The following is a 72,089-nucleotide window of genomic DNA, read 5'->3' as shown; positions in this document are numbered from 1 at the left end:
TTTACCACATGTGAAAAAAGAAACCCAAGAGGATGGAAAAGAGGTGAAAGACCTCAGGTGTTTTCACTGCAATAAGGTGGGACACACAAAATCACGGAGCTGGTGGTTTAAGCACTGACAAAAAATACGTGGTAAAAGAGGCTAAATCAGTGAGATTAGTTGAGGTAGTGAAGAAAATTCCAAGAGACGTTGGGGAGTTGCAGAAGAGTGCACAGCCTAGTCACAAGCTGGATATTAAGAAAGCACCCAATCTTTTCAAAGACTTCATCTGTGTGGGTAAGCTTTACACAGGTAGAACAGAGGTAGTGGATAAAGAAGTTAAAATATTGAGAGATACGGGAGCTGGTCAGTCTCTAATAGTCAGAGATGAAAATATTTGAACTTCTGAAATGTTGCCCAAGAGAGTGATATTCTGTGGAATAAATGGAGAGAGATTCAGTGTTCCCTGTGTAAGATAAGGCAAGACAGTCCAGTGAAGTCTGGGGAAGTGATAGTAGAAATGATGGAAAATTTGGCTATTCCAGCAATGCAGTTTGTTCTTGGAAACGATATAGCTGGATCACAGTTAGGAGTGATTCTTGTTGTAGTGGAAAATCCAAAAGAAAACAAGGGAACTGAGGAGTTTGAAGAAAAATTCCCTGGAATTTCTCCAGACTGTGTGGTGACAAGATCCCACAGCCACAAGTTAAAACAAGAAGGGAAAACAAAAGAGAAAGATGAAGGAGTTGAGATCCAGTTAGCTGACACTCTGATGAGACAGTGAAGTAAAACCTGAGCAGGTAGAGGATCAGGCAGATGTGTCCAGTTCTGAAAGATTAATGGAGTTACAACAAAAAGGTGAGATGATAAAGGATTGGTATCACAAATCCTACTCGGAAAAGGAATCAGAATGTATTCCGGAATGCTATTACCTTAAGGATAAAATCTTAAGGTGGGAACGGAGACCTTAGCAGGTTAGTGCAGGGGAGAAATGAGCAGAAGTTCACCAGATTGTTTTGCTGACAGAATACAGACAGGAAGTATTGTAGGTAGCACACAAATTACCTGTTGGAGGCCACCTAGGAGCAAGGAAGACTCAGGCTAAGATACAGAAGCATTTCTATTGGGCTGGATTACATAAAGATGAGGTTGAATTTTGCCGTACCTGTCATAAATGTCAGATAGCAGGAAAGCCCCAGGCAGTAATGAAACCAGCGCCTTTGATGCCAATTCCTGCATTTGAAGAACCTTTCACATGGGTTATAATCGATTGTGTGGGTTCCCTCCCTAAACTCAAAAGTGGGAACCAGTATTTGCTAACTGTAATGGATGTGTCTACCAGGTTTCCAGAAGCAATTCCATTATGGAATGTCAAGGCAAAGAAAGTTATGGAGGAGTTGCTTGCTTTCTTTACTCATTATGGATGTCCCAGGGAGATCCAGTCAGAACAAGGATCCAATTTTACAGCCAAATTATTTAAGGAGGTCATGAATTGTTTAAGCATCAACACTTTAAATCAAGTGTGTACCCTCCTGAATGCCAGGGAGTATTGGAGAGGTGGCATCAGACCCTAAAGACTATGTTGAGGGTTTATTGCCAGGCTTACTCAAATGATTTGGATAAAGGTATCCCATTTATATTATTTGCTATTTGTAATGCTCCAAATGAATCAACTCTGTTTACTGCACTTGAATTGATACTCGGGAACAAAGTAAGAGGGCCTTTAAAGTTAATTAAGGAAAAGTTGATATGTCCAAAGTCAGAGATCTCACAGTTGGACTATGTATCTGAAGTAAGAGAAAGATTAAATGGAGTAAATGAATTAGCTAGACAACATTTGAAGGTGGCACAGCACCTGATGAAGCAAGGAGCAGAAAAGAAATCTAAAATTTGTATAGTTGCCTGTGGGGATAAAGTATTGGTGCTGTTACCAGAGGTAGAAGATCCCTTCAAAGCAATTTTTAATGGTCCGTATTAGATTTAGAAGAAGTTATGTCAAGCGAGTTATCTGGTAAAGATGCCAGACAGAAAAAAAATTATCGGGCGTGTCAGGTGAAAATACTGAAACCTTACTATGACAGGGAAAGGGAACGAAAGCAACAGGTATTTGTTACTGCCACTCATAATGACAAATCAAATCCAGATGATTTGGATTTTGATGTGCCTCAGAATGAGGAAGTTCTTAAAGAATGGGATAGAGTAGTGAGCTATCTGTCCCAGGAACAGAGAAATGAATTGAAAGACTGATTGCAGTGCTATAAGAACCTATGTAGAAATAGAATGGGGAGGACTAATACCACAGTACATGAGATTGACGTAGGGAATGCTGTTCTGATAAATCAACACTCCTACAGGCTTAATCATCTCAAAGCAGAACAGGTTCAGAAGGAAGTAGAAGCGATGCTCCAAGAAGATATCATAGAGCTCAAAGCGAGTGGAGTTTGCCAATCATGTTGGTTTCCAAATCTGATGGTACACAATGATTCTGCATAGATTATCACAAGGTCAATGTCGTGACCAAATCTGACTCATACCCAATTCCAAGGCTGGTGAACTGTATAGAAAAAGTAGGACAAGCCACTTACATCACAAAGTTGGACTTACTTTGCGGTTACTGGCAAGTACCTTTGTCGGAGAGAGCGAAAGAAGTTTTTGCTTTTGTAACCCCAAGTGGGTTTTATCAATTTAAAGTCATACCCTTTGGAATGAAATAATGCATCAGCCACTTTTCAAAGACTTATGAACAGAGTTGTGGCAGGATTGACTAATTGTATTGACTACATAAAGGACTTAGTGACTTTTAGCCATTCATAGAAAGATCATAAGGAGCATTTGGCAGTGTTCTTTGAAAGATTACGGAAGGCAAAGTTGGTCATAAACTTGGCAAAAACAAAATTTGCGAAGGTGGAAGTGATATTCTTAGGGCACAACGTCAGATACGGATGGATGGCACTGAGGAATGTGAAGAATAAGGCCATCAAGGAAGGAAGTGCTACAATTTTTAAGATTGAGCAGATTCTATAAGAAATTTGTGCCAAACTTGAGTAGCATCGTGGCATCATTATGGATTTGTTAAAAAAAACATGAAATTTCAGTGGATAGAACAATGCTAGGAGAGAATTTGAGAATTTAAAAGCACTATTAACTGCCACACCAGTTTTAGCCATACCAAATTTTTTGAAACCCTTTAAAGTCACCATCAACGGAAATGATATAGGTGTTGGAGCTGTGCTATTCCAGGAGGATAATTGCAGAATTGAAAGATCAACTGGTTATTTTTCAAAAATACTCAGTATCTACCAGAAAAAGTATTCAACCATTGAAAGAGTTACTGAGTTTGGTAATGGCCTTAACAATATTTTAATGTTTACATTGCAAACAATTCATCAGAGATGGTTGCACATACAATCCTTTGACATTTCTTGAAAGATTTAAGGCCAAGAACCCCAGATTAATTTATTGGAGTCTTATGTTACAAGCATTTACTTTGCAGATTGTACATGTTGTGGGTCGTGATGCAGATGCTTTATTGCAGGCTTAAAAGCAAAATGTTATTAAAAGGTAGAAGTGATAGTGTTCAATTGTTGTATGTATGTAGAATTAGTATGAAACGTGTAACTAGATTAATGAGCTATGGATGAAGTAATATAATGGAGTTGAGGTTTAAAAGAAAGAAAAGAAGCTATCTTATTATAATGATGGTTCATTTTTTTCTTAAGGGAGGGTGTTGTGAAGTTGGGTAGAATATTTGTGGATTTTCAAGACTAGAATCATAGAATCCCTACAGTGTGGAAACAGGCCCTTTGGCCCAACAAGTCCACACCATACTTCAGACATCCCACCCCCCCCTAATCTACTCTTCCCTGAACACTATGGGCAATTTAGCATGGCCAATCCACCTAACCTGCCCATCTTTGGACAGTGGGAGGAAGCCGGAGCACCCAGAGAAAACCCACACAGACACAGTGAGAACATGCAAACTCCACACACACAGTTGCCCAAGGATGGAATTGAACCCACATCCCTGGCGCTGTGAGGCAGCAGTGCTAACCACTGAGCCACCATGCTGCCTTGAAGGGATTGGGAGGCAGGAAGTTAGAATTGGGTGTTTGTAAAATGCTAGGGGAGGAAAGCGTTGTGTGGTCCCTTTAAAAGATGATGTTGTTTTTCAATGCTTATGGATTTAAGCAAAATGTATGTGAGCAGTTTGAAAGTTAAAAGTACATAGAGAGCATCCAAATTTAAACATTTGTATCAATAGGCTAATCAGTTAGCAAGGTAAGCAGCAGTTTTAAACAAAAACAAAGTTGCTGGAAAAGCAACTGACCCTTCCTCAGAACTGGACCCAAAAAAATTAACTCTTTTTTCCTTCATAGATGCTGCCAGACCTGCTGAACTTTTCCAGCAACTTTGTTTTTGTTCCTGATTTACAGCGTTCACAGTTCTTTTGGGTTTTTTTTTAAGCAGCAGATTTGTTTTGTTACCAAAATAACAAGTTTTGAATTTACCCAATCAATTTGAACCAGGCATTTAGATATCAAAAAAATACAATTAAATTTAAATCTGAGGATTTTGACAACATAGGGCCAATCCTGATCTAATAAATTAATATGTCATCAAGGGTACAAAAGAAGAGTGCAGAAGAGACAGGAGAACTAATTGCCATCTGCCAAAGTTAACAGCTCTCAAATGTCAAGAGAGAATTGTTGGCTTTCACAGACTCTTCTAAGTCTTCAAGGAAATACCATATAAATATCACAGGTACCAACAGCACAACTAGTTAATATTCGTGATAGAAGAATTGATAGAGGAGGCATTCCTGGCAGAACATTCAAGAGAGAAGGCACAGAGCATTCCACAAGACGCGTAATCTGACTGTAATTTCAGAGACTAAATTCTATTTTATTTTATATAAGTGGGACTTCTATTTATTGGAGCAGCATAAGATTAGAATCTTGTTTATTCGGGAATAGATCATAGTTAGAAGAGGTTTATGCAGTTTGTTAATAGTTTAGTTAATTTATTCACTGCTAGAGTTAGATAAATACATTGTTACTTGTTGATTGTAAAGTGAATGTCAGAGATTTATTGTATTTTACCACTAGAAGTAGCTGAAAGTCAGGTTACAACACTTTTCACATTCCTTTTACAGATTATAGGGCGAGGTGCTTCTCTTTGGGTGTTTCGGTTTTCGTTCTCTAAGTAGAGTCAATCCCTGTTTTAAAACATCACCAGCAACTCCCACAGCTACCTGGACTACACCTCCTCTCACCCACCTTCCTGCAAGAGTACTATCCCCTATTCCCAATTCCTTCGCCTCCGTCACATCTGCTCCCAAGATGAAGCGTTCCACTCCCAGACATCCGAGATGTCCTCGTTTTTCAAGGAGTACAATTTCCCCCCATCAGGGGTTGAAAACACCCTTAACCTCATCTCTTGCATTTCCCACACCTCAGCCCTCACAACCTCTCCCCACAATAATAACAAAGACAGTATCCCCCTTGTCCTCACGTATCACCCCATTAACCTCCGGATTCAACGCATCATTCTCCGCCACTTCCGCCACCTGCAATCTGACCCCACTACCAAGGATATATTTCCTCCCCACCCTTATCTGCCTTTCAGAGGGACCACTCTTTCCATGTCTCCCTCATCCGCTCCACACTCCCCACTAACCCCATCACCCCCGGCACTTTTCCCTGCAACCGCAGGAAGTGCTACACCTGCCCCTACACCTCCCCTCTCACTCCCATCCCAGGCCCCAAGAAAATCTTCCACATTAAACAGATGTTCACCTGCACATCCGCTAATGTGGTATACTGTATTCGCTGTTCCCGATGTGGCGTCCTCTACATCGGGGAAACCAAACGGAGGCTTGGGGACCGCTTCGTGGAGCACCTACGCTCGGTTTGTGACAAATGACAACACCTCTCAGTCACAAACCATTTCAAATCCCCCTCTCACTCCTTGGATGACAAGTCCCTTCTGGGCTTCCTCCAGTGTCACAAGGATGCCACCTGAAAACTGGAGGAACAGCACCTCATGTTCTGCCTGGGAACCCTACAACCAAATGGTCTCAATGTGGACTTTACAAGCTTCAAAATCTCCCCACCCCTGACCTCATCCCAAGACCAACCCGTCCTCTCCTCCCCGCCTCCTTGACCTGTCCGTCTTTTCTCCCACCTATCCGCTCCACTATCTACTTCTATCACCGCCTCCCCCTCTCTCTATTTATTTCAGAGGCCCCTTCCCCTTCCCCATTTCTGAAGAAAGGTCCAGATGCGAAACGTCAGCTTTCTTACTCCTCTGATGCTGCTTGGACTGCTGTGTTCGTCCAGCTCCACAGTGTGTTAACTCTTCTCGTGTATTTCTAAGTGCTTAGCTATTATATTCTCTATATTAGCCTCTAACATTTTCCTAATAACAGATAACTGTCATATTGTCACCATTTTTTAATTTCCTTCTCTTTTTAAATAAATATATTACATTGACAGTTTTCAACACTGTAGCCTTTTCCAGAATCTCAGGATTCTTGGAAGATTACTACCAGTGCAGCTGTGATCTCTGTAGCTACTCCTTTTAATATTCTTCCCAGATTATGTTGTATTCTTTCCTATATCCTTTGCAATCTTCAATTCAGAAGCTCTCTGTGTTATTTCCTCTCTTCATTCCAACAGTGTCTTCATTAGCCTCCATTCCACTTTGGAAATTCCTCCTCTACTTCTGGGGCCAGCTTTAAACATCTCCTGTCTGAAATCATCCTGTCATCTTTTTTCTTATTCTACAATGTGAAAAGAGGCTTAGATTTTTATTTTTGTTTTGTAAGTTGACAGAGTTTGAGATGATTCAGAGAAATTTAAGTTATATCAATTCAAACACTATTTTTATTAATGGTGCAAACAATTAAATTGTCTTCCAGATTCAGGATGCAATTAATCCACTCTGGATAATAATCACTTCTCCCCTTGATTCAGACAAGAGTGTTGGCAATGATGCTGCTTTCACTCTTCCATTGTTCTTTTGCCATCTTGTTTTGTCTTACACCTTCATCTTGTTTGTTTTTGAATTACTCCTGTACCCATAGAATCTTCCTTTTGAATGCCTTCCACTGACTTTTCTTCCAGCAGTCCACTTTTGCAAAACTATCTTTCAGCTTTGGAATGTTTGCCTTCCTTCAATTTAGAACTTTTACTTCTGTTCTATCTTTGTCTCTTTCCAAAATGCTGCCAAATCTAACTCTATGATGATCACTATGTCCAAAATGGTCATCCTCTGCTACTTCATCCACCTGTGCAGCTTCATTACTTATGACTAAATTTAGAATCACACCCTTTCTTGTCAGGCTTGTTTTGTGCTAGCTACAAATGTTTTCTTGAATGCAGTTCACAGGTTTTGTGCCCTTTGTGCCTTTCACATGTTTTGTATCCTGATTGATTTGGGTCATGGAAGTCCCCAACTATTATTGCCTATTGTTTGTTGATTTAGAAATTTATTTGCTCCTCTAACTCCCTCCTATTATTTCGGGGTTTATAAGATATATTCGCAATGTGTATGTCACTTTTCCTTTTGTTTCTGAGTTCAACTCATAAGACTTAATTTGGTAAAAACTGAAAGAACAGCGGATGCTGTAAATCAGGAACAAAGACAGAAGTTGCTGAAAAAGCTCAGCAAGTCTGGTAGCATCTGTGAAGAGAAAATCACAGTTAACGTTTCGGGTCCAGTGAGCATTTCTCAGCAACTTTTGTCTTTGGGCTTAATTTGATGCTTCATTTACTGTCTCATTCCTCCTCAAAGCTGTGATTGATTCTTTAAACAATATTGCGACACCTCACTATTTTTAACCCTTTGACTATTTGCCTAAGAACTGAGTTGAAACTACAAACATCCCACGACCAATTTGTAATCCTTGGACTGGTTGCATGTGCCAAACAGGACTGACCATGGATGAATTCTCAGACAGCTAGGACATGAATACCCAGGCTCTGGGCAAACTAAGTGCCTGACTGACTATAACCAAACTCTAAGACCGTAACTGGACAAGCTCCTTGATTGGCTGTGATGGTATCCCCTGACTAATCATAATCACTCTTGACTCTGACTAAGGACTAGTCCCTTTTGATTCTTGATGTGATTTTATTGAAGCACATGCAGTGTCTTTACCACATAAGCTGCTGGCACATGCTGCATGTATGACATGGCTGTAGCCCTGTGCCATACAGCAACACCCTTGACTGCTCAGTGCTCCAAACTGGGACATGCTGACCAGCACTCCCTATGCACTAAAAAGCAATGCAAGCACAGAGGTTGATCGTCCATAAGGTAGAACTAACCTACCTGCTGTAAATTAACGCACTCTACAGAGGTTTGCAGCCTGTAATTTAGCATTGAAGAGCGATGTACTAAAATGCAATGTGACTGTATCATGAATAAATGCTAAGGAATGAAGATAAGAGTTTGTATGTATGAGATGTATTTGACCTAGCAGGAACATGCAAGTCATTGGTATCTCTGAGCTTGAAAATGAAGTCCTGAAGGCTTGAAGTAGGATGCGAGTTCAATTGAAAGGAGCGATGATGATGTAATGAAGTTGGGGGTTTGTTGGTGCCCACTTGCATGGAAGATGATGGTGTTCTTTGGGCATGCCAGGAAATGATAGTGAGGGCACAGTTGCCTGGAAAAGCAACAGCAAATTGTTGCTGCCAAGTAACTGCTGTGACCTTTGTGTGAGGAATTGGCACCATAAGTTTCTTGGGGAAGAAGAGGAGAATTGGGAGCTGCATGGAAAACAAGCAAGTTTAACTGATAATAAGATGCAAATACATGGGAATAAGGTTGTTATTGCTCATTACTGAGACTCTGAACCTACCTTTCAATCCTGAAGGGAAACTCATAAATTTTTTTCTCGACATCAAGAACCTGATTTTTTTATCTTTGTCTTATCTTCCCAACTTTCTTACCATTGCCTGATGCTACTTTGGGGAGCAAAAACTTCTGCCATGCCCTTCATTACTGAGGCACTGACATCAACTGTTCATTTTATGTTGGCATTATTATTGATCTGTTGTAATGTAAGGAACTATAAAAGCTTAAAGAAATATTTGGTCCACGAAGTCCATTCTCTCAACAAAAAATGCATAACTTGCCCTACTGTGGATTTTATTGAACATGGTTACTCCAAAGAAATCTAAATGACCACATGTAACATCGCAATGTTGTAAAACTTCATAAAATCTCATCCTGTGTCCTGAAAGTTACTAATAAAACCTTGAAAATGTATTGACATTTAAAATTGACATTACTTAAACAGTACATTTACATAAAAGTAATTATTTATTTCCATTACACAGGCAATAGAGGGGTTAATGCAGCATCTGATCACATGTATATATGACCAATGGTCTCCCTTTAATGGAGAGAGATGCCCTTGGTCCCTTGTGAACATGACTAATTACTTATTTACTTACTTACTCTTGTAATTTCAGTCAGATCTAATCAATACTATATCAATGTTTTTTTCAATCAAATGCTCAAAGATTTGTTTCACAGCTTCACTATTCTCAAGTCAGAACTCCCCTCACAAATTGATTCTGTATTTGTTAATATTAAAAAAAAACTTAAATACAGTTCATACAGAAACTGAATTGGACTAGCTGCTTAATTATTGCAGTTAAAAGAGACTGGGAGTCCTACAGTGGGTAACTCACCTACTGACGTCTAGAGCCTGTCTACCATCTAGAAGGCCAAAATCATAATATTGGTGGAATTCTTCCCACTGGCCTACATGGGAGCAGCTCCAAAGTCTATCAAGAAACTCAAGAGGCCAGCCAGGACAAAGCAGGCCACTTGATTGGCATACCTTCCATCACTGTAGATATTCAATCCTTTCATTACTGACACAGTGGCAGCTGTACGTAACATCTAAATGATAAACTACAGAAACTCACCGAGCTGCCTTCCAAACGTTCAGGCGGCATGGTGACTCAGTGGTTAGCACTGCTGCCTCACAGTGCCAGGGACCAAGGTTCGATTCCACCCTCGGGTGACTGCCTGTTTGGAGTTTGCACATTCTCCCCGTGTCTGCGTGGGTTTTCTCCGGGTACTCGGGTTTCCTCCCACACTCCAAAGATGTGCAGGCTCGGTGGATTGGTCATGCTAAATTGCCCATAGTGTTCAGGGATGTATAGATTAGGTGGATTATAGGGGGATGGGTCTGGGGTAGGATGCTCCAAGGGTCGGTGTGGACTTGTTGGGCTGAAGGGCCTGTTTCCACACTGTAGGGATTCTATGATTTATGAAACCTGTGATCAGAACCTTGAGGAAAGGAAATCCACAACATGCAGCTTCCACTCCAAGCCAGTCTATACTGACTGGGAACAATATAGCCATTTCTTCACTGTCACTGAATTAAAATCCTGGAACTCCCTTCCTAACAGCACTGTTAGATTCAGAATATGAAGAAGGGTCTAGGCCCGAAACGTCAGCCTTCCTGCTCCTCTGATGCTGCTTGGCCTGCTGTGTTCATCCAGCTCTACACCTTGTTATCTCAGATTCTCCAGCATCTGCAGTTCCTACTATCTCTGAAACATATTCTATGTTTTTTCCCTTGTAAGAATGCCCAAGAACAGAGGTTAAAAAGCCAGTTTCAACACTACTGGAGTGAACTAGGTGGATTGGCGAAAAGCCATCAGGTATAAATGCTTACCTTGTCAATGACATTCCAAGATTGAATCCAAGATCGATTTTGTTTCCTAATTTTCACACAGAGGGTGGTTCATATCTGGAATGAACTGCCAGAGGAAGTGGTTCTTGAAGGTACAGTTAAAATATTTAAAAGACATTTGGACAGATACCCCATGAATAGGAAAGGAGTAGAGTGATATGGGCCAAACTCTGTCAAGTGGGACTGGATTAGCTTGGGAAATTTGATCGGCTTGGACGAGTTGGACCGAAGGGTCTGTTTTTCATGTTGTATGACTGAATGATTCTATGACCTTATAATTACTGTGGCCCTCTTGCATTGCCACAAAACAAAATAGGAAAATATAAAGTAACAGACTGCACCAGATTTTCCTCTCCATTTCTCTGAAAACCCAAATGGGATAGCAACAGAAATCTGAAAATTGCGTCCAATGAGATCCTTCTCCCTGTATCTAAGTTGTCATCTGACTGTCAGGTGATCACTCTGCTGTACAATTGCATTGATTCGAGACCAGACAGGTAGTGTATCTATAAGACACTTACATGAAGACATTTGATTATCTGGTTTAAAGGTCCTGGCTTTCAGTCATTCCCTGCTCAGTGCATTGGAGTCTGCATGGTGCATTCAGTTATTCATTTATGTGTATATAATATAGATGTTGTAGTCAGTAAGCATAGAACCCAGAATATGTGTAAGTCTTAGGTATCACCACAGATCACATAAAGTTGTTAATAAACTTTAGACATCTGTCTCAATAAGCACCCGGACTTTGTGGTATGGATGTCAAGAACTAACACATAGGGAAGTACTCACACAATACCCATACTGACAGAGGTTTTGATCAAAAAAATTAAGTCACAGCCCTTCCCCATCTGTTGAATATAAATGATACCAGGGAGAAAAAAAATCCTGATTTCTGGTAGAGCTTCTTGCTGGCCACTCTTGTTAGCTCTATGCCCAGAAATACTGGGAGAACCTTGGATAGAAGCAGAAAGAAGTCTGCGAAGTGAGATCTAAAGACGAACCTTTCTAGGCCTCAGCCTTCACCAAGGTCCAGAGCAATTCAATAAAATTCTTCCTTGAATCTCTTTGACCCCTTTGAACTTTCTTCGATCTTATCTTCATTAAGATGGAAGAAATCACCCATCACATATTATCGCCCTTCCCACCTCCCCTCCTTCAGCCTCCTTGAGACGTCCCCAAAATCTTACCCATGAACCTTGCCGCATATTCACCATTCCCCCTGACTTCGAACTCTCTGAGGCTGAACGGTCTGTCCTCAGTAAAGGGCTCACATTCGTACCCCTCCGTCCCCACCTTGAGTTCCATGCCCGCCACAACGTGGAAATCTTCTTCCACTGCCTCTGCCCCCATGCCTTCTTCTTTGATAAAGACTCCCAACCACCCTCTGGGGACCCTTTCTCCTGCCTTCAACCTTCCTCCTTCACTTGGGAACCCCCTGCCGGCCTCTTACCTCTTCATTGCTAACTACCAAAGCGACATCGAGTGCCTCGATTTTTCCAACCCCCTCACCCACTCCAACCTCTCCCCTTCTGAACGTGTAGTGCTCCACTGTCTCCACACCAATCCCTGTTTAACTAGCGAACCCACTGACAAAGGCAAGGCAGTCGTAGTCTGGAGGATGGACCTCCATATTGCAGAAGCCGAATGCCAAATTTCCAACACCACGTCCTACCTTCCCGCTGACCATGACCCCACCATGGCCCATCAACCCACCTTCTCCCAACTGTCCATGACCTCATCACTTCTGGTAATCTCCCCTCCACTGTCTCCAGTCTTATAGTCCCCTAGCCCCACACTGCCTGGTTCTACCTGCTCTCCATGATCCACAAGCCCAACCCATCGTCTCCACATGCTCCTGCCCCACTGAGCCCATCTCTTTCTACCTCAACTTCATTGTCACCTCCTTGGTCCAGGCACTCCCCACCTACATCCAGGACACAAACCATGTACCCCCACCTTCTAGTAACTTCTAGTTCCCTGGCTCCCAGCACTTCATCTTTACTATGGATGTTCAATCCTTATACATGTCTATACCCCACAAGGACATCCTACAAGGCCGCAGTATTTTCCTCTCCAACAGACCCATCCATTCCCCTCCCAACAATACCCTTCTCCACCTTGCTGAACTAGTCCTCACTCTCAATGATTTTACCTTCAATTCTTCCCACTTTCTCCAGATCCAGGGGGTTGCCATGGACACTCACACAGGCCCAGCTACACCTGCCTGTTTGTAGGTTATGTCGAACAGCCCCTCTTCAGTATGTATGCTGGTACTGTTTTCCAACTCTTCCACGGTTACATCAATGACTGCATCGGTGCTGCATCTTACAACCAGGCTGAACTGGAGCAGCTCATCGACTTCGCTAATAACATCGACCCCACCCTCAAATTCACTTGGTCTATCTCAGACACCTCCCTCCCCTTTATTGACTTGTCCATTTCCATTTCTGGTGACAGTTTATGGACCAACATTTACTATAAACCCACAGACCCCCATAGCTACCAGGACTACACCTCCTCCCAACCTGTATCCTGCAAAAACTCCATCCTGTTTTCCCAGTTCCTCCATCTCTGTCACATCTACTCTGAAGAGGATATATTCCACTCCATCCATCCTGGATGTCCGCCTTTTTCAAACAACGCTCTTTTCCCCCCTCTGTCATCCAGACAGCCCTCCACTGCGCCTCCACCATTCCCCACTCCACAGCTCTTAACCACCCCCCCTCCAAAGATAATAAAGATAGAATCTCCCTTGTCCTCACTTTCCACTCCACCAGCCTCTGCAACCAACGTATCATCCTCAAACACTTCCACCTCCAATTAGATTCCACTACCCGGAACATTTTCTACTCCCCACCCCTCTCTGCCTTCCGCAAGGAACATTCTCTTCGCCAATCCTTATTTCTCTCCAAACTCCCCACCAACCACTCCAACCCGCCTAGTGCCTTCCCCTGTAACCGTAAAAGATGCAACACCTGCCCACACCTCCCTCACCTCCGTTTAAGGCCCTAAACTGTCCTTCCAAGTGAGACAGAGCTTCACCTGCATCTCCTCCAACCTAGTCTATTGCTTCTGGTGCTCCTGATATGTTCTTCTCTACATCGATGAGACCAAACGTAGACTAGGTGACTGTTTCACGAAGCATCTTCACTTGGCCCGTAACGGCCAACCTAACTTCCTGGTCCCTGCCCATTTCAACTCCCCGTCCCACTCCGCCTCCGACATGTTCGTCCTTAGCCTCCTCCAGTGTTGCATTGACTTGGAATGCAAATTTGAAGAACAACACCTTATCTTCCACCTGGGCACCCTACAGCCTGGAAGACTTAACATTGAGTTCTCCAAATTCAAAGAACCTTCCCACCCATCCCCCGGCTCCCCTTACAGCCCCATCTCTTCCCTTCCGTTCCCTCCCTTCCAGCCACAACTGGATTCATCCCTCCCATTGACCAATCAGATCGTACCTACTATTAGTGTTCACCTATTACCACCAATCCGCCTCCACTCCTCGCCCCCTCTCTTTATCTTCATGTTCTCCCACCCTCCTATCCAGTCCTGAAGAAACGTAATACCCGAAACGTTGACTGCTCCTTTCCTCCAGATGCTGCCTGGCTTGCTATGTTCTTCCAGCCTCCTGTTTGTCTACCTGGATACCAGCATCTGCAAGTTTTTTTTCTCTTATCTTCATTAATTCAGCTTCATTGCGATGAGCATTTTTGATGATTTTTCACAGATTCTGGAACTAATAACATGAGATGGAATAACTTCATAAAAACCAAAAGAACTGCGGAAGGGTCACCGGACCTGAAACGTTAACTCTGTTTTTTCCTTCACAGATGCTGCCAGACCTGCCGAGCTTTTAAAGCAACTTTGTTTTTGCTGTGGAATAACTTTATGATGCCCAGATCCTGACAAAGAAGTTCATACCAGGGAATTGGGCAGCTTCACTCCTCAATTACTCCATCCATTAAAACCAAGTAAACCCTGAGGCACACATGCCCAAATGTGTAAATCACAAAGAAGAGACAAAATTAAACACCAGAACTGCCAAATCATAAAAGGACCCCTTCACAAGTTGGTATTGTCTGTACATCCACATACAGAATTTACTATTTATTTTTGCATTGGAAAACCGAGGAAACAGGACTTTCTGTCTGGAAATAATTTTAAAATGGAGAAAATGTGTGACTTATCTACACCTGCTGAGAATTTGATTAGAGAATATAATTAGATCAATCAGAACGTAAATACTTACTGTGTCAGGGTAAGTATAGGGGCCTCTCAATTATCCAGCAATTTCTATTTTGACAAGGAATTCCGTTCTAGTTAAAGCACCTGGTTAATGATGAAAATGATTAGATAAATAGCACTGCATGCATTGTTGAAAGGCCAGTAATGTCTGTAAATACAGTTCTGGAAAGGCTCTCCTCCTAAATAGGAGTCTTTAAGCTCGTTAAATAACATGATAATGCCTTCACATTTCCTGTCTATTTTTACAATGCATCTGGGGGAAAAAAAATCAAAGTAACTAAAAGAGTGTCTGATGTGGTTTTGGAAGATTGGCTTCATTATTTGTTGTATGTAAAGTTCTCCTTTGTCATTCCTGCAGACCAAAAATACATGCAGATAACAATGTGTAGAGCTGGATGAACACAGCAGGCCAAGCAGCATCAGAAGAGCAGGAAAGCTGACGTTTCGGGTCTGGACCCTTCAGAAAATCCGTTCTCTAGGGTGAAATGCTTACACATTATTTGACACCACATTACTGCCCCATGCCCCACCCTACCACCCAATGTTTAATTGATTGCTTGCTTCTCAGTCCACAATCTCACACGTTCAAAGTATCCTTTTCCTATTTGATATGTCCTAGTTGGGCCTAGCACTGGCAGAAGGGAAAGGAAATTTGAATTCATTTGCAGGTCACTGATAAAGGGCTTTCAGGCTACTAATGGAGACTGTAATTTTTGAGAGGAGAGAGAGGCCTGTCACTGGACCTACTGCTATAACCAATCATAGTCAACCTGCATGTTGACATTTAAACAAAGCTTGGCATTTAACTATTAGTCACCATCCAACCAGTACATTTACCATCACATTCCCCATTATGTAAGTGTTAACATTCATTGAAATACTTTTCCTTTTGAAGAAAATTCCACAATTCATTGAAAAATATACCGAAATGTGTTGGTAAACTGTCCTGTCTTGTTTTGTATTGTACTTTAAGTGTACAAACATTTCTGATGTTGAAAGAAATATTCCTCTGTTCTCCTACATCGAACATGAAAATGGTCTAAACATTTGCCCCCCTTCTTCAATTGACCGCCAACTACTTTGAAATGAAAATGTTGCGCCAGTGTTTTTTTTCAATTTCTGATTCTTGGCAGCTGAACGCTAATGTTGTGACAGATTTGGCTATTATGAATGTTTGTCTTAGTTGCAAAAACCATGAATGGCTTGAGTTCAGCCATTGTTCTGTTGACACAGATGCCTAGGGCAAAGGTTGACAGTCTTAATAGATGGTGATAACATATCTAACATGATATGGTGAGTGTTTTTTTTTCACTTAACTTATGGGCACTTAAAAGATTGCACCGCTTTCTATTTGCTAGATCATTTAGAAAGATATTTAAGAGTCAACCAAATTGGTGTGAGTCTGAAGTCACATTCGTCAGATCAAGCAAGGATGGCAGATTTCATTCTCTGAAGGACATGAGTGAACCACTTGCCTTTTAACAACAATCAATGGTAATCATCATTGCCAGTTATCTAGCTTTATATTCCAAATGTATTAATTAAATTTAAATTCCATCATCTGCCATGGTGGCATTTGAAACCATGTCCCCATAGTGGTAGCCTGGGCCTCCAGATTACTGGGCAAGTGGCATCACCATTACATCACCATCTCCTGTTGTTTTACACATGCATTTGAAATAATTCCCATCGCCATTGCATAGCTCTCGAGAAAACCCATGATAGGTACTCCTGACCCTTTCACCCTCATGAAAGGGTCGAGAGGCGTGTGGGAGAGAGAGGGGAAGGGCATGTGTGATGTGGCTCATTGAATAAATAAAAGCTATGGGCAAAGTCAGATCTGAGTTAGATGGACACTTGCAAGTCTACAAATGAACCCAACTCACATTTTGTAAGCCCAAAAACAATACCTGTAGTGTAAGATCACACACCATCTACAATATTCTAGAGATGAAAATCCAGAACTAAGTATTGTCACCCCTAATTGTCAATCTCTGATAGGTGTTTGATGGTAAACTATTTCTTGAGACAGTGAGACCTTGTATAATTCTTGTCCATTCCTATTATTTGATGTGACTTTACAGTTCTGCCAAAAATTGGCAAATAATAACCTGGCCTCAGGCAGTTTCTAAAGAGATTGATAACTGTTGATCTCAGTGCTGTAAAATGGACATACTAGAAGAGGTTCAATTTCCACCCATACTCAACTCTGTCTGCTCCAATAATTCCTATGAAAATAACTGGAAATGCTGATTCATAAATGAGAGCAATTAAGAACAATAAAAACAAAACATAAAATTACTTAAGACCTGAAAGATACTTTATATATTTCTCATCAGAAACCATTCCCTTTAATGATACAGGATAAAGTACCACTCCATAGGACCCTATCTTGAGGATATTTTTGCATACTTACAAAGGTAACGTTAAAACAAGGAATTGAAAAGCTGGAATAAATGATTTATTAACAGTCCAGATGCTACAAATGGTAATGCAAGCAGAATAGCTGGTTGACTGGTTGATAGCAGTACAGCTATCATTCAGCATTGCAACAGTGAGCAAGAAGCTCCATGGATGAGCCTGTACATCAATCCCTAAGTCTCCTGAATGACCCGTGTCACCATTTAACTCATACTTGCCTTGACCTGAAATGATTGCATTCTTCTTCTGCACCCTCAGATCAATGTCTCTGCCAAATGAATTGCATGTGGAGCACACACAGACATATGAATCTGGAGGAGGAATAAGAGGGATTATAAAACTGGCTCAAATGATCACTCATCCTTTCAAAATTTCAGTTCAGTCATTTCCCCGTTATTATTTTGTTGCAATTTTAACGTGGAGGCAGAATAGCTTTGTTGTTGTCCTGCTAAGCTCCAAAACTGTCCGACATTGATAACAATTAGGCAAAATCATCAGTTTCATACAGTTGAGATAAATTTGATGTAATCTCAGGAGATTAATAAACTACATGCTTGGGGGAGGCAGGGAACAAAAGGGAAACCCTTGATTCTTCAGTAAAATTCCACACATTGGGACAAAACCATGGTTGAGACATAGACAAATAAATGTTTTCCTATTCATTTAGCTGTGAAAAGTACTTTGCTAATAAGCATTTTGGTACTCATACTGCATTAGCAATAACATTCAATGTGGACATCAGGAGATAAAATAATATCAGATAAAAATTATGCATTATACAACTTATTTCAATTTTTTTATTTTAACTCATACGAAACTTAAAGAAGCTTATTTTTGTATATATAGAAAACATATATTCTTTTAAATGTTGTTGGAATGGTTGTTCAGGATGCTAACATTAAAACCTCACAAACATTTTTGAACTTATTCAGAGGAGCATGGAACTATCACTAATTTCCAAATTTAAGAAGAAACTAATAATGAGAAATGGCTCAACTGAAAATTTTAAGTATCAGTGATAATATTTGAGTACATTTTATGGCCCTTGTTTTAAAATGTACTGGAGTGCTGCACCAGCAGGTTCAGAAATATTTCGAACCATTGTATGAAGGATCAAATGCAAAAAAGACTGTGGCCTCAATCCTATCCCAAACCCAAGCTGGTATGAAAATAGCACTGCTAGATGTGGGTGAGGATCACAGCAGTGGGGAGTGGCCCAATTTACAAGGATTAAAATTCAGGCTCAGGGATGATATGGTTTTAGATGGGATAGAGTGCATGATGATATGGAACATGCTGAATGGATTCCAGAAAAGAGGCCTTTTTCCAGTTTTTCATTGTTCCTTTAATGAGAATATCCTGGTCCTTCTATCTTGTACATGTAAATGACCACTTATCCAATTTAATACATACACATTAATAACAATTTGTGTACAAGCTGCCCAATGCCAGATAGTCAGCCACATCCTGTCAACTATATATGTACAATGATTGATATAAGCAAGCATTTCCACCAGACATATCACCTAATGCAGACACAACTGCAAGCTCCAACCCAGAGCTTCAACAACAAGATAGAGTAACATTGTCATTTTTCAGGATCTAGTCCTGGCTTCACAGGTGCATGGCTCTGAGAGACAGCATGCTCAATTTAAATCATAACTTACCCACTCAAATTAATGGTTGGAGAATCAGGATGACTGCCATGTGAGTAATCCTACCATCCCAACCATTTGCTGACATATACTTCAAGCAGACAATGTTCCACATGCAGAGTACAACATTGTGGGTGTGCAGTGTAGCACATTAGGAGCACATGCAAAGAATGACCTGTTCTCATAACTAGATTGAATATAAAGTGCACAAAGGACAATTATATCACACCATTTTCTGTAACAGAAGAAAGATCTAGGCATTTCATCGCACTTTACAATGCAATAGCAGCTAATACATACTTCAAATATACAGCATCTGGGATTGATAAAATGACAGATCGAGTGCATATGTGATACTATAGATCTTTTGCTTGTTCCCCCACTGCAGGACCACTTATTCATTACTGGATGCAGACCTGTAGTAGCTGGTAAAAGGCACTTGGACAAGTGATGCTACTTTACCATACCTGCAAATGTATTCATCTCCCTAGCTTTTTGCGGGATTTGTCCTTCAACTTGCGATAATTATGTATGGAAAAGATGTTTCTCACTCTATACCGTCTCTCCGTCATAACCATTCAGGCCTGCCCACAACTGTCACAGCAAATGCCTAAATAACATGTTCTTTGACATCTGAGAAGGAAATCATGATGACAACTCACAAGCTCCCCCAGGTTGTTGGGATAGTAGCAATTGAATGAATCAAACTATCAAATTGGAGCACCTTCAAAACAGAATGGGTTTAAGTCAATGTTGTTGAAGCACAAGTGCATGAAGACTACATTTAATGAATAAAAAACAATAGCAAGTTCAATTTATTTCCACTTAAGATCAAAAATAGGAAAATAGCATTTACATTGGACACAGGTATAGGTCCTTCAAATGCTGCCCATCTAAACATACCAGGATAGAATAGTAGCTCAACCCAGTTGAATAGTAACACATTAATGGTGCAGAATTGAGATCCCCCAGAGGGTATGAATTTGGTCTTTATTCAAACTTGCAAATAAAAAATTGGAGATACATGCTCCCAATATTTGATCCAATTTGGAAAGGATCAACTTTGAAAATGTTCCACAGTTTCATAAAGTATCCAGAGTTTACAGAGGAGAATATATCAGTAAAAGAATTTCAGGTGTGGAATAGCCACAAGTCAGATTCCTTCATGCAAAAATACTTCAGACTGAAATCCGTCGAGTTTCAACAGGTAAATAGTGTACAAAAATGTGCCTCGGTCTCTGCAGGCTGAGGCTGGCTATGGACAGTTCATACCTCTCAAAGTAACCACTGTTGAAAAGTGAACATCTGGACATTAAGTGGGGCCGTGTCCTCCACCATCAAAAATCTGATAATAATCACGGCAGGCTGCCACAGTAAGACCAAAGATTCCGAAAGAAATAATGTAAAGGCTGTAGGTGACTTGCAAATTGTATTTTACCATAAGAGATGCTTCTTCCGGAAAAGAAAGTTGGAGAGTAAAACTGGAAAGGGAAATAATTTGAAATAAAATAGGCTTAACTCTTCCTAATCTTTGCACAGACATTAGGCCTCCTTTATGCAATTTGGTGATGCCGACAGGGAATTCCAGTCAACAAAATTGGAAAATTAGTACCATCATTTGATTGTCTCTCAGAGCCATGCACCTGTGAAGCCATTGTCCCTAACATCTTCATTAAGATATTCGGGAAGAGATGGGTAGAGTTACTTAAATTACCACAGGATCTAGTTGGGATGGATGGTAGGAAATTTAAGAGAATTAAATTAATTTTTTTAGAATTAAAAAATAGATTTCAGTTCAACATTAATTGCGAAGAAAAATTAGGGCTGAGTTTTATATTTTTTGGCTAAGTTTGAGCTATGTTGAGTTGCTCAGAGGGTAATGCACCACCAAAAGCTACTGAGTTCTTTTGCTGTATCTTACCAAACTCGCCTCATTGATCTCCTGGCACAACCCAATCATGTGTCTTATGTCCAATTTCTGTCTTATCTTACCCTAAGCAGTTCCCCAAACTTGTCACTCAACGGATATTCACCAAATTTCCTTGTGAACGGACCATCTTTGGAAGGTCTCTGTGTACCTGGAAATGCATTGGCAATCTGGTGTTGCCCATCACTCTCAGTGTAATGGCAGACGGGAGGCGATGGCCTAGTGATATTATCGCGGGACTGTTAAACCAGAGACCCGATAATGTCTGGGAACCTGGGTTCGAATCCCACCACAGCAGATGGTGGAATTTGAATTCAATAAATATCTGGAACTAAGAGTCTAATGATGACCATAAATCCATTGTCGATTGTTGGAAAAACCCATCTGGTTCACTAATGTCCTTTAGGGAAGGAAACTGCCATCCTTACCTGGTCTGGCCTACATGTGACTCCAGACCCACAACAATGTGGTTGATTCGTAGCTGCCCTCTGGGCAATTAGGGATGGGCAATGAATGCTATCTAGCCAGTGATGCCCTCATTCCATGAATGAATAAAGAAAAAAAAAACAATAGTCACAAAGCCACACCATCCATAGCACATAGGAAGACACTTCCTCACATATACAACACCTTTCACTTTCTGTCATCCTGGACGCTGTTTAACCACAGGACACACACACACACCTATATCAGACTCCTGCTCGTTGACTACAGCTCTGCCCTCAACCCCATTACCACCTCCACACTGATCTCAAAAATGCATGACTTTGGTCTCGGCTCCACCTTCTGCAATTGGATCCTTAACTTTCTGATGCATAGGCTGCAATCAGTGAGGATATGTAACTGCACCTCCCCCACAATAACACTGATCATTGGAGCCCCTAAGGATGTGTCCTCAGCCCCCTACTGTACTCCCTGTAACCTACGACTGTGTTGCCAAATTCTGAACTAACGCCATCTAATAGTTCACTGATGACACATCTGTAGTGGGAGGAAATGTAACAACAATGAGTCATAATACAGAAGGGAGATAGATGGTTTGGTGACATGTTGCAATGAAAACAATCTGAAAGGAGGAGAACACGCCCCCATTTACATCAACAGAACTGAGGTTGAGAGAGTGAAGAGGATCAAGTTCCTTGGAGTGACGATAACCGACGACCTGTTCTGACTTCCCACATAAATGGGACAGTCAAGAACGCACAACAACGCCTCTTCTTCCACAGGCAGCTCAGGAAATTTGGCATGCCCATAAGGTCTCTCACCAACTTCTACAGATGTGCCATTGAGAGCTTACTGTCTGGGTGCATAACAGCCTGGTATGGCAACTGCTTTGCCCAAAACCATAAGAAACTACAGAAGATGGTGTGCACAGCCTAGACCATCACGGACGCCAACCGAAGTCCACGGACTCTACTTACACGGCTCGCTGCCACAGAAAGGCGGCCAACATCATCAAAGATGTTGCACCCTGATGATGACCTCCCCTTTGCACCCTGATGATGACCTCCTACAACCTCTTCCATCAGGCAGAAGATACAGAGGCCTGCACACACGCATCAGCAGGTTCAGGAACAGCTTCTTTCCGGCTATTATCAGACTGTTGAATGGACTCTAGCCTCAAATAATGTAACCTGCAATGTAACCTGTATGCTTCTAAATCTTTTTGACCTGTACATCCTTCGCTTCCTGTGTTGCTTGTAAACAAAGCTTTTCACTGTATTTTGGTACATGTGACAATAAAATCAATCAATCCATCACTTTACCTGTCCATAACTATATCCTGTCTGAACAACCTCTAAGTCAATTTAACCCTGTCCCTGATGCCCACTGTAGACCCTCAGTTTGTCCAATAGGAGAACATCACACACAAGCAAGCAATCAGAGAAATGCAAAGACAAATGTGAGCTTTTACTTGCAGAAAAAAAAGAACTCAAACAAAGATAACAAGGGCTGAACTTCAGCCCACAATGCCAATCATAGTTAGGCACCATGCTCAAAGATTTCTTTACACTATTTTGCACTCTTATCTAATGGAACAAAATGTCAATGAGGTTCTGTCTGGCTTGTCGAACCTATCATAGCTATGGACAAGGAGACCTTCTTCCTCCACAACATCCTCATCCTCTTCCTCAGAAGACTGTCCCCACTCCCCCAGTCCCTCAGCATCCAGCATATTGCCTTATGGGGGAGGTGGTAATGTGCAATGGTGTCATGATCAATGTTTGCAGTGGGTAACTCTTGGCCCCCAATAACCAGCCTTATAAGGCTCTCAAACACACCACTTACATGAAAATGTATCAATGATGCTGAGGTGGAGATGGTCGAGAGCTTTCAAATTCCGAGAGTAAAGATCACCAATTATCTGGCCTGGTCGGAAAAATGTTGCTCCTAAAGTTAAGAAAGCACATCCAATGCCTCTGTTTGCTCAGGAGGCCGAGAAAAATGGGCATGTCCACGCTCTTACCAATTTTTATATTAAATTTAATTCTTTCAATTTTTTCTTTAAAGTATCCTATCTGGGATGTAGCACGTCGTGGAATGGCAACTTCCCCACCTAAGGCCGCAAGAAAGCCCAATCCATCACGCAAACCAGCCTTTCATCTATTCACTCTGTTTATACTTCCTGCTGCTTCAGGAAAGCGACCAAATTAACCAAACCCTCCCACCTTGGCTATACTCTCTTCCAATCTCTCCTATTGGGCAGAAGACACAAAATTTTGAAAACATGTACCCATAGATTCAAGAATGGCTTCTTCCCCACTCTTATCAGACTTTTGAATGGATCTCTCGCACACTAAAGTTGATCTTTCTCTGTACCTTCTCTGTAACTGTAACACTATATCTTGCATTCAGTTCTATGATCTTGATTTCTGAAGAAGGGTCTAGGCCCGAAACATCAGCCTTCCTGCTCCTCTGATGCTGCTTGGCCTGCTGTGTTCATCCAGCTCTACACTTTGTTATCTCAGATTCTCCAGCATCTGCAGTTCCTACTATCTCTGATACTTACGTATGGTATGACTTACCTGGATAGCACACAAAACAGCACTTTTCACTGTAACTCAGTACATGTGACAATAATAAAATCAAAATCAAAATCATAAAGCTCCAGAATTTGCGAGTTGTCCTAACTACGAGGCTAGTGGATACATGCCTCCAAGAACTGGGAACAGATTACCTAAACATTATTGAATGGAACGCCTTCTGGATGATCAACTCGATAGCAATACAATACCCTTTCAATGCCATGAGTGTAAAATTGACTGCACCTTGCATCAGTTTAGTTACGGGAATCCAACTGTGGGTGGCTGCCTCACTTGGGGCAACAAAATGAACCTGTCACTCCCTGAAATGAGCTAGTTGCAAAAAAGTTCAGAAATGCAGTGGCCTTCACAGCCACCAGCTGAGGATGGCCTCTTACCCTGCAACCTTCAGGTCCTGCTCTGGCCTACAGTATGTTTTTGTCACCAAGTCCTAGGGTATATGGATTCTGTGTCAACACTATTCCTCACTCATCCCAAGGAAAGAGAGACAGTATGGAAAGCTCTGGGCCTCAAGAGCACCCCAAGCATCCTGAAGGGCCCTGCAGCTGCAACTTCTCCGAGGATGCTCCTTGTGCACCCCATCAGCCTGCTCCTGCTCCTGGACTTAATATCAGCCTTGGTCCTCCTGCATCCATCTTCACCTTCGAACATTGGCAGCCACAGTAGCCAACATCTCAGAAGTAGCAGGGTCCAGGATCCTCAATGGAAACAACCTACACAGGGGACAGAAGGAGTGACTGAGATTCTTAGCTTTCAGCATAGTCATTAGTGACATGGCCTGCAGATATGTGCTGGGGACCCTTCACCACACAATGAGACATGCTGGATGCAGACACATCCATATCATACATTGACATTCAAGTTCAGCATGAGCAGCAGCTTGATGAAGCTGCCATGCCACTTGATAGACCACCAGAAAACCCACATTGAGAAAAGAATGCTTGCAGTGCAACACCAATTTGCAAGTACCATTGGCATGTAGCAAGTTGACTTTGATTAGTACCCAATACCTAAGCACCTTCACGCTGCATGCATTGCAAATAGGCAATGAAATTACTGCAAATCCAATGCCAGTCCACTTTACAAGCTGCTGCTTCATGATTTTGTCCATGTAATGTTGTGGCATCCAGTAAACGTAGCTCCCAAACTATCACCTTTCGAACTGATACTTTCTCTATCTAACCTGGGCATTCTCCCAGCTATTTTCTAATAACATTTCACATCTAGAGAATGGAAAGTGGAGCACGCCATCAGTACCGGGGTCTGGCACGTTCCAGGTACCAACCCCACACTCACCAATGCTCCACCACCTCCACCCACCACCCCTCCACCAACCCCATACCTTCTCCAAGCCTTCATGTTGCATTTTACAATGCTCCACCCATTCCTCCCATTGTGGAGACACAAGACATTAAACTTCACCCACACCTGCCCTCCCTGCCCCCCTGAACCCAAGTATTAAATACTGATGATGCCCAACCCCTGTGGAGGCCATGGTAGTTGTTACAGACAATAATATCTCCCCTCCTGCAGCATACCATGCCCTCTGTTGTTGTTCTGCATTCCCTCTCATTCACTTTGGGTTTGCCCAGATGCTGTCCTTAACCCCACTTTACAAGTGTCTCTGTAATCACCTCCTAACATTGAATTCCTCAAAACCTCTTTTCATTGATTCCCCTGCTGTCCCTAAAGGCTGCCCTTTGAACCCTCCATGAAAGATTGGTGGACTGCCTCCAAGCTTTGTAGTCACCTCAGGCTCTGACTGACATTGATGCACAACCCCTAAACATGACTGACCTGACCACTGACAGTCTTTGTAGCTTCCTGACTGATAATACATTATTGATCTGACTGCTTATGCTGGCCCTACAGAACTGCTGTTGAATAAACCCCAGAATGCACTGGGACAGATCCCCAGAAGATGAGCATCCCATGCAGATGACTGAGTATACCAAAGCCCCTGGAATATGTGTGGACTGTGGCTACGATTGATGGTGCTGAGACCCTTGATTGACAACACACCCACTTTACTTTCCTGTACAGTTTCCTTCTGACATTTAGCCTATCATCACGTTTGTATTAAAGGGACACCGCAAAACAACAGTAGTGAAAGCCTCTGGTTCTGCCTGAAAATCTGAGGCTGTAATAGCATGGCATGGCACTCACAGCACAGCATGGGTAGTGTGAGCTTGCATGTTTGGCACTAAGTGAGCGAGTGCTAAGAAAGCAAATAAACAACCCTGAGAGCAGCCTGGTCCATTCCATCAGCTGAGCACTTGTCCCTGCACGCAAAGTGTCTCTGCCACAGCCTTCACAATGCTAGTTTCCAATGTACCCTGCAATGCGTACCTGTGCTTCCTAAATGGCTGGCAGATGAGGGTTGTCAATGATCATGATAAAAAGCGCACACAGCAGTTGCCCATGGATCATACCCTGAGTTGTTATTGCTCAGTGTCCAACAAGGAGACTGTTTGGAGCAAACGGCAAGCTGAAACCTCCAGATTTTGGTTTGCTTGTTGAATTTTCTCAATGTCAAGCTTAATTGGCAAGTTTGGTAAGATAGGTTGCTCAACATTAATGAGAATGAAGCTGTTAACAAGGTGTTTAACCATCACTAATGATTGTGATTTGGCAACTTGCATCTGCCTTGGGAAAATCCCACCGTGTCACTCACGAAAACAAAAATACATGGCGCCAAATGCTCCCAGCACTGAGATGGGCCGTGCTACACTTATCAGCTCATTCTTCCGCACATCTTGCCAAACCGCACAATGCTCACACCCCTGTCAGATACCCCCTTAGATTTTTACAGATAAATTCAGACTCTCTTGCTCACCAACTACCAGCATCCTTTGTTGACTGTATATTTAAATTAAAGAACCAAACACATCAGAAAAGTTTACCAGCATATTTTTCTGTATTTGTGAATGTGTTATGACACTTTCTCGAATGAAATAAATACTGTAAAGCATGTTAACACTTACACAGACCTGGTGGGCCGAGTGGCAAAGAGATGGCACCTGAAGAGTGGTGACACCTACGTTGGTGAGTCTGGCACAGATGGCAGTGAGGAGGGGTGGCAGTGCAGGTGTTGTCGGGAAGCCAGCTCAGGGCTCAGGACTCACAGCGGAGGTGGCAAAATGTAGAAAGACTCTCTTTCAGTTATATCTTTTTATTCTTAAACTATTCAAAATAGCACCAGACTGTGGCAACAGTTGAAGATTTTCACTGTATTTTACTGTATTGTTCACTGTAAAATACAACCATTCAAATCAAATCAAGTAATAACTTATTTTTGCCGAACAGGCCCAACAATGAAACTTTGCATTAAAATCACATCTACATTACAATACATCAGATCTTGCAGTGTAGCAATAGCATCCTTATCTCGGAGTCAAAAGTTGTGAGAATCCCACACAATGGATTATTGACCATGAAAGGAATGTTTGTAACATGGGCAAACAGGTCCACAATTAAACAATAAATACTTTCAACATGCCTGATAGCATGTGTTAAATGCAGGAAATTCTCCTGGTAAACTATCCTATAGAAGGAAATGGCAAACCACTGCAGTAATTTGTCAATAATTGAGGACATTACAACACTCAGAAATAAAGACAAACTATATTTGCAATATAGCTCTAATCATAGAATCCCTACAGTGTGGAAACAGGCCCTTTGGCCCAACAAGTCCACACCAACTCTCGGAGCATCCCACCCAGACCTATCCCCCTGTAACCCACCTAATCTACACATTCCTGAACACTACAGGCAATTTAGCATGGCCAATCCACCTAGCCTGCACATCTTTGGACTGTGGGAGGAAACCGGAGCACCCGGAGGAAACCCACTCAGACACGGGGAGACTGTGCAAACTCCACACAGATAGTCACCCGAGGATGAAATCAAACCCAATTCCCTGGCGCTGTGAGGAAGCAGTGCCAACCACTGAGCCACCGTACCACTAATGGTGACATGTTTAAGGTGACTAAGCATTCTACACTTACTTTTCAGAATGTTTTCAGCTCCCCAGAATCATCCCCAATCTTTATGAAGTCTCGAAAGTGGTGCATTTTTGGGAGTTGTATGGAGGGGGCACATAATATTTGTGGGATGGAACACAATTTTCTTATAATCTTCAAAACAGGGTCGCTGGCGTAGGAAGAGATACCTGTGTGGTAGTAGATGGAAAGTATTCAGCCTGGAGCTCAGTGACCAGTGGTGTTCCGCAGGGATCTGTTCTGGGACCCCTGCTCTTTGTGACCTTTATAAATGTCATGGATGAGGATGTGGAAGGGTGGGTTAGTAAGTTTGCCGATGACATGAAGGTTGGGTGAATTTGTGGACAGTGTGGAGGGTTGTTGTAAGTTGCAACGGGACATTGACAGGATGCAGAGCTGGGCAAAGAAGTGGCAGATGGAATTCAACCCAGAAAAGTGTGAAGTGATTCATTTTGGAAGGTTGAATTTAATGCAGAATACAGGGTTAATGGCAGGATTCTTGGCAACGTGGAGGAAGAGAGGGATCTTGGGGTCCACGTCCATAGATCACTCAAAGTTGCTACACAAGTTGATAGGGTTGTTAAGAAGGCATATAGTGCGTTGGCTTTCATTGGCAGGGGAATTGAGTTTAAGCGCCATGAGGTTATGCTGCAGCTCTATAAAACCCTGGTTAGACCACACTTGGAATATTATGTTCAGTTCTGGTCGCCTCATTATAGGAAGGATGTAGAAGCTTTAGAGAGTGTGCGGAGGAGATTTACCAGGATGCTGCCTGGACTGGAGGGCAGGTCTTATGAGGAAAGGTTGAGGGAGCTAGAGCTTTTCTCATTGGAGCGACGAAGGATGATAGAGGTGTATAAGAGGCATAGGTAGAGTGGATAGCCAGGGACTTTTTCTCAGAGCAGAAATGACTATTACAAGGCGGCATTATTTTAAGGTGATTAGATGAAGGTATAGGGGAGATGTCAGAGGTAGGTTCCTTATACACAGAGTGGTGGATGCGTGGAATGCGCTGCTGGCGGTGATAGTGGAGTCAGATATATTAGGGACATTTAAGCGACTCTTGGAAAGGCACATGGATGATAGTAAAATGTAGGGTGTGCAGGGTAGTTTGATCTTAGAGTAGGATAAAGGTTGGCAAAACATCATGGGCGAAGGGTCTGTACTGTGCTGTGCTATTCTATGTTCTTGTAGTTTGCACCCAAGTGTTTCCCGACCTGTGAAAAGACCACACAAAAATAATGTGGGGTTAATAGGCTCAGGAAAACTCCTTCCAAAGGAATCTATGTTATTCATTTTGTGAGCTATTACCTGCTATTCAAAAATCCACATCACAATCTTAAACAAAAAAGAACAAACTGGTTCAGATGCAAAATCAGGAAATGCTTTTGCAAAACAGGCAGAGGAAATATGGAATTCTCAATTCCAAATGTCTTTGGATTCTGAGTCAATTGAATATTTCAAGATTAAGATTGATCGGTTTAGGTGAGGATATCAAGGGATAAGTATCAAAGGTTGTTAAGAGGATTGAGGCACAAATTAGCCATGAATGATGGAACAGGTCTAAGGGGTTGAATGGTTGCAGGGTTAGAAGACTACACAAGACTTTCCACACAATTTGGATGAGTTAGTAGTCAGATAAACATTCATGATTTGATTGGGTCTGAGGGCAATTATAATCCCTTCAGCTTAAATATTGAAAACCAGCTATCATTGCACACACGGTGGCCCTTAATTTTCACAACCATTGGCCTAGTCTCTTGCTGGAGGGAGATTAAGAGTAATCCCAGAGAGATTCATAAGTAGTCTTTTTCATCCATTTCTCCACACATCTCACTGGTCTGTCACATCAAAGAGACTGGACAGCCCCACTTAAATTTGAGATTGACAAAATTAACAATATACCTTAAAACATTAGGATTGAATTACAGACAATAACTGTTCATGTAGGAGCAAAGTAGTTGCATGGTTGACAAGAGCCGCCTGCCACCTCAATTATCTGCCATTAGAAAGGGATGGCTTAACCTGACTGGGATAAAGAAAACTAGCCTGAACAAGTTCAAAAAGGGGAAGCAAGTTTAACTGTTCAGCGCTCGTCATCTAGTTGAAAAAAAGCACTTACACATCAAGAGATGTAGCCCAGAACTGGCCATAGCACTTGCGAGGAAACAGAACAAAAATAATTCCATTGGAAGCAGTAAATTATATGTAAGCCATTTTTTCTGTTTGATGGCATAGATTCCTTTCCTTTCTCCAATGTCAATACTCTGTTTAGGAAATTCATTACTTAAAGCTAAAAGTTGACCCATTGTCATTTCCTCCCTGACTACCTAAGAAGTGCAATGCAGCAGATGCGGAGACTCATTCCCCAATTTGCCCTCCATTACCCCCAGCTCCTTCAAGGAAATATGCTCATTACCAATTACATTTCCCAGCTTCTCCCATATCAGCTCATATACTGTTAAGATCCTCACTCATGTGTTTTCCACATCTAGGCTCAACTATTCCAATATATTCTCCCACATTCTATGCTCCATAAACTTAGGGATATTCAAAACACTGCCACCTGCGTCTTAGCTTGTAGCAAGTTCCCTATCACCCTATTCTTACTGACCTACATGTGCTCCCAGCTGAGCAAGAGCCTGATTTTAAAATTCTCCCTTTTCCAACTGTTTCAACACCCTCATCCCTCCTAATTGCTGTAATCTGCTCCAGCCCCACAAGGCCCCCCCTGCCCCATACATCTGTACTCTTCTAAATCTGGCCTCTTGTGCAATTTCAACTTTAATTGTTTCACAGTAGGTGACCATGCCTTTAGCTGCCAATGCCCCAACTGCTGTAATTCCCCCCCTATATCTTTCTGCCTCTCTACTGTGCTTTCCTCCTTTATAAAATTCACTAAAATCAACCTATTTGATCAAGCTTTGGGTCATCGACTGAATATCTCCTGTGTCTCCTTGCCTCTAAAAGTAAGGAAATATTGTTACACCTGTATAAGGTAGTGGTGATGCTGGACCTGGCTCACTGTGTAAGTTGTGTTCCCCATATTTAAGAAAGGATGGCATTGGAGGCAGTTCAAAAGAGATTCACTGGGCTGGTTCCTGGGATGAAGCAGTTGACTTGTCAAAAACAGCTAAAGAGGTTAGGCCTTTATTCATTAGCGTTTAGAAGAATCAGGTTCGATTTTAATGAATGATACAAGTTTATGAAGGGGCTCGGCAGGGCAAATGTTGAAAACATGTTTCCACTAGTAGGGGAGTCTCGATCTAGAGATCAGAGTTACTCACTTAATACTGAGATTCAATAGGGTTTTTCTTCTGGAGCGTAACGAATGTATGGAATCCCCTACCCCATAGAGTAATGGAGGCTAGATCATTGAAAGTACTTAAAGAGGAATAGATCTGGTTTTAAAATATCGTGAAATTGAGGGTGATGAGTAGTTGAAACCTGGGGAAGATCAGACAGGAACTTGTTGAATGGTGGGACAGGCTTGAGGGGCCGAATGCATATTCCTGCTCATAGTTCTTATGTTCTTTGAGGCTCTGTTAATTATAATGTCTTTGAAATATATTGAGATATTTATTTAAAAGGACTACTTAGATACAATTTGTTATATTGGCATATTTATCAACTGGCTGACTGTAAAATTTATACATCTGGTGCAGCACTGTGGCACCAAATTACTCAAACAAGTTGAGTCAGAAACCATTCTGAGGAAAATGTCACTAATGAACAGAGTCGGGAAAAGCATCAGTGAGGATATAAGAACAAAAAGACACAGAAAAGCCTCAGCGAAATTTATTGATATTGTGTCATACCATTCATACTTGCATCTCCAGCAAAGTTCAAAGCATAGATGTGAAATACTTGTCCAACATGTTGAAGCTCTATGCCTTCTGGGCAAATTACTGTCTGCTCTAATTGAAAGGCTCGTACAATGATTGTGGCTCCCAGCAGCAGGCACCCAAAACAAGCTGACTCCTTCCAATACAGACATGCATTATCAACTGAAAGAAAGGCATTTTTACTGTGGACTTGAAATGCTTGAAAGCACAAAGTTGATCAGTATGAACAAGAAATTGAAGCTTAAAGAAAAACCAGGTGTTACCAACGCTATTGTTAATTCTAATGGTGTTCTATGATATTCTACAAGAAGTTTACAACTGTAGATTGCATATAGAGAAAGGATTGGTTTGTTGTAATGTTCCCATAGTTGAACAGCTTCATGAGTAACTTTAACCCTCTGTGAATGGCAAGCTAAGAGCAGACAGACCAGTTAGAATTGAGTGGCTACATTTGTTACCCTGTTTGCACACTGCATCTGTTCCATCAATTCAAACTGCCAGGAAACCAACAAAGCCATGGAGTATATGATATAAATTAAAATGTGAGCCTGGAGCAATAGTAATGCCATTCTAAGACACTCAACAACATTGAGTCTCTGATATCCAAGTCTCTCCTTCCCCCATCCCCAACAACTTCCCTCCTCGGTCATAAGATTGTGGTGTTTGTGACACTGTTGTCTTTGATTCAGAAGGTTCTGAATTCAAGTCCTGCTCCAGGTCTCAAGTACAAGATTGATAATTCCGTGCTGTGCTGATGATTGAATGAGTTTTTAAAGCTCACCTCTTGGATGGTGACAAAAAGACTCCCATGATATTTTCAGGAACAGGACAGTTCACATTTTTGCAGAACCTCTTTGAAGTTTTCTTTTATTTCCCTTCCTTTTGAAATAGGCTGTGGTGTGAATCCTCTGAACATTCTGTTTGTGAAGTGCAATTTGTAAATGGTATTCAATAAACTTAGGATGAGATCAGAAAACTGATTTATTCTTGTATTTGAACTCAGAGAATGATTGCTGCAACAAATAAAAGCATTGAAGGAGGGTACAGACAAGGAAAGGAAGAAGTTTGCAATTAAGAATAATATCTTTGTTGGAATTTAGAAAATCGATGTCCAATAAAGGCTATGTTCCTTTAGGAGCTGAGATCTAGGTGTTTGCAGTTGGTGGAAGTACAGAATTGCACTTAAATTTGATGAAGACCTAGCAAGATGATATTTATGTGCAGACTTTGCCCACTTCTCAGCCAAATATAAGTATTCTTCCAGAACTATGTTTTGAAGAAGATTTAGGCTAGAGACAGGAGCATGGAGTCTAGTGGTAACTAATTAATTTCTTATCAAACTGTGAGGTTAATGATAGACTAGATTTTTTACCAGATTTAGGGAACTATTCAGAAATACATAATTAAAGTTTTTCCAAAAAAGAGAGGAGTTTCAATCATGTGACAGGCCCATTAAGAAGCAACAATTGGTTTCTATAACTCTGGTCTAGGATCCAGTATTCCCCTTAGGCAATAAATAGGATTATTAGCATCTCCAAAAGGAAAACAAGATTAAGTTTTTGATGCCCTGATCAAAACCTATTGTTGTATGAAATAGATCATAGGGCATTAGCTCCTTTTCAGGCATAAAGAGTTTTGATAGATTTCTTTGTTTTACCAGGCCCTGCCGGGGGGAAATTTCCTCGACTGTGTTTTTAAGTGTCTGTTGGCTACAATGTCCACACAATGCAAAGATGTGTAATTCCAGGAGGTTGCTGTCTATGCCATGTCATTGTAATTGCCAGTTGGAAATCTCCAGATATTCTGGTCAACTTGAATTGTGTGATCAGCAATCCCCGTGTACAGTAGTCTTTCTGTATTGTGGACCTGTCAATCATGAAAAAAACAAATTATATGGCAATTATAGCATTGTTGTCTATGGAAGCTTGTTGTGTTTAAATTGGCTGCCATGTATTCTATGTTACACGGGGACTACATCTCAACCAGTAATGTATTGGCATTATTGAGATTTTAGAAGACATAAAGAGTGTAATATAACTAAAAGTCTTTTGGTTCTATTTATCACCATTGCTATCTACCGGACTTAACTTGTGTGACTAGCTTTCTCCACATGCAAGTCCTAGGGTTCAGACAATCTTTGAGTCTTTCCACCAGCCAGCTGCTGCTTTGTGCCAATAACAGCCAAACAGCTGGCCTGGACCAGCCAAATGAAAGCAGGCTGCTTTCTGTCAGATCTTTGACTCCAGCTCCAATGGTCTGTTGATGATCACTCGCATTGGTTTCCCACCAACAAGTTAAAATCGTCCCTTGATTGTGAGGACTCACACAGTAAAATGGGTCTCATGGGACTCTATCCCTTGGAAAGAGTCAATGTTACTGAAGAGGAATGGAGAATATTAACAGAAAATACTGACAATATTTAATAAACCCAAACCACAAACTAACAGTTGTATGCAACTACAGTCTAAGTTGTCTCTCCTGACCTGTTTATTGGCTCTGCGAACCTGCCTCAGTCTCCCAACTCTGTACCAGTTATAGCGATTGATTAAAAGAATTAAGAAAAGTTGACTGAAGCCATCTCAACCCTCATTTAATTCATCAATGCATTGATGGTGATAACTTTAGCTGCAGTTTCTATTTATATAACAAGGCAAGGATTAAGGTCAGTTGCAGAAATATTGCTTGATGTTCCAAGTTTTTTTTCTTCTTTTGTAGTTATAGTAATCCAGGATACTTGACTGGTCTAGAAAGCATGAGAACAGCTATATTAATGTCTCCAAGTTCTGATTACAATCAAAACCAAATTCATTACATATCGTATATCTTGCCATCTGAGTAGAACACAGCTTGTGAACTGCTTAAGTAATGTAAATACTGTAGTGACATCTAGTGGTGGTCACTTGGGACTGTACCACATTGATCTTCCCTGCAACCTGCTCCGAAAGTTAAAAGTCTGTTGGCTAAATAATTACAATGAGAATTCTCAGTTTCAAACTCCACCTACTACAATCGATACCAATGGAGCAAACAGAAGGATTTGAAGAAGGGTCACTGGACACGAAACATTAATTCTGCTTTCTCTCCACTGATGCTGCTAGACCTGCCAAGATTTTCCCAGCAATTTCTGTCTTTGATTTTGAGTTCCAGCATCCGCAGTTCTTTCAGATTTGTTTCCTATACCAAAGGATGATTGGTATTGAGAACAGACCTACGTAGCCCCAGATTGCAACCAATCAAAGCCAGTAGCTTTACTCACAAACACTGCAGAGCACCAAAACTGGGGATGGATTTTCCTGCTCACCTCACTCACTCTAACGTTATCTCTCTCTGGTCTAGCAGCCTTCTGTTCTCTCTAGTCTAACCCAAACATCATCATCAAACCTGCTGACAAGGGCAGTTACTTAAACCAACTTCTATCTATTTGAGGCTGAATGCCAATTCTCTGACACCATCTCCCCTGAGCCATGACCCCTGGAGATTTTCCCTCCATAGCCTTCAACTTCATGGTCCTCCAACCTGAGCTTCATTCGATTCAGACTCAAGGTTGAAGATCTGTCTGGTGAATTCCTACCATACCTAATCTCCAACTTCTTTGTCAGATTTTAAACTTAAAATTTCTGCCAATCTGGAAACCCTATTTTCCCAGCCAAAACAAGCTTGAACAATATCATGCAAGCTTAAGTCAACACTAAACTCAACAGGTACAATGACATAACGATTGAACATACAGTTCAGAAACTTTGTATTGATGGAAAAAGCATTTAGCATGGATACTTATACTGGTAAGCAACTAAGACTTAGAGAGCAGAAAGATCCCACATCCAAGTCTCAACCTGTACTGAGTCAGTAGATCACCAAGGTACTGAACGGAGTTCTCTTATCTGTCCTGTTATCCTAATTTTGAATAGGAAAGTTGGCCTGCATTCCCACTTCTGATTGCTGTAACAACCCATGCTGGAAGCATGCAATTGTAGACTCAGTATAAGGACAGAAACATATCAGACCTGACACACCAGTCTGCCTGCAGTCCCTGTTTAGGATTGTAAATGAAGAAGGACATTGTGTACTAAAGAACAACAAATGTCTGTAATTCATCCCCAAGAAGGAGTGAATACATTCAGGAAAATATATTGGAGAAGATTTTTTGAAATAACCAGATTAAACCGGAAGATATCTGCCCTGTGAAGAGTACTTATAGAGGCATAAAATCATACAGCACAGGACAGACCCATCGATCCTACTCATTCATGCTGACCAAGTTTCCCAAACTAAACTAGTCCCATTTGCCTGCATTTGGCCCATATCCCTCCAAATGTTTCCTATTCATGAACTTATCCAAATGATTTTTAAATGTTGCAACTGTACTTGCATCTATCAATTCCTCTGGCAGTTCATTCCACCTTTGCTGTTCACCTTATCTATGCCCTCATGATTTTATAAACCTCTATAAGGTCATTCTTCCTCCTATTCTCCAGTGAAAAGTGTGGCAGCCTATTCAGCCTCTCTTTATAACTCAAGCCCTCCACTCCTGGTAACATCCTTGTAAATCTTTCCTGCACCCTCTCCAATTTGATAATATCCTTCCTATAACAGGGTGACCTGACTGTACACAGTTCTCCAAAAGTGGCCTCACCAGCATCCTGTACAATCACAACATGATGTCCCAACTCCTAAATTCAATGGTCTGCGTAATGAAGGCAAACGTGCTAAACACCTTCTTTACCATCCTAAAGAAAATGTAGTTGAATGAAACTTTGCGTCCTCGGCTGCTTCCAGCATTCAACAGATAAAATGATTCTAGAGTTCTGTAAAATTTGTTGGTGCCATGCTGACAACCTTTCAATGCTTAATAAGGGGAATCCTTAAAAATACAGAACAATGAACATTTGATTCTGGAAATCACATTCTGCAGAGAATGAACACCTGTACCTTTGACAGTGGATTCCCAAGTTATCAATTATCAACTATTGTGTTGACATCTAACCAAGAGTGAAATTAGATTTCTAATGTTTCAATCATCACATATTGCGTATAGTTTAACGTACCATGGATATTGTCCAATGGAACATAACATCTGGCACTCACATGGTTCTTACAAACACAGTGTCTATTTAAAGAAAAATAAAATCCATTTAAAATCAAAAGAATGCATTTCAAATCGATGGAAAATGCTCTGGTTTACAAAAAATATGGAATAATGGCTTATTTATGGGAACAAGTCTTATATTCAGTCTGCCTTAGATGATACTGCATAATTTAAATCATTGAGATAAATTTCGTAAATCACTACATTGTAATGTTTAATAATTGGCCAGTAATTATTGAAAGATGAATGAGTGACTTTCTGGGGCTAGAAATATCAGTGTCTACAAAAGAAGAACTATCTCTTCAACTTATCCAATCAGAATACACCCAAGATCAGTCAGCTGCTTAAGGGACTTTTTCCAAAAATGATGATACAGTTTGATGGAAATCTGATGTACAGACATTAATAAGATGGGAAGAACAGAAAGGAAAGATTATAGGGATGACTGAAGAGAAAATGATGAGCAAAAGTGAAGTGCTTAACATGTGGTTTAGTTTCCATGATGATTATTTGAAGAATATTGCTCCTAAATTTGAAATCATTTTTATTATTGCTGCATTAATATTTGTGGCCAAGCATGCATAAACCAGAAAACTACAAAACTAGGAGCATGCAGACAGAGATTTCTATGGACCTGCTAACAACTGGAGAAATGTTAATACTGTGATCTGCCTCTTGCTTGACTTTTAATATCAAGGATTAGTATTAGGTTATCCCAGAGCATTGGTTTGGAGCAGTAAGACTGTGCTAATGCTGTGTTTTGAACAAAGTATGATATATTTGTTTTTAAATAATTTCTGGGTCTGTAGATTGTTAAGAAGTCAGAAATGGCTTTTAATAGTGTGATGTGCTCTTCATGTCAGATGTGGGAGATCTGGGAGATTTTGATTGTTCCTGGAGACGATGTCTGCAGGCAGTGTATTTAGTTGCGAATCCTATCAGATCGCATGGATCAGTTGAAGCAGCAGTTACAGGCAATGAGGAATTTACAAGATCAAGGGGGTGTGTTGGATGGCAGTTTCAGGGAGGTAGAGACACTGCAGATACGTTCAGGTAGGTGGTTGACTGCTAGGAATGGTGGAAGGGGTAGCAGGTGATGTAGGAGTCTCTTGTGGCTATCCCTATCTCAAACAGGCATGCAGTTTTGGATACTGTAAGGGAGGGTGTCCTCTCAGGGGAGTATAGCACTGACAGCCAGGTTTCTGGTACCACAACTGGTTCTACTGCAATGAGGAGTAGGTCAGGTTCCAAGTGATCGCTTGTAATGGGATTCTCTAGTCAGGGACACAGACAGATGTTTCTGTGGCTGACAACAAGACATCAGAATGGTGTTCTGCCTCCCTGGTGCCAAAGTCAAGGACACCTCTGAGAGGATGTGGAATATTCTGAAAGGGAGGAGTGACCAGCAGGAGGGTACATGTTGGTAACAGCAACATAGGTAAGGGAAAGGGATGAGATTCTGCAAAGACAATATAGGAAACTATGTAGGAGTTCAAAAGTAGATCTTCAAGGATAGTAATAGCTGAACTACTCCCAATTCCACGTGCTAGTGAGAGTAGGAATAGAAGGATAGAGCAGATGAATGCGTGGCTGAGGAGCTGGTGCAAGGGGCAAGGATTCACATTTTTGGATCATTGGGATCTCTTTAGGGGTAGAAGGGACCTGTATAAGATGAACAGGTTCCATCAAAATTGAAAGAGGCTTTGAACTATTAAGAGATGGGATGGTGGGAACCAAAGTGATAGTGAGAAAAGAGAAAGGGCTGAGGCTGGTACAGTAGAAAAGGGGACCAAGTCAATTAGTTAAGGCTGACAAGAGCTTGGCAGAGGATGAGATAAGACCGGTAAATTAACTTCAATGTAAGAGGCCTAACAGGTAAGGCAGATGGACTTAGGGCGTGGGTGGGGATGTGGGTCTGGGATATTATAGCTATTACAGAAGCATGGATGGACAGGACTGGCAGCTTAATGTTCCAGGGTATAGATGCCATAGGACAGATAGAAATGGAGGCAAGAGAGGAGGGGGTGTGTCATTTTTGGTTAGGGAGAACATTACGGCTATACTTAGGGAGGGTATTCCTGGGAGATTGTCCAGTGCAGTTATTTGAGTGGAACTGAAAAATAAGAAAGGGATGATGACCTTGTTGAGATTATATTCTAGGCCTAGTCAGCAGGAAATTGAGATCTCAGATATCTGTAAGAAAAAAAAGGGTTCTAATGGTAGGGGATTATAGCTTTCCAAACATAGACTGGGACTGTCATAGTGTTAAGGGCTTGGGTGGGGAGGAATTTATTAAATGTGTACAAGAAAACTTTGTTCTTCAATATGTGGACATACCTACTAGAGAAAGAGCAATGCTTGAACTTCTCTTGAGAAATAAGGCAGGGAAAGTGACGGAGGTGTCAGTGGGGGAGCACTTCGGAGCAAGTGATCATAATTCTGTTAATTTTAAAATAGTCATGGATGTTACGAAGTTTTATACAGTATTCATGAATTGGAAGGCAGGAAATTAGAATTTGTTGGTAAAAGTGATCAAAGCTTGTGCGTTGTCTATGAATTTTACAAGTGCTGTGCATGAAAAGTGCTTGAATTGAAACATTTTATATCGAGCAGCCAAGCAGCAGTTTTACCAAGACAACAAGTTTGAATTGGGCCAATTAATTTAAACCAAGCACCTCGATACAGAAAGCCAATTGAATTTAAAAACTGATGGTGTTGACAACCTGAAACCAATCTTATTATAGGAATTTGATGTGACGTGGGGAATATCTAAGAAATGGCTAACATGCCATCTGCAGCGAAAGCAAATCCGCCATCTGAGACATAAACCTGGCTTTCACAAAACATTATTAAGGTCTCTAAAAAGCCCCCATCAAAGGTACCATGGCATCTTTGCTCAAATTCCTCACAGAAGAAATTACAAAGAGAACAGCAGAAAGAGATGTTCCTGATAGATGATCAACAGAGAAGACAGAACTTTCCAGAAGACACATTCTGTGTGAATTTGGAGAGATTAAGTTTGAATTTATTGTTGTTTTATTATTTGGGTTTATATGAGTGGGACTGGTGTTTACTTGAACAGTATTCTAGTAGAATTTAGTTCAGTTAGGGAGTAGTTAGTAGTCTAAGGAGGAGTTGTTCAGTTTATTGGCAATTCTGTTAATTTGTTCATTGTTAAGGTGAAATAAATAAATAGTTTCTTTGAATTTATCAAGTGCATCAGGGGTGTTCTTTCTTTTAGCCATTCTTTTAATAGATTATGAGGGGAAAGGCAAGCTTCTTTAGGTGTTTCAGGGATAATTATTAGAAGGGACCTTCTACTTCTGTGATAACAGATCGGGGACAACAAACAAAGAACAAAGAACAAGAACAAAGAAAATTACAGCACAGGAACAGGCCCTTCGGCCCTCCAAGCCTGCGCCGATCCAAATCCTCTATCTAAACCTGTTACCTATTTTCCAAGGATCTGTATCCCTCTGTTCCCTGCCCATTCATGTATCTGTCTAGATACATCTTAACTAACGCTATCGTGTTTGCCTCTACCAACTCCACTGGCAATGCGTTCCAGGCACCCACCAGCCTCTGCATAAAGAACTTTCCATGCATATCTCCCTTAAACTTTTCCCCTCTCACCTTGAAATCGTGACCCCTAGTAATTGAGTCCCCCACTCTGGAAAAAAGCTTCTTGCTATCCACCCTGTCTATACCTCTCATGATTTTGTAGTCCTCAATCAGGTCCCCCCTCAACCTTCTTCTTTCTAATGTAAATAATCCTAATCTACTCAACCTCTCTTCATAGCTAGTGCCCTCCATACCAGGCAACATCCTGGTGAATCTCCTCTGCACCATCTCCAAAGCATCCAAATCCTTTTGGTAATGTGGCGACCAGAACTGTACACAGTATTCCAAATGTGGTCGAACCAAAGTCCTATACAACTGTAACATGTACTCAATACCCTGTCTGTTGAATGAAAGCATGCCGTATGCCTTCTTGACCACTCTATCGACCTGCGTTGCCACCTTCAGGGTACAATGGACCTGAACACCCAGATCTCTCTGTGCATCAATTTTCCCCAGGACTTTTCCATTTACCATATAGTTCGCTCTTGAATTGGATTTTCCAAAATGCATCTCCTCGCATTTGCCTGGATTGAACTCCATCTGCCATTTCTCCGCCCAACTCTCCAATCTGTCTATATTCTGCTGCATTCTCCGACAGTCCCCTTCACTATCTGCTACTCCACCAATCATAGTGTCATCTGCAAACTTGCTAATCAGATCATCTATACATTCCTCCAGATCATTTATGTATATCACAAACAACAGTGGTCCCAACACAGATCTCTGTGGAACACCACTGGTCACAGTTCTCCATTTTGAGAAACTCCCTTCCACTACAACTCTCTGTCTCCTGTTGCCCAGCCAGTTCTCTATCCATCTAGCTAGTACACCCTGGACCCCATGCGACTTCACTTTCTCCATCAGCCTACCATGGGGAACCTTATCAAACGTCTTACTGAAGTCCATGTATATGACACCTACAGCCCTTCCCTCATCTATCAACTTTGTCACCTCAAAGAATTCTATCAAGTTGGTAAGACATGACCTTCCCTGTACAAAACCATGCTGCCTATCACTAATAAGCCCATTTTCTTTCAAATGTAAATAGATTCTATCCCTCAGTATCTTCTCCAGCAGCTTCCCCACCACTGACGTCAGGCTCACTGGTCTATAATTGCCTGGATTATCCTTGCTACCCTTCTTAAACAAGGGGACAACATTAGCAATTCTCCAGTCCTCCGGGACCACACCCGTGCTCAAGGAAGCTGCAAAGATATCTGTTAAGGCCCCAGCTATTTCCTCTCTCTCTTCCCTCAGTAACCTGGGATAGATCCCACCCGGACCTGGGGACTTGTCCACCCTAATGCCTTTTCGAATACCCAACACTTCCCCCCTCCTTATGCCGACTAGACCTAGAGTAATCACAGCATGGAGCTGGAGGAATACAGCAGGCCAGGCAGCATCAGAGGAGCAGAAAAGTTGATGTTTCAGATCGGGATACTTCTTCAGAAATTACCCTTTTGAAGAGTAAAGAAGGGTCCTGACCCGAAACATCAACTTTCCTGCTCCTCTGATGCTGCCTGTCCCATTGCGTTCCTCCAACTCCATGCTGTGTTGTCTCTGACTCCAGCATCTGCAGTTCTTGCTACCTCTATAACAGATTGGGGTTTGTGTTTTGATTTAATTGTTACAGGAGTTCAGCCATTCCCCCTCCATAATATGGAAGAGGATAGAACCTATCAAAAAGTTAAAATTCTAAATTGAAATAAGAACAAATTTGACCGAATTAGACGTGAATTGTCAAAAGTTGATTGGGGAAGGCTAATCACAGGTAAAGGGATAGTAGGAGGCCTATAAGAATGAGATAACGAGAGTTCAGAGAGAGTATGTTCCTGCTAGTGTGAAAGGCAAGGCTGGTAGGTATAGGGAATGCTGGATGACTAGAGAAATTGATGTGCTGGTTAAAAATAGGAAGCATATTTTAGGTATAGACAACTGGGACCAAACAAATCCTTCAAAGAGCATAAGGGCAGTAGGAGAATACTTAAGAGAAAAATCAGAAGGGCGAAAAGAAGACATGACAAGGCGTTGGCAAATAGAGTTAAGAGATTCTATCAGTACATTAAGAGCAAAACAGTAACTAGGGAGAGAATAGGACCCTTAAAGATCAACGTGGCCATCTATGTGTGGAACCTGAGGACATGGGTGAGATACTAAATGAATATTTTGAGTCAGTATTTATTGTGGAGAACGACATGGAAACTGGGGAACATGCGAAAATGAATAGTGATTTCTTGCAAATGGTTCATATTACAGAAGAGGATGTGTTAAACGTCTTAAACCGTACAGACAGATAAATCTCTGGGACCTGATCAGGAGTTTCCTGGAACTTTATGAGAAGTTAGGAAAGAGATTGCTGGTCCCCTGGCTGAAATATTTGTATCATTGATAGTTACGAGTGAGGTGCCAGAAGACCACAGGCTGGCTAATGTGGTGCCATTATTTAAGAAAGGCTGTAGGGAAATGCCAGGGAACTGTAGACCAATAAACCTGACATCAGTGATGGGTAGTCATTGGAGGGGATTCTGAGGAACATGATTTTCATGCATTTGGAAAGGCAAGGACTGATTAAAGACAGTCAGCATGGCTTTCTGCACAGGAGATCATTTTTCACTAATTTGACTGAGCTTTTTGAAGAGGTAACAAAGAAGATTGATGAAGACAGCGTGGTAGATGTTGTCTATATAGACTTCAGCAAAGCATTTGACAAAGTTCCATATGTCAGACTAGTTAGTAAAGTTAGATCACAAGGGATCCAGCGGGAGCTAGCCAACTGGAAACAAAATTGGTTTGAAGGTAGGAGACAGAGGGTAGATTTGGAAGGTTGAGTTTTGGACTGAAGAACGATGGTGTGCCACAAGGATTGGTGCTGGGTCCATTGCTTTTCATCATTTATATCAATGATTTCAATGTGAATGTAGGAGGTATGGTTAGTAAGTTTGCATATGACACCAAAATAGGTGATATAGTGGACAGTGAAGAAGATTATCTTCAAGTACAACAGGGCCTTAATCAACTGGGTCAATAGGCCGAGGAGCACAGTTGGAGTTTAATTTAGTTAAATGTGAGATGTTGCATCTCGGTAAGGCAAATCAGGGATGGACTTATGCAGTTAATGATAGAGCCCTGGAGAGTGTTGCTGATCTAAGAAACCTAGCGGTGCAGGTGCATAGTTCCTTGAAAGTGAAGTCACAGGTGGACAGGGTAGTGAAGAAAGTGCTTGGCATGCTTGCCTTCATTGGTCATAAAATTGAATATAGGAGTCAAGATGTCATGTTGCGGCCGTAAGGGACGTTGGTGAGGACATTACTGGAACACTGTGTACATTTCTGGTCGCCCTTCTGTTGGAAAGATTTTGTTAAACCTGAAAGAGTGCACAAAAAATTTGCAAAGATATTGCTGGGACTGGAGGGTTTGAGTTAAAGGGAGAGGCTGAAAAAGCTGGGGGATTTTACCCTGGAGCGTCGGAGACTGAGGGAGTGAACTAATTGAGGTTTATAAAATCAAGACGTGCATTGATAGGGTGAATAGCCAAGGTCTTTTTCCTAAGGTGGGGAGTCCAAAAATAAAGCGCATACATTTAAGGTGAGAGGGGAAAGATTTTAAAAGGACTTGAGGGGTGACATTTTCACATAGAGGGTGGTGCGTGTATGGAATGAACTGCCAGAGGAAGTGGTGGAGATGGATACAATTACAACAAATCAACTTATACTAAATAACTATATTCTAAATCAACTTTGTACATACCTGATGACAAATTACAAGGGGATGATTATACTTCACATGTATTTTCCATTGGGATGATCTTAGTCTTATAAACTTAATGTTAAGATCCTGGGGAGTGTTGCTGAACAAAGAGATCTTGGAGTGTAGGTTTATAGTTCCTTGAAAGTGGAATTACAGGTAGATAGGATAGAGAAGAAGGCATTTGGTAGGCTTGCCTTTATTTGTCAGTGCATTGAGTAAAGGAGTTGGGAGGTTATTTTGCAGCTGTACAGGACATTGGTTAGGCCACTTTTGGAATACTGCGTGCCATTCTGATCTCCCTGCTATAGGAAGGGTGTTGTGAAACTTGAAAGAGTTCGGAAAAGATTTACAAGGATGTTTCCAGGGTTGGAGGGTTTGAGCTGTAGGGAGAGGCTGAATAAGTTGGGACTATTTTCCCTGGAGCATTTAAGGCTGAGAGGTAACCTTAGAGAGGTTTATAAAATCATGAGGGCATGGATAGTGTGAATAGGCAAGGTCTTTTCTCTGGGGTGGGGAAGTCCAAAACTAGAGGGCATAGGTTAAGATGAGACAGGAAAGATTTAAAAAGGACCTAAGGGGCAACTTTATCATGGAGAGAGTGGTGCGTGGGTGGAATGACCTGCCAGAGGAAGTGGTGGAGGTGGGTGTAATTACAACATTTAAAAGGCAGCTGGGTGGATATATGAATAGGAAGGTTTTAGAGGGATTTGCTGGCAAATGAGGCTAGCTCAGATTGGGATATCTGGTTGGTGTGGACAAGTTGGATGAAAGGTCTGTTTCCATTCTGTATGGCTCTATGACTCTAAATGAGTGCTGAAAAAATTTGGTAAACCTTTGAAAATAGAACAAAAAATTAATACCAGGAATGAGAGGTTAAGAGGGATGAAAAAATAATAAAGGCTGGAAAAAGTTTTCTTTACAATTTAGCAAATGCTGAATATTTTCTATTACAACCAATCTTATCAGATCTCATTGAAATAAGCGAGTAGCTTGCTACTTATTGAAGAACTGACTAATTTATTCAATTGCTAATAAGGCAACAACCGTTACCCTGCGACTATTAACTGTCTGTTTGCTGACTGTATCTTTTTAAATCACTAGTAAAGGAATGTGATGCATGAGCTTTTTTAAAAAATTTCGTAGTATTGCTCCTTCCACTTTGCACAGCTGTAGGTGTGATTATGCCTTAAAGACAATACTCCTGCTGAGTAAACCTACAGTAACATGGACAGCAAGCCTATCTCCATTCAACCATCATTTAATATACCTGTGTGAAAACCTGGAGAAGAAAAAGTACTCAATCGGAACAGATCAGATACTTCAAGACACTGAAGGTAAATCACAAACTGTCTCCAATAAGCAGGTTGTATGAAACATTTTTACTAAATAATCTGTGACCACCTGATAGTTGGTGGGATTAAATAGGTCGCAAATCACAATGGCTCGCCTTGTAAAATATCCTAAGGTAATCCAAAACTCATCAGTGTGGCCAAAGTATTAACCTCAGACACAGGGAAGGGGAGTAGGGGGAAGGAGGGAGGGGGCATGAAAATCCAGTAGCTGGTAAAACTAGGGAGAATCTCAAAATATTCTATAAGTATATAAGAGGAAGACTATAACCAGGGAAAGAGTACGGCCCATTAGAGACCAAGGGAGCAATTTTTGATTAGAACCATGGGTAAAGTATTAAATGAGTACTTCATTTTATCTTCACTTGGGAGTAGGAGGATGCAGGTACAGAATTTGGGGAGAGCACTGTGAGATTTTTGAGCAGATTGACTCTGGGAGTGAGGAGATATTGCAGATTTGGGCAGGCTTAAAAGTGGGTAAATCCTCAGGTCCAGATGAACCGTATTCTGGGCTGTTGTTGGAGGACAGATCAAGAAGGGTGGTAGAAATAAACCTGGGAATTACAGACCAATGTGTTTCACATTTGCGATTATGGAAAAAATTCTGGAGGAGAGAATTAATGCCCACTTGGAGAGGCAAGCTTTGATTACGGATAGTCAACATGGCTTTGTCAGATGGAGGTCATGCCTGACAAATTTGATTAAATTCTTTTAAGGAGGTGATCAGGTGTCCAGATGGGGGTGGTGCAGTTGACGTAGTTTATATGGATTTCAGCAAAGCCTTTGACAAGGTCCGATATTGGACAATGATAAAGAAGGTAAAAGTGTGCAGGGTCCAGGGCAACTTGGCAAATTAGCTTGGTGGTGGTAGAATGCTGTAAATGTGACTGAAGACCCAGTGTCCAATACAGTACCACAGGGATCAGTGCTGGATTCCTTACTGTTTGTGGTACAAGTATAAACAATATAGATGCGAATGTGGGAGGGATGATTAGTAAGTTTGTGGATGACACAAAAATTAAGCGGGTGGTTATTAGTGAGGAAGAAGGTCTTAGGCTATAGGAAGATATAAATGAATTGCTTGGATGGGCAGGTCAGTGGCAGATGGAACTTAACCCTGGAAAGTATAAGGTGATGCACTTCAGAAGAGATAAGATGAGGGAGTACTCAAAGAATACCAAGGAAGCTTAGAAGAACAGAGGTATTTTGGGGATCTTGTCCACAGATTCCTGAAGGTGGCAGGACACGTTAATAAGACCATTAAGAAGGCATTCAGGACGCTTGTCTTTATCAGTCATGGTATATAACAGAAGGGAGGTTATGTTGGAGTTATATAAATCTTTGGTTCGACCACAGCTAGAGCATTGTGTGCAGTCCTGATCTCTGCATTGAAGGAAGGATGTGATTGTACTGGAGGGGGTACAGAGGAGATTCACAAGGATGTTGCCTGAGTTGGAGCATTTTAACTATGAGGTGAGCCTGGAATAGGTCGATTTGAGCAGAGAAGGTTCGGGGAGAATCTTCTTCAGATGCATAAGGTCATGAGGGGCATGGTGGATAGGAAGCAACAGTTCCCCTTAGTGAAAAATCAATAACAATGAATTATTATTGAAACAATAATTTTAAGGTGAAGGGCAGAAGGTTCAGATTGGATTTGAGGAAAATGCTTTCTCACCCAAAAGATGTTGGGAATCTGGAATGCCCTGCCAACTTTTAAAAAGTACATGGATGAGCAATTGAAATGTCATAAAATTCAAGACAATGGGCCAAATGCTGGAAAGTGTCTTCGTGTAGATAGATCAGTGAAGTCCTGATGTGCTGAACGGTCTTTTCTGAATTATATAACTCTACAACCCTGAGTTTCTTCCTTGAATAGCTTGCCATGCTCCAACTGTAGCCTGGCATATTTGTTGTAATCGTTAAACTGCAACTTTTGGTGATATGATGCCTTGATGTCAGGCACAGCCAGACTCACTTCTCCTCTTGAATTCAGGTTTTTTGACCATGTTTAGACGAAGGCTGTAATGAGGTCAGGAACCGAGCGGGTCTGTTTTAAACCCAAACTGAGCATCAGCAAGCAGGTTATTGGTAAATGCCACATGACAACACTATTAATAATGCTGTCTAACATTATTGATGATTGACAGTAGACTGATGGGCAATAACTGGATGGTTTGGATTTTACAGAATCACAGAATCATAGAACTACTGCAGGGAAGAAGGATGCCTTTTGGCTCATCATGCCTGCACCAGCTGTATTATCTAGTTTGGCTATTCTTTCTAGTGCCAATCTCCTGTCCCCATATCCCTGCACACCATTATTATCCAAAAAACCATTCAATGCCCTCTTGAATGCCTCAATTGAAGCCGCCTCCATCACATTTTCAGGCAATGCATTCCATACACTAAATACTTGCTGTTTTTTTAAAAAGATTTTTCAAACATCACTGTTGCTTCATTTGCACATCACTTTAAATTCATTTGCACATCTGCTTGCTGTGGACAGGATAAACCTGGGCAATTTTCCATGTTGTTGGGTAGATACCAGTGTTGCAACTGGACATGAGCAGCCTGGCAATGGCCACATCTAGCTCTGGAGCACAAGTCTTCAGGGCTATTAATGACATGTTGTCAGGTCCTAAGACTTCGCAGTATCCAATGTCTTCCGCCATTTCTGAGAACATGTGGAATGAATCAAATGATTTGAAGACTAATTTGTGTGTGTGGTCCTGGCATGTGGGTTGCTAGGACCTCAGAAGAAGATTGAGATCCACTTGGCACTTCTGGCTGAAGTTTATTGCAAATACTTCAGTTCTTTCATTTGCATTGATGCCCTGTGCTCCCCTTATGATTGGGAATGCAGATATTTGTGGAGCCTTCTTTTCCAGTGAGTTACTTAATTGTCCACCACCATTCGTAACTGGATGGAATAGGACTGCAGAGTTTTGATCTGGTCCTTTGGTTGTGGGATCACTTTGCTTTGTCCATTGCCTGATGCTTCAGCTGCGTGGCATGTAACTAGTCTAGTGTTATAGCTTCAGAAGGCTAACACCAGACTTTCATGTGTACCTGGTGTTGTTCCTGGTCTGCTCTCCTCAAATTTTCATTGAACCAACTTAAAGTCCTTTTCTGAGGCTAAAGGAAGTGTGGGGCAGATGTGCCACAAACTGTACCCCTAACTGTTCTGCCCCAAGAGAGGAGCAATGAACTCATTATCTGCCTCCTTGTCGCAGCAAAGTTAATTTGAACAGATCCCTTCTCTTTTGGACACCTCTCCACAGATCCAAATGAACTTATGCTTTAAAAACAGTCTATTTAACCAGGCTTTCTTGAATGAACACAAAGAGTGAGTTTATTAAATAAGAAATGTTAGAAGAAATATTAACGTAACAAATACACAAATATTAGAATAAAATGTGAGTTCAAAAAGATGAAAGTTTCAAAAACAGATACAAGAATCAGTTTCCGAATTGATCATGAAAAGCAGATAGTTGAATATTGCAGCTATTGGAGTGTAAGATATGTCTTCAGTGCCAACATTCCCTTGTTCCCAGTCATATCTTCACTTCTCCAAATACTTATACAAAATATATATCGCACTTCTGGTTATGCTTCACTAAAATGTAAGAAGTCACACAAGTTAAGTGAATGCAGCAATTTATTGCTATTCACACAATATTATGTCTGTTGTATATTGCTGTTATCTAAGCTGTTGCTGTTTTGTTTATTAGAATTCATGGTTCAGTTTTGCTGCAGTGACATTGATGATTATGGCTCTTGTGGTGATGGGTGTTCAGGATCTCTCTTGTGACCATGAAAAAGTCTAGACTAGGAGGCCTTTCAGCCAATCAAGCTTTCTACCTGAAGAGTCAGTACATCAAATACCTTTCCCCTGCAGAACAATCCTTTGATTTTCCACTTTAAAATCACTTCTCCCACCTCTTTGAGAAAAAGCAAAAATCAGCTACTGTCCTATACAGAAGTTGCTGCTTCCTTGTGATTCTGAACAAAAGCCAGATTGAAATCAAAAGATTAACTTCTTTTCTCCACAGAGGTTGTCAGACCAGTGGTATTTCTTCAGCATTTTCTGTTTTTATTTCAAATTTCCAGGATCCACAGTATTTTATTTTTATTTGCTGTTTCCTTGTTCTTGTAATATCGTTGTGCAATGGGAACCAACTTTCTGAAGACAGTCTGCTGTGCAAAACATGTAAAGCTCGCTTGCTACATACAGTGGTTTTAATTTGGCTTGAGGTACATTATTTTCATTTACATCTTTCATGTAGCTCCTACTAGAAAAACAATAAATTTACTTTAATGTAGCATCTGGATAAGGATAGTAAGTGCTGAAGAGGTTGGATGCTCTACCCAATGACAGTAAATGAAATACATGGAAGGTAGAAACTTTGTACATCTCCCTCCCTCTGAATCGTTGGGTTGGATTTCATTGTTGCAAACCAGTCAGCTCCACCATACAATTTACATCTCAATGCAGTTTGATAATGTCTGGTTAGCAATCTAATGCCATCATGCCAATCTCTGATAATCAGGAAGGTAAAAATGTGCAGAAATCAGAAGCCTGACTGCCATTTTGAAATGGCCAATTAATAAGCTATTGGCTTTATTAAAGAAGGGTTTCAGATTGTTTAAGGACAGGTATGAGGAGTGGGCAAAAGGATAGCAGAGAAGGTCTTATGAGAGTCCTGGCTGTGTTTAGCAGCAGAATCTGGTGGTCTGCCACCTGCAGTTCAGGATTTCAATTTGGCTTGAGATGCAGTGTTTGTTTTTTGACTTAATTTGCTCAATGTTCAGAGCCTGCCAGAAGAAATAAGAAGAGATTAAGAGGTCAGAGGCCCTTTAAATTGTTGGTCATGAGTGTTCAGACTCACTCACTCTGCCAAAATCTGTAAAGTCCAAACCCTGTCTCTCCCTCTCTGTCTCACTCACCTTTTCTTCCCCTCTCATGTAGAATTAAGGCAACCGGGAAATGGAAGGAAAATAATTCAGTAGCAGAGAAGTGCTCAATCAAGCTGAAATGATTCAATTGCAAGTAAGAACAGCAGCTGGAAGGCAGGATGTCAGACAGACTGTGACCTGTGAAAATGGAACACATAGCAAAAGTACATGTGCAAGAACACATGATGATATGTAGTGACAAGGACTTTTCAAAAGTAGAGATGAATAAGGCTGGAGGAAGGTACACGTATCAAGAAAAAATTGATATTGTTAGAACTAAGTGATTGTGGAAGTGTGGGACTGGTTAAGTGTGGAGAAGGAGTTGTGATTGTAAAGTACAAAAGTAGCTTGTTGGTGAAAGTTACAGAGAAGAAGAGTCAAGAGGAAGAGAGAGAAGAAAAAAGTGTTTGAGACTTGAAGTTACATACTTCTCTGTCCAATTTTGAAATGGGCAGTATATGATCTGTATATTGTACTGTATCATTTCTTGAACATTTATATATTTTCAGTTTTGCTTTAAACCAATAAAGTACAGCCTTTAGTTGGTACAATCTATCCTGGACGAAGATCAAAAGTGTGAGATCTTACACTTACCACTTTCCCTAGTTGAACTATATTAATTACCAAATTTTCTGGTCAAACTCAGCAGGTCTGGCAGCACCTATGAAGAGAAAACAGAGTTAATACTTTGAATCCAGTAACTGTTCTTCAGAACCGGACCATCACTGGACTCGAAACATTAACTCTGTTTCCACATACACTGCCAGATCTGTAGAGTTTCTCCAGCAATTTCTGCTATAGCTTTTTATTTCGGATCTGCAGATTTGTGTTTTATATTAATTAACTGCTTGGTATTAGACTTAACTGGCTAAAACCTAAATTGAAAATCAAAATTTTATTTTAAATTATTAATCAATTTTTTCCTCATTCCATATCTTGTGATTCAGAATTAATTTGTCAGCAGAAAAGTAAATATCAGAATGCAAACCATTTCAAATATCAGAATGCAAACCATTTCCTACTCTGTCCCTATCCCACTTTCATGAAGGCATTTTAAAGGCCAACATGGACTGAATGTTGAGAGAACAGCTTCCAAAATCAACACTTATCCTTTACCATGTTGTAGTCTAACCACAGCACTTATAAAGAAAGCATTAATGCTGCAATGCTTTTAAAAACAAAACATGTTTGTAGACGTTACCACACACTTCTGGAGCAGCTGGAACTTGAACCTGGGCCGCATGGCTCAGAGATAAGGCCATAAGAGTGCTACGTTAATGCTATAGCCTTAGAACAATCAGTGTCCATGAGCATGATCAGGTACTTAAAAGGAAGGTACATGAAGAGGTAAACTGTCTGTCACTTCCAGTTGATTATTGAACCTGGATTTGGTCTGACCCTGCTCCAAAAGCCTCACTGCCTGAAGGATTATTGTGTGGTATCTTGTCCTTTTCATTTTCTGTGCCTCATACATCACTGAGGTGGGGAGTGCAGTAGATATCAGCCCGCTCACTGACAGCTGCTGCTCACAGAAATTGGATTCAAAACTGAAAAAAAATCACTTCACAAAATTAACATTTGAGGCATATATACGTATCTAACAATATACAGTATTAAAATAACCAATACCCTAGTGAACTGAGAAAACAACACTAATGGATGTCTTACAAATTTTATTAAGATACCCCCTCTGGGACTGAACCAAGGTATGTAGCTGGTACAGGATCATTCCATCAGGAACAGGCTCCAAGGCACTCATATCACTAATAGAGTGATCCTGAGGCAAACCTTGAGCTACATTTGTGTTATATGAGAAAAAGTCTGACAAACACTAGGATTATGAATTATTCATGAACGTATTACACTATGGATATCTAGCAGTGACTACAAATCAGTAATCTAACGGAAAGATTTAGACTACATCAGAAGTTACAAGACAATGTTCATGCAATTTATAACTACCACTGGATCCTCAACATATGCACATGAGTGAATTTTATTTGAATGTATTGATATGTTTTACAATAGACTTTACGGTTGGGGTTGGGGTGTTGCAACAAAATAGGGGAGCAATCCACTTCAGGATGGCTCTCTGACATGTTCTCACCGCCACGGAATCTTCCCAAGGACAATCTGGCAAATGGACTAACTACTCACTACATGGAGGCAATTTACATAGCTAAGATGATTTTGTCACCTGACTAGAATGTTGCTACCAGCAGATAGCATCAATGCCCCACCATTTAAGCCAACTATTTAAAGTGAGTGGTCTCCTTGTGGCAGGCCAGGATGCCACTGGGGACAAAAGTCCCATGCCCATTGACAGGGCCATGAAAGGCCACAGAACCCAATTGAAGGATGTTTCCCTTCTCTCAGTGGGGCCTACCTTATACAAGCCCCACTCCCACAATCATTTGACTTACCTGAATATCTTTGAGGACCTTTCCGTATGGAAATGCCTGTGCAGTCTCCTTGTGCTGCTACACGAGTACCTGCCTTCCTTTGTGCAACTGACAAGACTCCAGAGTTGCGTGCCCTCTTATTGGACAGGCAGCAATGAGTGCCCATCACTGGCTATTGCTGGCTAATGCATTCAGGGGGTGCCAATTAAGATACTACCTCTAGGAAAGTTGTTGGGCAGGTCCCGCAGGCAGCAATTACAGATGTGAATTTGGTCCCAATGTTGGGGTCCTGAAGATCAAAGGAAAATTTTGTCTTTAATTTAATTTTTACTCAGCATGTCAATGACATGTGCATACAACAAGTGATGAATGACGAAGGCAGTAAGGCTCATAAAGGGAACTGGACTAACCTAGTTGGAAAGAGGATTCAAGCAAACAGAGGAAGGTAGACGTGACTATCCAAAACACAGGACATATATTTTACACATCAATGCCATCTTTCTTTGCAATGAATTTCTGCCTTATTGCCTTTAGTTGGATTAAGAAAGAATGTTGAGCTGGTTTTATTATCAGTAGTTTTCAAAAAAATTCTATTACTGTCCTTATAATTCAGAATCTGTATATACTTACTTGGATAATTAGTACATACACCTGTCAGAATATTTTTATCATTTCCCTAAATGTCGCATAATCCTGCTCCATTACGATAAAACCATAACTATGTCAATTAGGAGAGGCTTTGTAAAAATAAATACTGAGAGAGCAAAGACCCAAACTCCAGATTATTTTAATTTCAATCATCATCAATACTACCACATAAAGTAGACAAAACACCTTTTGGTCCACTTCCAAACTGCTTGTTTTTCTGTCCAAACCACAGTGGAAACTCTTTCATAGAACTAAAGAGAGGAACAAAATAATGCTATGCGACTGTTCTGACTTGGAGATCTTCCCATGTGAAATTTTGTACAAGTAGGGCTCCAAAACATTAATACTTCTGCTAATGCATCTTTTATACTTCTGCACAGCATATAGAAAATGCTTTCTAGTTCATCGATACCAAGGAAGGTGCTGAAGATTACCTAGGAAGCAGCTGATCTCAGGGGAACATTGTAAGATTGGTAGTCAGGAAGGATAAGGTCCAATTAACTGAAGGGCCAGCTTCATCCAAATATACTTGTTGATATTACAAAACGATCCTCCTGTAACCTCTAAACTTCAAATTCTCTAATTCGTAATAATTTTGGTCTCTCTCTTTATAATCACTTTGGCAACCATTAATGCTCCTCATAACTTCCCTTCTTGTTTCTTGTAAGCTCTAAATTTTGTTCATTGCATTGAAACTTTAACTGATTATACTGCCACCTAATCACAATTACCCAATAAATTAGTATTTATAGATGGTTGCAAATTCTTCATTGTATTTATCAGATTCCAAGCATGGTGACACCCTACCTCAATTCGTATTTGCTACACAGTTAAGTAACGTGCTTTAAATCAATCGTAACACCTTTTCACCTTTAGTTTTTGAAATGAAAATCTAAAACTTTCCTTTTCACCATCAGTGGAGACTGATGATCAGAAACTGTCACCAATATACATTAAAGGACAGACTTTACAATACTGTACTCTCCGCACAAAACTTCACATAGTGGGGACTCATATCAAGATATCAGACATGAAATCAGTCGGCCCAAAGGATGAGTATTAATGTATGGAAGAACTCTATGAAACCCGCTGATCTCAGGACACCAACCTGCTCCCATTCAGCAAGGTAAATTTAGTAATCTTTCTTAAATGTCTCTGAGCTGATTCATTATGATAAGGCTATCTCTACATAAAATTAGAAACAACTGTACAAACAAAAAGGCTAACACTCTCATCACATAAAGAATTTGTATTGGGGAATGGATACAGAGTATGTACTTTATAATATTGCTAATATAAACCTTCATTAGGAGCTGTGAGTATATTAATGACCGTTATTCCAGAAACATGTTTTGAGGTAAACAGCCTGCTTGAAGCAGGTATTGTCTAATAAAAGTGACCATGAGGTCAAAGCTTCAGTATGTTTAAGAAAAAGCCTACAAAGTTTGCCAAGATCAAAAGTTAGCTGAGAAAATGTTCAATTTAGAGTTCACTTGGCTCAAAACAATTCTCAAAAAGCAGTCACATGGAAAAAATACTTGTTAGCTTGTCTTATGTTACAAAATCCACTGATGTCTGTTGACATTAATCATTTTTTCCCACAATTTCTTTTTCATTTAAAAGGGTAAAATGGATGTTTCGACAGAGCTATCAACTTGGATTTTCCTCAGAACCAGTCAACGTCCTTCTGAGAGAGTTGTTCTGTATCCAGCCCACGACATTGATAAATTTCCTCCCCTAAACAAATCAATAAAACTCTCTCTATCTACTCTAAGCTGCACTGCTCCAGCAGGGCTGGTAATTACATTGTCAAACTACTGTTTCACACTGATTGACTGTAACCCTCTTTCCTTGCTGGCATTTGATAGGCAGCTACTTTATGCTGCTTCGTGCTGATTGGCAGCTGTTTTAACTAATGCCAAAGGCAACAGTTAAATTCCCCAATCGGTAACAGCTATCCGAACCAGCTCTGTCACTCACAAAGAATTCTGGGAACCTTGGTCATATTAAAATATCAAAGTGATTGTCTGACAAGTTGGTAATGGGCCTTTGCGATCCGCTTTAACTCAGGTACTGCTGTGGAGTGTTCCGGTCTTTTCCTCAAAAACATATTCCAGTGAAGTTTTAAATGCAGCAGAAATGTTTTAACATTACTTATTTAATGATTTTCTTTCGTGATAGGAAAACAAAAAAAGTTAGCATGAATTATTGTTTTCATTACAGAGTCCCAGAGGGCTCATGTCAATTTAACCAAAATTAAAAACTGCCATTAAAAAAAATCACATTGTCTCTCACATAGTTTTGGCAAACGTTACAAACCCATTAAGCTTTGATAAACTTGCATCCCTTTAACATTTGAAAGGGACAGGATCACAAAATATTTCTAGTTTGCAAATAAAACATTTGCAATTCCAAAACAATTGGCTGAATTTTCAATACCAAGCTCAGAGACCCACCTCAGTTTTAAAAGGGCCACAAATCATAGGATTTTTGCTCCATGGAATATCTATTGAATGGCAACACAGGCTTGAGTCGCCAAATGACCTGTTCCTGTTCATGTTTGTTATAGTCTTATGGAAGTGGTGCAGGATGATGTCAGGTCTGCCAATCCTGGAAGCAGATTTTAGGCGACCGCCCAGGGCTTAGTGAGTGCCTTTAGAAGGCCCACTTCTATGTTCTGACACTTTTCCTGAGCTACAGTAAGAGCAATTAGACTCTCTAGCCATCAGACTTCACATCACCTCACCACCACACTCCCCTGTCCACTTCCTATTCATGGGTTCCACGTTGATTCAATGCCAGTTCATGCTGTAGCCACTTTCATTGTCCCCTCATGAGAACTGAATGCTAACGCATGTCCTTTCCAAGTCCATTCACCCAGTAGACCAATTTCCAATGTAATATATTGGCAAGTGTTTCACTCATTCAGAAATTGACTTTGAGAAAACAAACTGCTGTTCCTATGACCTATAAAAGTGTCAATCAGTCAGATCATTAAAGTATCAATAACAAAGGCTTTAAACTTTTCACATTTTTTAATTTCTTTCAAATGAATGTTGAGACATCGGCAAAAGAGAGTACATAAAGATCCAGTTATTACAACCCATTAAAGATGTCAATCAAACAAAATCAACCATTCATTTTCATTTATCAAAACAGAATCCCTGCTGAAGCTATGTTTTAATTGATCTGGACTTTCAACCAATCATGCACAATGAGGACAGGTGGAAACCCAGACGGTACTGTACCATGCTTCTTGTTAACTGCCATGGGATATTTTAAGTGCAGGAGAGATAGCAGACTTAGCTTAATATTTCACTCAAAATAGCCCACCTCCTGCATCACGAAAGCACCAAATATCAAAGATCTGTAAGCATGGACAGCGTGTAACATAGCAAAATTTACTGATGGTACTAAAATAAGTGAGAAAGCAGGATGTGATGAGGAGACAAAGAGGTTATAGATGGATATTGGTAGACTAGGAGAATGGGCCAGAATCTTGCAGATGAAGTTTAATGTGGATAAGTGCAAGGCTATCTATATTGGCCTGAATAATAAAATGGCGAATTATTATTTAAATGGGAGGTAGATTCAAAGTGTATTTGTTCAGAGGGACATGTTGAGTTTCTCACTAAAACCAAACCACGAAAAACCAAAAGAACTGTGGATGTTGTAAATCAGGAACAAAACAGAAGTTACTGGTAAAGCTCAGAGATAGTAAGAACTGCCAATGCCGGAGTCAGAGATAACACAGTGTGGAGCTGGAGGAGCACAGAAATTTCTGAAGAAGGGTCCTGACCCAAAACGTCAACTTTCCTGTTCCTCTGATGCTGCCTGGCCTGCTGTGCTCCTCCAGCTCCACACTGTGTTATCTTATTACTGGAAAAACTCAGCAGGTTCTGAAGAAGGGTCACTGGACCCAAAACGTTAACTCTGATTTTTCTTCACAGATGCTGCCAGACCTGATGAGCTTTTCCAGCAACTTCTGTTTTTGTTGCTGTTGTTATTGGGTTTCTCAACATTTTCTACTTACATTTTTGATTTTCCAGATTCACAGTATTTTGTTTTAATTTGAAATGTTCACAATATCAGCTAACATGAGGACCAACAAAGGAAAAGTTTTGTGGTCAATCATTTGTTATGACAAGGGTCAAGGGAACAGCTTGTGGGGTTTGTGGACAGAGAAGGCAATGGGGGAGATAGAAGAGACACCAAACAAAGGCTCTTGCTCAGGGAGGAAATTCAGAAGAGGGTTGGCTGATGTGCTGTTAAGGGAACGGAGGTAGAGGCGGAATGATCAGACAGTCTTGATATTAGTGACAAAGATATCCAACACTTATTGCTGGACATACGACTAGAAGAGACGGGGATTTAAGAAAATGACTTGCGTAGAGAAGTAAAATTCTAGAATTTCCTGAAAAGCTGAGGATTCCCCGCTTCTTTAAATGCAGCATCGATGGGGCACCACTTTGTCTTCGCATTAGCTTTCTTTTCCTATGTACAATGTTGATTTGGAACCAGATTTTCAGCTGATCCCAATTACAATATTTAACTGATCTTTGTTTGTTCTCCTGTGCTTCCTGGTCACGTTCATTTCATTATGGTGTTTCCGATCCACCTGCAAGTCACAAATGAGTGAAAGTAGTCTCATGTTAGCACTTTCAAATGTCTACTGGTTTTCTGTCCAGTTCACCTGATGTGACAATGATTTGATAACATTTGACAAGTATACTGCTTGGGAGGGACATCTGTGTGCATACTGTGTACCATATTACTAATCAGGCAGGACTACAGCACAGAAGTTACTTTTCAATGTTACCCATGAAATAAAAATGATGTTAGACATCAAAACTGAAGGGAAATTCTATTTTGCTAGCCTAGGACATACCTCCATAAAAGAGCAAAATTGTGATTTGTTCTGCACAGCTCTGCCAGGGCCCTAAAATTTTAAAACTGTTGAATGCTTCTCTTCCAGACATTTCTTGAAGTTCATGTGTGTGTATTATACATACCCCTTCAAAGGTTAGGGTTTTAGATGTGGTGGGTGTGTGGAATGCACTGCCGGAGATGGTAGTAGAGTCAGATACGTTAGGGACATTCAAGCGACTCTTGGATAGGTACATGGATGATAGTAAAATGTAGGGTAAGCAGGGTAGTTTGATCATAGAGTAGGATAATAGGTCGGCACAACATCATGGGTTGAAGGGCCTGTACTGTGCTGTACTGTTCTATGTTCTATGTACATGCACAGAAAGCTGTCTCATTCAGGATAGCAAATATACACAAGACGCAATTTTACATTTAGACATTGTCTATTAAGACAGTGAATTCTGGATCTTCCTATGTTGATAAACTTAGGGCCCACCAACTAATGAACTTGAGCAGTGAAATACCCATTCAAAATTTTGGATACAGTTGTTCAGAAAAAACTCAATGATGAAATCTGAAATCAGTGATTTTTTTTTCATACAGACCTTGCATGTCCAAGCAGTTAAGATTACCAAATTGTCAGCAGCCATCAACACCTTTATAATGACAAGAGAAATCAAAATCAAATGAGGCATTATGTAATGCTGGAAATAGTCAGCAAGTCAGGCGGCATTTCTGCAGAGAGAGAGTTGATGTTTTGCATTGATGACCATTAAGAAGAAATGCAGTTAGATAAATGCAATAGGTTTTGAACAAACGAAAGGAGGAAAGGAGAAACCAAAGGGATAGAGCAGATGTTAAAAGAGATTAGATAATAAAAGGCTTCATGCAGTAGGAAAAGTAAAGAAATAAAATACATGTCCAATAGGATGTGAATGGCTGGAAAGCAGTTGTTTGAATGCTGAGTGAGTGAAAAAAGAAACAGAAAAGATAAACTAGAGGCAGAAGATATTGAACAAAGGGACTGAATATCCTAATCTTGTTAAATTGTGATGTTTTATGACAGAAGCTGATGTTACTACTGGATAAGAAGTGATCTCTCACTGAAACATAAGCATGTATATCTGCATTTTGTTTTAACAATAAAACAGAAGTTTATCAACAAAGAGATGAAGACAAAATAGAGTCCAAACTATCTACAGAACACAAATTCAAAGATTTTTAAGTGCAAAGTAAAAGTATCATCCCATGAATACAGAGATAGTAGGAACTGCAGATGCTGGAGAATCCGAGACAACAAGGTGCAGGATGAACACAGCAGGCCAAGCAGCATCATAGGAGCAGAAAGGCTGGCGTTTTGGGCCTGGACCCTTCATCAGAAAAGGCTTTTTATTCTCAGTGCGCCATACTACAACTGCGCCTCCCTTGTCCGCGGGTTTTATGTTGATGTTGGGATTGGAGCGGAGGGAGCAGAGGGCTGCACGTTCTGCGGGGGAGATGTTGGAGTGGGTGAGAGGGATGGAGAGGTTGAGGCGATTGATGTCTCGACGGCAGTTGGAGATGAAGAGGTCAAGGGAGGGTAGGAGGCCTTGGGGTTCTGATGAAGGGTCTAGGCCCGAAACGTCAGCCTTTCTGCTCCTATGATGCTGCTTGGCCTGCTGTGTTCATCCAGCCCTGCACCTTGTTGTCTCAGATCCCATGAATACACATTTTTTTACAAATTAAAAAGAAAAACAACAGTATACTATGCTTAGTACCCAAGCATACTTTGTATATATTCAAAAAACATCACTCATTTGGTACTCACATGATAGTTGCCATCTCTAACACATCAACAGCTTTAACTCACTTGTAACTTTAGTTTATGACTGAGACTGCATATAGCTTCTTCTTCCTAGTGTTATTGAATGCTTGAGCTTAAATATACTCTGTTTTAAGTAGCGTCTTCAAGGTTTTATTCCAACACTTCTGGTCTAGGACTGACTCTTTAATCCAAGGTAATCTAGTTTAACTGTGTCCTTCTTTTCTCAGGAGTACTGGTCTGTACAGTCATATTCATTAAAGGACTTGGCAGAATTGCCCAAAATCCAATGTAAGGCTAAAACAAACTCAGCTGAATGCTCACCAGGGGTTCGTATCTCTAACAGCTCAATAGGTTTGAGTCATTTATTATTTTAATTTATGAACTGGAGATGCAACTAGTTCTTCATGGAACTATAGGAAACCTGAGATTAAACATACTCTGCTTTCAGTAACCTATTATATTAACACAATTTCACGATCGAGTGATAGAGTAGACTTGGTGGGCTAAATGGCTTAATTCTCTCCTATATCTTATCTCATATTACTGAGCAAGGAACAGAGAGCTGCACAATGTGTTTTATATAACAAAAACCTGCATTTTTGTGGCATCTTTATCATAATAAAACATCCCAAGATTCTTCATATAAAGACATTTTTAAAAAAACTATTACACAGCATCATGCATTGAGATAAACAAAGGGGACAAGAGCATGGACCCTTCACGTCCATGCCAGCTGAAAAAGGATTGTTCAATACAATCTTGTCTTTGTACTCATGATCAATAGCCTGTTTTGGACAGGTGACCCATGACGTTCTGGATTGTTACAGAAATATTGGCATTTCTCCATGAGCATGGATCAAAAACTCGAAATGTGGAAGCCAAGTTCAAACTTAGCCAGACTCTGCAATTCATGCAGCTATGTCTTGGACAATCAACTTCCCATCTAAACCAGACAGGCCTGAAACTTCCTGGGCAAGTGCTAACAGCCACACTATTTCAGAATGAACCTTTGTTCACACCTCCGCTCAATCCCCGAAGGTAATTCTGCTTTTGCATCTTCTTCAACGGCATCTCCAGAGAGTACTTTCAATTGAGAGCCAAGCTGCATAGCATCTCCAGCTCCTGGTACCTCTTGGAGAGTATCATCAAACTGACTTGATCCAAAGAAACCACCTCAATGAGACAACCTGAAGACCAGAACCAGCCCTAGACAAGAGGAGAAACCCAAATCGTCAACTGCAGATTCTGAAAGATCGAAGACCGAGGAATAGACTGACCTAGCCTTATTGAATTGATATTATCAGTCCTTTCAAAAAGTTCAAATACAGCAGTAGGGAGCTGTGGTTAGGATGTGGTAAATCCTTGGAAGCTACTGTCAGAAGTAGATATCTAATGTAGATTTGAGACAGTTTACTTGGAGATTTACTGTTTACTAAAGAGTCTTGTGAAGATATTGATAGTCTTTGATAGAGTTTAATTAAAGTACATTAGTAGAGACTAATAAATAATGTTTCCTTGATAAAGTGCTCAATAAAGTGATGTTGGACCTTCCCCTGACTTTTGTTCCTTTGTCTATCTCACTGCATAATGCACCTGAGTTAAAAAAGAGTTACTGAAAACTGGTCAAGGTTAGTTAGGGTACATTTATCCACCCTTTAATTTTACAACTCTGTCAATAACAGCACTTATAATTCATATTCCAGTGTCTTTTTTAAAAAACATAATGAAAGTTTCTACTTCAGCCATCCTTTCAGGAAATGAGTTCCAGATACCCACCACTTTCTGAGTAGAAAAAACTACTCCTCAACTCCCTTGTAATTCTTCTACCAATTACTTTAAATCTGTGCCCTTCGGTTATTAGCCTTGCTGCTTTGGTAAATAGATCCACAAGTTATGGAGTACAGAAGAGTACAGAACTTAAGTATTGGTCTGAGGAATGAACTAGAGAATGGTTGTTGCCTAATCTGTTGAGTTGAAATGGACTTGTTGGGTCGAATGGCCTGTTTCCACACTGTGGGGATTCTATATATATTCTATATATATGTGCAAAGTATAGGGTCCTGAACGTTAAAACACGCAGCCTACAGTCTGCATAAATGCACCATACTGGAATGAGAGGCTAAACTAAGGTCCCATCTACCCTCTCAGACAGATGTAAAGTGCCTATGGCACTATTTTGAAAGAAAGCAGGGGGGTTATCACCAATACCCTGGGTAATATATTCTGGCCATCCAGCGTAGGAATGATTGGTGAACAGAATCTTACACAATCAAGATTTGGGCAGTAGAATAGGAGGTTGGCCTGTTGTGTGTTGGAGCTCAGAGGTAATGCTCAGCAGCATGGGTGAGGGTTTTCGAAGCAGAATGGCTGAGGCCTGTCAGAATTCAATATTGCAGATGATGAAATTGGCATTCTTAATGATGGGCTTGGTATGCAGTTGGAAACTCAACTTGAGGTCAAACATTCATCAGTTGACAGTTGCCTGGGAGAGGGCTAGAGTTGATAGCTAGGGCTGAAAACAATGGCTTTGGTCTTCCTGACATTTAGTTGGAGGAAATATTGCTTAGTCAGTCTTAAATGTGGAACAACATCTATCAATTAGTGATGGTGGCATATGAAAGAGGTTGTGGTGAAGTAGAGTTGGGTGTCATCGGTGTAAATGTGATACCTGACATCAGGTTTCTGGATGATCCCGCCAAGAGCATGTCAGTAAGACAAAAAACAACAAACTATTGATCAGTACCTAATGTTTTTCATCAGAAATCCATTATCAAGGAACTAGGAACTGGTGATTTTGAAAACCATGATATAAACAGGCAGAGTCGACATGAATTTATGAAGGGGAAACAGTGTTTGATAAGTTTAATAGAATTCATGATGTTGTAACAAGCTAGTTGGATAAAGGACAACTAGTTGTGTAGCATCTTAAGCTTTTCAAAAGCATTTGGTAAGGTGCTCACTTAAAGTTATGGCTATGTTCCTGAAAATCCAGGCTTTAAGTGAAATAACCTTAAGGGAATCATAGCTTCCCATAGGAAGTAATGCCAAAATCAAAGTTATGTTCCTTTGGATACTTTTTTGCCAATAGATAATGTACAAGTTGAAATTTTGTACTATACATGTACAGCACTATACATCCCTAAATGAAATAACTTGCAAAATAACATATATTACTAAATAGAAAATAAACATACTATAGTATTCCCTGTAAAGGTATTTTTAAGAAATTAAAATAATATTCTCCTGGATTGACCAGGTTCCATCAGGTGCCAGAAGTTCGTCAGTACATGAAGCTATGGTGTTCCCGCAGCTACCAATTTCTGCCACTAGATGGAGGCCTTCAGTATGAGTTGAAAAAGACACTCATGAGAAGAGTAAAACAAAGAACATGTGGTTGCTGGAAATCTGAAACAAAAACAGAAATTGCTGGAGAAACTCAGCAGGTCTGGCAGCATCCATGGAGAGAAAGCAGGGTTAATGTTTCACGTTCTGTGAGTCTTCATCGGAACTGGGGAATCAAGTCATTTCTATGTTGAAGGGAGTATTTAGAACAGAACGTGGGAAGCAAAGCTGAAACAAGGTCAGAAGGAGTCAAGAACAGGGTGAAGGCAGCAAGGCCATTTTTGGGGGTGGGAGTGGGAAGGTGGGATATTGAAGGTGTTAATGTGTTATTGCATACCTCAAATATAAAACACTAGGCATGTAAGAACCACAAAGGCTCCAGTTCCTCAAAATGTGCAACATATCTGAGATTCTGCTACTTGTATATGAATTAACAACATTCTGGAGGGTATTGTCTTTATACGTCATCAGTCCACTGCCCTGATTTTTTTTTTCCAATGGTAGATGCAAGGGACCAATGGATACCTATTCCTTCAATAGCTCATGATGCGTGATTGGATTCTGAGTGCCTTGCAGTGGTGGTTATGGTTGGGTTTCTTCACTATCATCAATTTGGCTCTTCTATTCTTTTAAAACAACCAACATTAGGTTAAACAGCCTTAATGGGGCACTGTAATAAAAATACAAACTAATGGTCCACAGAAACCCATTGAATAACATTGTCCAGGCTGATTATGCATGCCTGGGAATATCAGGCTTTAGGCAGGCAGTCTCCCATCCAAGTACTGAATAGGCCTGAGTCTGCTTAGCTTCTAAGATCAGACAAGTCAAGCATTTTCAAGTTGATATGCCCCCAATTGTCCCTTCTACTGCTGCATCTACAGGTTTGTCTAATTATCAGTGATAGAGGATAAATCACTGAAGTGTCTTTACAAAAATGGCATTTCTCTCATATAACAATCTGTAATGGTTTTTGCATGATAACAATTGTTACAATTAACACTAACTAGTTAGGCCTAACTACAACTATCAGGAGGCAGGGTTGACAAATGTGTTTTCACCAGGAACTCATGCCTGATTCTCCATCCAAAGATACTGGGTGGAGCTTAATGCAACTTCAATATTAACTCTTTCAAAACTATTACTTTATACAACAAATCACAATTTTTTTGTTGGATCATCATATCTACAGAAAGAGTATTGAACCATACACACCAGGATAACATAGAATGTAGAAAATTGGAGCAGGGGTTGGCCGTTCAGCCCTTTCAGCCTGCTCCACCATTCAATATGATCAGAGCTGAACACCCCGAATCCTATCCCTGCTCCAATTTTCTCATATTACTCTTTGATCCCTTTAGTCCTAAGAACGATCTCTGACACCTTCTTGAAAACATTCAATTATTGGCCTCAACCACTTTCTGTGGCAGAGAATTTCACAGACTCATCGTTCTCTGGGTGAAGACATTTCTCCACATCTCAATCCTAAATGGACCACACCATATCTTAAACTGTGACCTTTGTTCTGGTCTTCCCAGTCGTCAGGAATATCCTCCCTCCGTGTTTAGAGGTTTATAAGTTTCTATGACATCTCCTTTCATTCTTCTAAACTCCACTGAATATAGTTTGAACCAATCTAATCTGTCTTCACGGTCTCTCTTACTGCCCTGCCATCCCAGGAATCAGTCTAGTAAATCTTTGTTGCACTCCTTTCAGAGCCAGAACATATTTCCTCAGATAAGGAGACTAAAACTGTACACAATATTCCAGGTGTGGTCTCAACAAGGCCGTGTATAATTGCAGCAAGATTAAACTATCGTACTGTTCTGTACTGATTGTACTGTACCTGTACTCGAATCCTCTCACTATGAAAGCCAACATACTACTTGCATTCTTCACCGAATACTGCATCTGCACTTTCAGTAATTGGCATACAACGGCAACCAGGTCTCGATGCACTTCCCCTTTCCCAACCTATTGCATTCTGATAATAATCTGCTTTCCTGTTTGTTACAACCATAGAGACCTCACCAATGTCCTATACAACCTCAACATGACTTCCCAACTCCTATACTCAAAGGACTGAGCAATGAAGGCAAGCATGCCAAACGCCTTTTCAACCACCTAGTCAAAAGTTGATGCAAACTTTAAAGAATTATTTACCTGCACCCATAGGTCCCTATGTTCGACAACACAACCCAAGGCCCTACTATTAATTGTATAAGCCCTGCCCTTATTTGTGGTAACAAAATACAATACTTTGCATTTATCCAGATTGAACTCCATCTGCCATTTTTCAACCCATTAAACGATTTGATCAAGAATTCTTTGTAATCTTAGAAAACATTCTTCACTGTCTACCATGCCTCAAATTTTGGTGCCGTCTGCAAATTTACTAACCAGGCTTTCTATATTCTCAAACAAATCATTTATATAAATGACAAACAAAAGAGGACCCAGAACCAATCCCTTTGGAACACCGCTGGTCATGGGCCTCCAGTCCGAAAAGCAATCCTCCTCCATTACTGTCTGTCTCCTGCCATTAAGCCAACTTTGTATCCAATTGGCAAGCTAACTTTACAAATTATTCTACCATGCGGAACCTTGTCAAAGGCTTTACTAAAATCCAAATAAACAACGTCTACTGCTCTGCCATCATCAATCTTTTTGGTAATTGCCTCAAAAATCTCAATCAAGTTTGTGAGATACAATTTTCATCACACAAAGCCAAGCTGACTATCCCTAATCAATTTTTACCTCTCTAAATGTCCAAAAACCCTATCTTTTATAATCACCTTTAGCAATTTACCCACAGCTGAAGTCAGACTCACAGGTTTATAGTTTCCCGTTTCTCCTTACAACCTTTCTTAAGCAAAGGTATAACATTAGACACCCTCCAGTCGTCAGGCGCCTCACCCATAGTTATAGACGATGCAAATACTTCTTCAAGAGTTCTCATAATTTCCTCCCTTACTTCCTGCAACATTCTGGGATACATTAGATCAGGTGCCAGAGATTTATCAACCTTTATATTCTCTGAGACCTCCTTAACTTTCTCTTCTGTCATGTGAACTATTTTTAGAATATCAAAGTTTATTTCTCTCCATTCTCTAGACTCCATTTCTTTCTGCACAGTAAAACTGATATGAAATATTCATTTCGCTTCTCTCCCATCTCCTGTGTTTCAACACAAAGACCTTAAGAGACCTATGCTGTCATGGCTGCCCTTGTCCTTCTGGATGATAGTGGCCATGGGTTAGAATGGTGCTTTCTAAGGAGCCATGGTGAATTTCTGCAGTATATCTTGTAGGTGAATCACACCGCTACTACAAAACATTGGTAATGGATGTTTGTGGCTGTGTCAATCAAGCGAACTGCTTTGCTCTAGATGGTATCAAATTTCTTGTGTGTTAGTTAAGCTGCACTCATATAGGCAAGTGGGAGTATTTCATCAAACTCCTGACTTGTGCCTTGTAGATAAAAGACAAGCTTTGGGCAGTAAAAAAAGAGTTACTCACTGCAGAATTCCTACCTTCTGACTTACTCTTATAGTTACAGTATTTACATAACTAGTTCAGTTCAGTTTCTGGTCAATAGCAACTCCCAAGATGTTGACAATGGGATATTTCATGATGATAATGTTGTTGAATGTCAAAGGGAGAATGGTAAGATTCTGCCTTGTTGGATATGGTCATTGCCTGGTACTTGTGTTACATAAATGTTGCTTGCCATTTGTCAGCCCAAACCTGGATATTATCCATGTCTGAGATAACAAGGTGTAGAGCTGGATGAACACAGCAGGCCAAGCAGCATCAGAGGAGCAGGAAAGCTTACGTTTCATGCCTAGACCCTTCCCATGTCTTACTGCATTTTAACGTGGCTAGCTTCGGTGTGTGTGGGGTTGTGAATGGTGCGGAACGTTAAGATGGAGGGCAGGTCAAGATGATGAAGAAACTGACAATGATTGGGCCGAGGACACTACCCTGAGAAACTCATGCAGAAGTGTGTTGGAGCTGAGATGATTGACTCCCATCAACCACAACCATCTTCCTTTGTGCCAAGTGTAACTCGATCCAGCAGAAAGTTTGCTCCCAATTCACATTAACTCAAGTTTGCCAGGACTCCTAGATACTAAGGTCCCTCACACTCTTCAGCTCAAACAGTGTTGATTGTATTTCTTAAGGGCCGTGAGGTGGTGTCTACATCTAGTCCATATTTTGAAGCCATATAGAAGATTCAGCAGGATGACTGCATATACACAAGTATCTTGGTCTCAGCATGGATGTCACTGTCAACAAAGACTCTCAAATTGAATTGAGTTAGCTTTATTGTCATGTACTCAAATGAGAACAGTGAAAAGTTTATATGTCGCCACGTGTAGTGCCATCTTAGGTACAAAGATACCTAGGTACGGCTTCTTTACTTACAAGATCTTCGAAAATAGAGAAATAAAATGTCCAGCCTTGCAGAAATAAAAGTCCAGAACAGCAATCTTCCAATTCAGACCACACTGGCACCTAGCCTCCAGTCCGTGTCAGGCCTTTGTTCCAGACCTCACCGGGCTTCACCTTGAGGATCATGAGGCTGGGAGATCGCTCTCAACTTTAGGTGTCTGAAGGCAGCACTCACAGATTGGGATGTGATGTTGAATCTCTGCATCAATGTCAGCCTTAGATAAGAGGTAGTTTCCAAGGTAGTGGAAAGCTCCATGATTGAGAGGATTCCGCTGTTAATCTTAATGGAGGGAAGGGCCATAACTTAACCCGTGATGAATTGGTAAGACTGAGACCACAACCAGAACAAGCATGGTCTTATTAAATAGTCTATTCCTGCTCCTAAGAGTCCTATTTTCCTATGTCCTCAATCTTGAGGATGGAGTTGACTTTGCTGGTGTAGGTGGAGAGCAAGATAGAGCCAACTTTAAATGTAGGGCTTTTCATTAGTCAAATGCGGGATTCACTGTCACTGCTACATTTCCACTGGTACAAGAGGCAATGTATTGCACAAGTGTAGCTCTAAGAGCACCCTGCAGACAGCCTGCAGCCTCCATTAACAGAAAGAGTTTTCACTTTATCAACGTGAGGTGGTCTGTGAACACTGCTAACAAATCCTTCAGGTGTGTATGCCTCTCCCAGGGAGCTCTCATGATTTTTACATCCTCACTCACCCTTGGGTGCCACAAGTGTTTGTTCCTTCTCACCAACCTCAAGGTTGTATTCTGGGTTACAGGAGATATCGACAGAGGACCTGCCTAATGTCACCAGAGCAAAACCTACAAAGTGTGGCAGAGGAGAGCTACAATATTGCCCATGCCTGAAGAAAGGCAGAACTACAATATCCCATTGAACTGTTGAAGATGAGGTCCTGCTGCCTGAACAGCTAAGGTAGAATGTTGCAGTATGCACCGAAGGGACTCTCCAGGATGATTGTGGTCTGCTGCACAACCTCTTACAACAAAGAGGTGTGGAATTTGCAGACAGGAAACAGAAGAACAGGGTCCTTCCTTAGATAAGGTAGAAGGAGACAAAACCAATGTTCATGAGGGAGTGGGTGATGTGGTTGCAGCTGTGGCTCCAAGGCAATGAAGCAACATAGCCGACAGCCATGTGAGACCTGCATTGCCTGTGGATTCCAGCGTCATTGCTGCAAGATCTCTCTATCTGCTCATCAATAAATGTCACAATGGAACTGCCAGCAGACTGCAACATTGTCCCAGATCAGTCTACGTTCCTACAACCTTTGACATGTAGATGAAAAAGTATTGCCAGTCTTTGGCATGAGCAAGCCTATACGCATGCTAGGCCGAAAGCCATATCTCACATTACCTTAATTGAGATAAGTATGATATGTTGCATTTTGGTAAGGCAAATCAGGGCAGGACTTATATACTTAATAGTAGGGTCCTGGGTCATGTTGCCAAACAAAGAGATCTTGGAGTGCAGGTTCACAGTTCCTTGAAGGTGGAGTCACAGGTAGACAGGATAGTGAAGAAGGCATTTTGTTCACTTGTCTTTATTGGTCAGTCCATTGAGTATAGGAATTGGGATGTGATAGTGCAGCTGTACAGGACATTGGTTAGGCCACTTTTGGAATACCATGTTCAATTCTGCTCTTCCTGCTATAGGAAAGATGTTGTGAAACTTGAGAGGGTGCTAAAAAGATTTACAAGGATGTTGTTGGGGTTGGAGGGTTTGGGCTACAGGGACAGGCTGAATACGCTGGGGCTATTTTCACTGGAGCATTGGAGGTTCAGGGGTAATCTTCTTGAGGTTTATAAAATCATGAAGGGCTTGGATAGGGTGAATAGTCAAGGTCTTTTCCTGAAGGTAGGGGAGTCGTAAACTAGACGGCATAGGTTTAAGATGAGACGGGAAAAATATAAAAGGGACGTAAGAGGCAACATTTTCATGCAGAATGTGGTGCGTGTATGGAATGAGCTGCCTGAGGAAGTGGTGGAGGATGGTACAATTACAATATTTAAAAGGCATCTGGATGAGTACATGAACAGGAATGGTTTAAAGGGCTTTGGGCCAAATGTTGACAAATGGGACTAGATTAATTTAGGATATCTGGCCGGCATGGATGAGTTGGACCAGAAGGTCTGTTTCTGTGCTGGCACTCACGCCAAAAGCTGCTGTTAATGACTTTCTAAGAACTCTCATTGCATTCACCTACAATGTATTGCATTCCTCAGCTACAGTTGTTGTTTAGACAACAGCTTCTGATGATTGATAAGTGGGTGAGTGCTATCTTGCAACCACTGACCACACAAATTTAGCAAAGACAAACCTGCACCTATCGTCATGCACAGAGATACCACTACCTCTGAGACCACACTAGTGATTTTTTTTTCCATTAGCCTCAACACCTATCATTGACAGACAATGAAGTGTCCCTGAATATTAGGCTATTTAATAAGACAATCTAGATATCTACTTAGTAAGAAGAGCCCATGGTTTTAAGTGTAATATATTAACATGGACATAGCTTTGGCGAACCACTAGAAAGAGAATTGGAACAAAGTGGGCATCTTCAGATGGCAACCTATAACAATTAGAACACCACAGAAATCAGCGCTGGGTCCATAATTATTTATGACATACATTATGGCATTGGATGACAGAATTGAACATACTATTGCCATATTTGCAGTTAACACAAAACTAAATGGGAAGGCATGTGCTGAGGATGACACAAAGAGACTGTAGAGTAAAATAGAAGGTTTAGTGAGTGGGCAAAAACCTGACAGATGGAAAATAATGTGGGAAAATGATGTAAAAATGCAGCAAGAAGAATGGAAGAGCTGAATAGGGAAAGACTGCAGAAAGCAGCAGCAGAGATGGATTTTGGGGTCCTCATGCATGAATCATTAAAAGCTAGCATTCATATTCATGGATATCAGGGAAAGCAAATGGATTGCTAGACTTTATTTAAAAAGAATGGAATATAAAAATAAGGAGGTCTTGCTAAAACTATACTGGGCACTACTTAGGCCACAGCTAGAATACTGTGGACAATTTTGGTCCCTTTATCTAAGGAAAGATATGCTGGCACTGGAGGAAGTCCAGAGAAGGATCTATATATTCATCTTGGATATGGAGGAATTCTATGAAGAGAAATTGTGTAGATTGGGCTTGCACTGTTTGGTGTTTAAATGATGAGCGGAAATGTTATTGAAACATAGAATATTCCTGATGGGCTTGACAGGGTAAGTGTAGAGAAGTTGTTTCCTTCTGTGGAAGAGTCTAAGACCAGAGGGCATGATCTCAGGGTTACCCACCACAGAGAGAACTGATCAGGAATTCCTTTTATCAGAAAATAGTAAATCAGTGGAATTTTGTATCATTACCTGGGTCTCTGGATTAACAATCTAGCAATAATAACATGAGGCCATCACTTTCCCATTGCACAACTCCCAACAAATAACCATTCAACATATATGCATGAAGTGGTCCGAAACATATCTTTACAAATTAGTTACAACCCTATAATGAAGGGATACCCTTGCCACTTCTGAACCATTACAACTTTTTCAGCTTTTATCTCCTAACACTATGCCTAGGTGCAATCCTGAGATCTACAGGTTAAGAGGAGACTATCTGCTCTGTGCTATACCTGCAATCTGAAATGACTTTGGCTGCCACCCTGTGGTGGTTCAGTGCTAGCAGGTGTTATAAAGCAAAGGTTGTCCCCCTCTGAGAACTAAAACCGAAATACACAAAAGAGGAGCACCTTGCCCTATAAGGAGGGTGAAAAGTGGTAAAACCAACTTTTCAGCAATTTCTCATGGGTAAATAAAATAAATCCCTGACACTCACTTTAAAATGAACAAGTAACAATTTATTTATCTAACTCTAACAGTGAATAAATTAACTAAACTATTAACGAACCTAATAAATCCCTCCTAACTACTAACTATTCC

The sequence above is a fragment of the Rhincodon typus genome, chromosome 5 (assembly GCF_021869965.1).
Source record: "Rhincodon typus isolate 14 chromosome 5, sRhiTyp1.1, whole genome shotgun sequence".
Lineage (NCBI taxonomy): Eukaryota > Metazoa > Chordata > Chondrichthyes > Orectolobiformes > Rhincodontidae > Rhincodon > Rhincodon typus.
This window is presented reverse-complemented; position numbering follows the sequence as displayed.